The sequence below is a fragment of the Vigna angularis genome, chromosome 7 (genome assembly GCF_016808095.1).
Source record: "Vigna angularis cultivar LongXiaoDou No.4 chromosome 7, ASM1680809v1, whole genome shotgun sequence".
Taxonomy (NCBI): domain Eukaryota; kingdom Viridiplantae; phylum Streptophyta; class Magnoliopsida; order Fabales; family Fabaceae; genus Vigna; species Vigna angularis.
This window is the reverse complement of record NC_068976.1, coordinates 16,444,320-16,503,848: the sequence shown is the minus strand read 5'-3', so window position 1 is coordinate 16,503,848 and position 59,529 is coordinate 16,444,320. Positions and strand designations below refer to the sequence as shown.

Sequence of the window (59,529 nt, the reverse complement as noted above, 5' to 3'; positions counted from 1 at the left end):
CTTTTACCAAAAATGTTTCAACAATTATCTATTATTTGTTCATACTAATAAGACGATTATTGCAAAAGAAACAAGATAAACATAAGAAAACACCAAAGAAACAACTAAATAAGTTAATGTGCAGAAGAGTTTTCATAAACAATTAAATCATTTAGATACACAGAGAAGGATAAGCTAGCTGAAAATATAAATAGTACAAAAACATCTAATAGCATGTTAAATTTCATCATACAACAATCATACATGTAACCAGAATCTTCTAGACTCCATTTATCCATGTATGTTCCATTGAGTCAGACTAATGAAGTCATACACTTATGGTGACAAAATATTATTCTGCCGAGTTGACATACACAAGGTTAGTCCACGTCACGGTCATAACAACCATGTGGATTGTCCTTATGACAGACAATACTCTCACTACCTAATCAGTTCCTCTACATGAATATGAATGATTAGTAGAGTTTAGGATGATTACAATAATTGGAACACACACATATATATTCATAAATCTATCAACAATCATTTTTAACATTCAGAATATCATTCATTAAACTTATCACAATAGAACATATAAGAAAAAGATTCAGATTTTATAACTTTGTTCAATGAGAATATCTACTTGTCCAGTGAGCAGTGCCTGAAAGTTTACTCGTCCGACAACTAGATAGCTTGCCAAGCGAGATTATAATTTGAGCTCTTAGACTTAAATTCTGCCAATAGTCGCTTAACGAGACTTGTCTCTCCCAGTCATTGCCAAGTCAGTGATCTCTCTGACTCTAGTTTCGTTTAACAAGTATACTCAACGACAACTAAGTCAATAACTATTTGATTTTGACTTTGCCTAACGTTTATATTCTTGCTTAATGACAACCAAGTCAATAGTTTTTCGACTTCTGTTTCACCTAGCAAGTCTGCATAATTCTGCAAAATATAATTTTGTAAATTTTTACCATTTCAACTCTGTCAAACATTCCAACAACTATTAGTAGTGCCAAAACATAACAAATTTCAATTTACATTCACTAATTCAAACAACATCATTTGCAATGTCAATCAAACAACATTCTTAATTTCATCATGTAATTTAGGTAAGCCACTTTTAAAACAATTTTAAATCACAAGTTATCTATTAGTTAAAACAATTTTATTAGTTTATGTTATATGATGAAAGGATGAACTTTTTATAAAGAATTTCAAATCTCATCAAACTCACAAGATGTCTTATCTATACATAGAAGTAACACAAAAACAATCAGAGCATACTCTTATGATCACTAATCAACAAAAACTCGTATAAATGACTAAAAACACGTATGTAGATGAAAGAAGATTCACCTGAAGAAACTCAACTTATACAAATGAAGAAATTAATTAGTCCAAATTAAAAAATAATTTATAAAAAAATAGTATGTTTTAAAATAATGAATCTCGTTCATGATAAAACTATTTATATTAAAATTAACAAATTTTATTATTTTCAAACCATTATTATTTTTAAAATGTCATTCATTCTTTATGTCTTTACAACAATCTCTCACTAAGTTAATGAAAAAAATAAACGATAAAACTCAATTAAAATACTTAATAATATTTTTAATAAAAACTTAATTAAAATTAAAAAAATATCAAAAGTTTAAAAATTTAAATGTTCCTGTTTTTTATAAAAATAAATTACAATTTTCAATCAATACCAAATATTATTACAAGTAACGGTACTTATCATATGACAAAAAGTTAAATGAACAATATTCAATTCAATCATGATGTTTAAATTATTCTATTATTAAGTAAAAAAAATTCAAATCGTGGTTATATATTGTAGCTATTTACACTTTTAATTTTAATCCATCTTAGTTATACTTAATGATTACAAATCTACCTAGTTTTAAAGTATATCCTAGATATTGAATTTATGTGTAGAAATAACTATTTTTGAATTTTATAAAAAAAACAAATTAATTTTGAATATTGGAGGAAAGACTTGGTCAATAAAGATTTTGTTGTAAGACGTAGAATGAGTCAATGACATATTGTTTTGATGTCCTTTTCATGTCAATTGTCACTTGCGACCAAAGGTTACAGCCGACATCACATTCCACACAATCCAAACTCCACACGTTTTTTCTCTTACCATCTTTTCTCATTTTTCCTTCTCATCTCAAAACTAAATATTTTCATTAATTAGTTTTAAAAAACATATATAAATATCAAGTGCATGAACATTTTTAATTAATTTTAAAAAATATATTTTTTCATTTATTTTTATTTTTTCTATTTTATCTCATCATTTCTATTTGGTGAGTTTGTAATAATAAAAGGTGTTAGAATTTATATTTTGTTTAACTTTTGTAGGTTGTGTTGCACATTTTATTGTTGTCCTCTTCTTCAATTGTCATATTGAAAATTTGAATTTACTATGAAAAAAAAATGCACACGAAGTTTCGAACCTTAAATACGTTAAACACATGAAACTAAAATATAACACACTTTGAATTTCTGTCTATATTTATCTGTGTTTTTCTGTTTCTAGTTTTTGGTAAATCTCTCAATTTTTTTGACTAACTCTTTTTAATGTGATAAATTAGTATAACGATTGAATAATTTATTTAAAACTTATTGGTTAAAATTAAGTAACTCAAATGTAAAACTTATTATCTTGTTAATGGAAAAATTAAATGATGGAATATTTAAACTAAAATAAAAAATATATTGTAAACATTCAACAAAAGGAAAATAAAATGTCCAATTAAAAATACTCATTAATTGACTTTATTAAATTTATATGAATAAAATTATTACAAAAAAGTTGGACCATATAAAGTTTCAATGCCTTAATAATATCTAATTCAAATGTAGGGTTGTGTTAACTTAATGATGTTAATAACCTTTTTTTTTTTATTATTATTATTATTATTATTATTATTATTTTATTATTATGGTGTGAGCATGACGGCAATGGAAACAATGTGTGTGAAGGTTGACGAAGGCATTGTAAATGATAATATTTTTCCTGCAAAAGGACTATTAATGGATGCTGACACTGTTATCAGTCACTATACTTGTTTTCCACTTGGCCACGTGCTTCCCAACATCACCAAATAGGGTACCTCGCTCTATTTTCTATTTCTCTGCATTTATATAATTACTTTGTAAGAAAATAATCAAGTTAAAAGGTTAAAGAAAAAAATGAAAAAAGAATATTATAGTATTTTAATTTCAAACTTATTAAATCACCATACATTAAAAATATTATCTTAAATTTTAAATTTGAAATCTATCTGCCATGATTTTATCATAAAAACAACAAATAAATATTTAAACTGCACAAAATTTTGACTTCTAAATATTATAAAATTATTAGGTGTAATAAAAATATAAGTTTTTAATTGAAGTCTAAGAAAAATATTCATTATTTACAATAAAAAAACTTAAGAGAATGTTTCGTTGTCAATTCCGTAAACACTTATGTTTTGTTCTAATTATATTTTATCTCTAAATTAAATTATAAAATATTCAATTTTGTATTTAGTGAAAGTTATATAAAATATATTTTTTAAATAAATGATAAATTATGTATTTCTTTATGTGATATACGAAATTTTAACATTTACCATAATAAAACTTTCGCAGTTTAATGAAAAATGATGTTTTATAAGATTTGGTAGACTAAATATTTTATAATTTAACTTAAGAATAAAATACAATATTTTTAATAGTTTAAAGAAAAATATCATATTTAAACGTTATAATAAAATGTGAGTTATGCAATTAAAAAAAGTATATGGTTAGTTAAAAGTTAACACGGATTATTGTGTGCTGTCAAACAAATTAGTGTAATTAAAAATGTTTTAGCAAATGTGTTTTAGAATAAAGAGTTTGTCCCTTCAATTTAGGATCATGTCCATTACCGTTGGGTGGAGACTAAGATCCACTAGAGATGTTTTTAAATTTATGTCGTGTTTGAATTCGAAATTTTAAATAATTTAATTTTATTCAAACCCTAAGAAGTTATGGTATTAAAATGTAATGTTTAGGTAGTTTGTTTTATATATATATTTAAGATAATGATATTTGACAATATTTATTTGACAATATTTTAACATCATTTATGTGTCATTCTGTAATTGGTTCAAAATTATTTCACGATCAATAATAATAATTATAAAAATCAAAATGGACCAATCACATAATGACACGTTGCTGTTAAAATGTTGTAAGAAAAATGTTGTTAAAGTATTATTATTCTTATATTTAATATGATTTATGAGTATTTTAAAGTTATATTTGAAAGATATTTTATAACAGTAGATTGAATTATTGATAGATGGGAGATAAGAGACACTTCACTTAAAGTAGTGCAAAGATTAAAAAGGTAGCAACTTTTTTTAGTGGCAACCTTTTGTAAAGTTTTCTAGAGTCAACACTTATTCAATAAAGATCTTTCACATTTTTATAATTTGTATTATTATTGTATGTTATAATTAGTACATAAATAATGTTTTTTTTTCTACGTTTAAAATGATTTTAATCCTTTGTTTTATTTTAATAATTGTTAACCTTAACTGTTTCTTTTTCCTTTAAAAGCGTTTATTATTTAATTATAGTATTTTCTAACTCCATTAGTAAAAATAAATAAATTCATTTAGTTTTTTTCGTTTTCAATTTAATCACATTCAATTTAACATAAAATAATATTAACTTTCACGTCTCAATTACATCGAGACTCCTAAGTTTATCTATTATTTGACATCATATAAAATATTATTAAAAAAATAAAGATAAAATAATACAAAAATATGTAATATTACACCAAATCATAATAAAAAATTACACAAAACATAAATAAATTATATATAAAAAATATTAAAAATAAATAAATGATAGATAAATATCATATTACTTATATTACTTTTAAACACTAAAATAACTAACTTATTAATATAATAATTATTCTCACGAAAAATATGTTAAACCTTAAAATGTATATTATAAATAAAAGAGAAACACATATATAGTTTTCTTCTAAAATTTAAATTATCACTTTTTTATGTACAAAATCTATATAAACCAAAACAGAGGCTTACTTACTAACCAATGTTTAATTAATAATAATAATAATATTTTGTTTTGGTTTTAATATTTTGCTAAAATTACTTTTAAAATGATCGTTCTAATATATTTTATTTTAAATTACAAAGATTAATAATTATTTTTAAACTTGTAATTCAATAAATTAAATTCAATTACGACAATTCGAATTAGATTGGATTTAAAAAAAAATACAAAAAGTCTCAAGTCAATTTAACTTGGTTTTTTAATTGAACCATATGATAAAATATTTAAAGTCCAACTTGTGAGCATTCATAGTCACTAAATTAGGTGGCAACAAATAAATTAAAACTATTTAAAAAAAAACTAAATTAAAAGAAGATAAAAACAATCGTATGGTCTAATTCCGCCCAATTTTCTTTCCTAGCATTACAGTAAGTCTACTGAATTCTTTTTGTTGTTTTAACTAATTTAAATAATTATTTTAAATTTAGTTTCATACTCGTATGAATTAACAAATATTTTTGCTTTGATTTGGTCAAACCCTATCTAATTCAGTTTTCAATTATCTTTAATTATAAAACAGATATAAATTTTGGAATACTATCTTCTATGCAAGAAATTCAATCCAAACCTAAAAAGAGAGAGAGAAAGTTACTTAATCTCTATGTTTCAGGATAATGTTCTGATTTTAAAATTTTCAAAGCATCGCTTTTAATTATCGATTATTCGATCTTTATGACCTAATTATTTTTAGGTTTAATTAATAATTTAATTTCATGAATTGATTTATATATATATATATATATTTATATTTATATTTATTCAATTAAGTTTAAATATTTTTTAATATAATTAATTTGGATTTTCTATCAAATTAGTATTATAAGTGTTTAGAATAGGTTGTTAGAATATGAAAAGTATAACATGACAAATGGTTAAAGTAGACAAATTTTAAGATAAAAGATAATTTAAATTTTAATATGTAAAACTTTTTAAGTTGGCATTAATGTGGAAATGGTTGAATTAATTATAGAAAATGAAAAAGTTATAGAAACAAAAAGTAAATTACATGATTTGTTTCGATTATGAAATTAAAATTCATTATCATTTTGGGTGTCTGAATGTCTATTTTTGTTATTGTTTGTCTTAGAATTTGGGTGTGGTTACACAAAAATATTATTTGTAAAAGTATTTCAATACAAAATTAATAAAGATCTACGAGTTAATCGAGTTAATGCGTAATAAATATAATTATATATATATATATATATATATATATATATAAATTTTAAAATAAATTTCAGATTAAATGATCTAATCATGATTCAATTAATATTAATCATGTTTTGAATATAATAAAAAATATAAATGAGTTTTTTGGATTAATATATTTTAAAAGAAATATAAATTAAATCTAAAATACAAATAAAAAATAATAACAAACAAACTAAAAACAAAAAATTATATCTAATAATCATCATGTGATATTTTTGAATATATGAATCGTTCTGTCAAAAATTAATCAAAGGGTCACACGATACATTATTAAATTTAAAAAATAAATTATTAATTAATTTTTTTTAAAATGATTTTATAATAATACTGTGAATTGAAAAACATCAATAAATTAATAATGAAAATATTTGTGCATCAGAGATAGACATGATAGATACGATGATAGTTAAAACAGAAAGGGAATCTTGTTCATGAGGAACGTCACATTAATATTTAAAAAGAAATGAAAATTTAATATGCGTCAAATTAAGTTATAAAATTGAATATAAGAAAGAGTGTGTTTGAATTGAACACAATTAAATAAATGAAAGAAACATTGTTATCAAAATCCAATAAACAAAATGCCCCTATCGTCAATTTCACACTTTTTCTGCATAAAACTACGGAATTTGGACCCATCTTTCTGTTCTCATGCGATGCTTCTTGTTCTCCCTTTGAAAATTCTTCGTGTGAAGACATTGCAACAACTACAACTTGTTCCTACTGTTCTCTATAACATTTTTTCTTCTTCTTATTATTCTTAATAATAAAACTATAAAATTTTTGTTGACTATGCTGAGATTTCCAAATAATGGCCTTCTGGATTTTTTAATCAGGTTTTAATATCACTTGAAAGATTTTTTTAGAGAAAATATCAGCTCAATTATTTGTGAATAAACTTATATAACATGTTATTTCTAAAAGTATACCATCGTCTATCGAGAGGAGGTTTAGTAGTATGGTGTTCTACTTTTCTTTTTTACTTAATAAAACTCAGATTTACACTTGAAATTTTAACACCATCTTATTTTAAAATTTTAAAAAATAAATATTAAGGTTTTCTTTAATTATATATGTTTTTCTTTCTAAATTATTACAACTTTTATAAACAAAATTTGAGTGATGTTTTCAAATTAAATTATAAAATATTTAATCTTTGAATTTTATAACAAGTAAAACATCTTTTTAACAAAATTATATGTTGTTTTTATCTATTCCAATAAATATACTAATGAATACGATTAATCACACTCATTAAATCTTTTCATTTTAAAATAGTTTAAATCTATAAACAACATTCAAATATTATAATTTATCTTGATAATTTAATGTTTTGATTATTATTTATGATAAATATTATTATTATTATTATTATTATTATTATTATTAACTATTATATAATTATATACTAGTTACATGTGAAAGGGATTTTTATGTAATAAATCAAATACATGGAGATATTTGATGGAAAGAATATTTTATTTTATTTTACTTTTACAAAAAAAAATATATTTTATAATTTAATTTAGAAATAAAATATAATTTAAAGGAAAACATGTTTATTCCTTAAAAAAATGACACCTGTAATTCAAAACTTTGATAGAGACAATTTTTCCATGTAAAATGGGATAGCAAATTCAAAATTACAAATGTACTTTTACATAATTAAAGTGTTTGCATTATCATCATTGAGTGAAAACAATGAAATATGCGAAAGAAACTTGGATAATAAAATTTGTAAGATAGTAGAATATGAAAAAAAGAAGTCTTCCATGTCATCATTTATCAGTGGATGGCGATTTCAGGGGTCTTATATTTTTCATGTTTCCAGCAGAAACCAGAAAAGAAAAATCAACTCAGAAAAAAAGGCCATGCAATTCCACGAAACTTCTAACAACAAATTGACAATCATTTTCTTTTTTTCAACTCCTTGATTTGTTGCTGTAATGTATTGTATTATCCAATGAAATCTTCTTACAAAGCCAACCTCCATAACCACACACCGTGTTCACTTCCCATAACTACCATTAAAACAGTCCAACTTTTTTCAGAAGAAACTCACACACTCTCTTTCTCTCTCTCAAATCTTCATTAATATCTTCGGTGAGTTAGAAACAAACCAAGACTTGTGGCCGTTGGGGGCACCATTAATGCACTATCCATTTTCTTCGCACCCATTTAATGTTTAGTTGCAAAAGCTTCATCTTTGTTCCGAATCCATCACCCCTTTTGGTCATGTAAAACACACCACAACATTATACAAACATACAACCTTAAACATGCCAAAGCCTTGTTTCATGCACTTTCCTGCGAGGGAATAAAAAAGCAGAGACATTTTTCCCGATTGAAACATTGATGGATCCGTTTCGTGGGTTGTGTCGGAGTTCCGAAGAGACGGCGGAACAGAATCGTGTGCAGGTAAACAAAGTGAAAAAAGTAAATAGAATTATGGGTTGTGTGTAAAATTTGCTGAATTGAACTAAACTGGTGCATGCATGATGCAGATGAAGTCAAGTTCAGTTTAACACTCGGCGCATGGATCAACGGGTACAGGTTAAGTAGCGGTCTCAAATTCAAGTCCTGGTATGCCACTGTGTTTCGACCCAGAAGGAGAACTTTTGCAGTGATAGTAGTTCTACTCGAGTGGAGCAGAATTTTTGCTGTAGAGGATATTTGTGAAATAAAGAAGTGAAGTTGAGTTTGTGAGAGTGAGTTGTAGAATTCATGGGAATGGGGGAAATTGCAGTGAGTGTGGTTTCAATGTTGTTGTTGATGGTTGGGTTAACAATGGGAATGCGTTTGAGTTCGACAACGGAATGGTACGCGTTAAAGGATCTTCGATCGTCGTTGGAGATTAGGGCAAAGTATTGGCCCATAAAAGCAGAACCGTGCGCGAACTGGACCGGAGTTCATTGCCGGAATGGTCGAGTTGTGGGTATAAACGTGTCCGGTTTGAGGAGAACCCGGTGGGGTCGCCTTAACCCAAGTTTTGAAGTGGGTTCTCTTGTGAATTTGACACTGTTGGAATCGTTTAATGCTTCTGGGTTCGTGCTTAATGGGTCTATTCCTGAGTGGTTGGGTGAGAGCATGAAGGTGTTGGATGTACTTGACCTTAGGCTTTGTTCTATTATGGGTTCGATTCCTAATTCAATTGGAGAGTTGAGTAGGTTGAAGGTTTTGGTGCTTTCAGGGAATTTTCTCACTGGTAAAATGCCTACAACGTTTGGGAATCTCACAAGACTGACTGTTCTTGATCTCTCTAATAACTCTCTTTCAGGGTATATGCCTGCTTCTGTGACTCAACTTGGGAATCTCACAAGGCTTGATCTTTCTAACAACTACTTGAGTGGGTCTGTTCCACTCAAACTGGGTGCCCTTTCGAGTTTGCAAAATTTGAACCTTTCTGGGAATTCTTTCTCTGGGTCGGTTCCCTCTCAACTCGGTAACCTTTCTGAGTTGGTTGAGGTTGATCTTAGCAAAAATTTTCTGTCGGGTTCATTTTTTGGTGATTTATCTTTTTCACGGCTCTCGGCCCTCGAGGTTCTCATTCTCAGCGAGAATTTGTTTGATGGTGCTCTGCCTCATAATTTTAGCTCAACGCCCAGGTTGACCTTTCTTGATGTGTCTAGTAACAATCTCACTGGGACACTGCCGAATTTCACGAGTTGGAATGGTAGCTCTGCTGGTGTTGTGTTCAATCTGTCAAATAATATGTTCTATGGACTTCTGAACACTTCATTGTACGAGTTTAAAACTATTGATTTGTCAAGTAATTATTTGGAAGGTGAGGTGCAAGGTGGTGGTAATGTTATTCTAGATAGAAATTGCCTACAGATGACTCCAAACCAGAGGAATTTGGACGAGTGTAGAGCTTTTTATGCTGCAAGAAATTTACCCTTTTCATTCCCAGAATCTAAGTCCAGCAGAAGGGTGGTATTCATACTGGTAGGAATATTTGGTGGGCTTGGCTTTATTGCGGTGCTGACATTGGTCCTTGTGCTGGTTCTAAAACAATGTCACAATCATAGAAGCTCAGAAGTTCAAAGGGGGACCAAAGAAGAGGGACCTGTTCAGGAAGGGGAAAGCCCTATACCTCCTAAGGATGCTGATTTTGTGCCTGGCGTGGGAGAAGCATTTAGTTCTGAGCAAATTATCCGTCTAACTGCCAATTTTGCTGAAGCAAATGTCATAAAGAATGGCCATTCCGGGGTCCTCTTCTTAGGAGTCTTGGAAGGTGGAGCAACTGTGGTTGTCAAAAGGATAGATTTGAATTTATTTAAGAGAGAATCATATGTCGTGGAATTGAGACTATTAAGTAAGGTTTCACATGCAAGATTGGTCCCAATCCTGGGCCACTGCTTGGACAATGAGAATGAGAAATGTATAGTTTACAAATACATGCCAAATAGAGATTTGGCTACTTCTTTGCACAGAGCCAATGAGCCAGATGGTAAATTACAGTCCCTGGATTGGATCACGAGATTGAAAATTGCAATAGGAGCTGCTGAAGGCCTAGCCTACCTACATGAATGCAGCCCTCCCCTTGTCCACAGGTAATACCAAATGCAGTATAGATTGTTACGGTTCTCTCAATATGATCACGCCACAAAAATTGAATTTGTCTGCAAAATTTGATTGAATTTATGTTGTCAAAATAAGACATGCTGGATTCTCATTTCTTTAGCATGATGCCTTTTCTATGTTAGAATGATTGCTAGAAATGTCTTTTCTCTCTATGTAGTTATATTTTACATTACAATCTTGTTGCATTAAATTGTTATCATTGTCACAGTTAACAATGTGTGAAGTTAGGAGGTGTGAAAGAACTTTTGTAGTTCTGCAAATTACTAAAATTACACTCTTGATTTTTGAAGGGATGTCCAAGCTAGCAGTATACTTCTTGATAATAAATTTGAAGTGCGACTTGGAAGTTTGAGCCAGGTTACCGCCCAAGGAGATGTTCAACAGGGAGTCATCTCAAGGGTTTTCAACAAGCCACCGTAAGTTTTTGAATTAATAAAGCATAACTGTTTTGTAATGAATGAATGAAAATCAAAGAGATATTGTTAGAGCAGAAGTGAATCAATTCCTATGGATAAAAAAATCAAAGAGATGCTGTGATGATTTATAAACATACTGAAGCTTTTAATGGTTGCAACATAATGGCCAGACAAATGATTTGATCGTATCTATGATTAGTATATTTGTTGCTTTGTCTTAGACATTTGACCTATTTAATTTAATTTTGCATATGTTCCTAAGTCACTGAAAATTGATGTGTAAAAAGGATCGCATTCTATTGCTAAGAGTGCTTCTTGTAATCAAGGCACACAGCACAAGCAAGCTTACAGAGTTATCACTGCATGCTGATTTTGTTTATATTCTCTTGTTTATTTTTGTATCCAGAAAAGGTTGTAACAAACTGTTTATTTTCTTGTGATTTTGCAGATCTACTAGTGAAGGCGATCCTGGTGAGTAGAATTGGTTTAGCAATGTCTATTTAGTTTTTTATCAGATTGTTGATCCATTCATATTAAGCCAGAAACTTTGTCATTTTTTGAAATAACTGTAAAAAGTACATTATTTCAACAATTGACGGAACACAAACTGTTGAAAGATAATCACAAAATCACATTTTTAGATTCATAAAATCAGTTTTTATGATCAAAATAACTCCTTACAAATTTGAGCGATTGTTTCAAACATGTGGCTGGAATTGTAAACAACTTTTTATCATCAAAACAGCTCAAATCTTGAAAAAAAAAGACTTTTTTTTTTGTGTACAGAGTAACATATTGGCTTTAAGATTCATGGCCCTTTTGTTGTTTAAAACTGTAACAAGAGAAATCCTAAACATTTTTCCTTTCATGGTGTGCAAATGAACAGGTAAATCATCAGTGACATGCACCTACGACGTGTACTGTTTCGGGAAGATTTTACTGGAACTCATTACAGGTAACATTGAAGTGAGCAAGTCAGATGATGGCACTACAAAAGAGTGGTTAGAGAAAACCTTGCCTTACATCACTCTGTACGATAAAGAACGTGTGACTAAGATTATTGACCCACAATTGATAGTGGATGAGGACCTATTGGAAGAGGTATGGGCTATGGCAATTGTGGCTCATGCATGCTTGAATCCAAAGCCTTCCAAACGTCCTCCAATGAGACATGTCCTGAAAGCATTGGAGAATCCATTGAAGATTGTGAGAGAAGATAATAGCAGCTCAGCGAGGTTGAGATCAAACTCTTCTAGGAAATCTTGGAGCACTGCTTTCTTTGGTAGCTGGAGACACAGTTCATCAGACAGTGTTGTTGCCACAACACATGCAAACAAAGAGAGTAGCAGTGACACTAAAAAATCAAGAGTAGGCTCTCAAAGTAGTGGAAATGATCACTCATCTTCCAACAAAAGGTCATCCAATGAAATTTTCCCTGAACCATTGGAAGTGCAAGATGTGGAGGCTGCAGAGGCAGGATAAGCACTTGTGAAAGATTTGGTTTTTCTTTAGTCTGTGAGGTCTTTGGTTGGTGGTGCCATAGCAGTTGCCTCTTAGTAGCAGGTGAAACTCAGTACCTAGCCAGCATCCATTATGGTCTATTTTGAAGCAATGGAAAACCTTAATACTGCCAGTGATGATAGCCTTTTGTTTTCTGAAGCTCAGATTAAGAGGTCTCATTGAAATGTCTGCTATATGAGAGCTCAAAAAAACTGATTTTTTTTACTCATTCAAACAGCCCTTCTTTAGGTCAAGAATTGTGTGACAAAATGTAAGATAACGAGAGGGTTTTCATTCATTACGAGGAAGTGGAAGTGGGAAAATGGTTGTGTTACTCGTGCAGTCCATTGGTAGTTTGTATTTAGCACTGTAAATCTTATTGAGTTCTGTGGCATAAGCCCTAATCTTGAAGTGTTGAAAGTGTGACATGATTGGTGTCCAAATTCTATATATTCACACAAAAAATCATTATATCTCACTCAAAATTCATAATTGAACTTCATAATATACAAAACACCACATCCTAGTAACTCCTCCTTAGCTACAAAACAGTAACAAAAATGAGCTTTTTCGAGGGAGTCACGTTTTTCTGTTCTTGAAGGCAGTGGCAGTTTACCAGAGGGAGTCACCGATTCTTGATTGGGCTTCGAAACAAAACAAAATGGGCTAAAGTTTTGGGTTATAAAATTAGTCCCATTTCCAATCCATTAAAAGCTCTAGAGTTGTCACGAACGAGAATGTTGGTTTTGGAGGTAATGTTAAGTTAGGATTAATGTCCAGATTTTTTAAGATATATTAAAGTCATAAAAAAATTTTGTTTGTTGAATCTATCGTCACTCTAATATTAGATTCCTCATTAATATATATTTCCACACTTGATATGTATTTGTATCGGCTTGACTTCTTCTTCTCCCTCACAGTAGGCTCATTATGGCTTGATACACGATTTTTACTGGCTACCATCTCATGTTGAGTTTCTTACTAATGCATCCATCTCCTTTGTTATAGTTTGAATTCAACATTCTTTTCTCATGGCTTAAGAATTTTTATGACATCAATGATAGTATTCACTAAGGTCTCACATTGACTGATATGAAAAAGGAATAAGTAGAAAACGACTATAAAATGAAGAGTTAATTAAGAAGGAATATAAATAAATAAATCTTTTTGGTGTATGCATCCATCTCTTCTTCCAGTTTGAGTTCAATATTTAGTTCTCAGGGTTTTTTTAACCAAAGTATGAATTTTGTATGACATCAATGATAATATTCACTAAAGTTTCATATTGAATAATATAAAAAAGAAAAAGTAGAAACAACTATAAAATAAAGAGTTGATTTATATAGTCTCCACATAAATAAGTCTTTTTGGTGTTTGTAGGATTAGATAGTTGATTGTCATGAGAGAGTTTGTAATCGTTTATCGAAAAAAATTGTACGATGAATAATAATATTTTTGTTTTGTAAACGTAAGTTTTGAAGTGTCAAACTTTAATTTTTTGCTCTTGTGAGTGTACTTTGGACTAATGTGATATCTTTAGAAGATGATATTTTTTATTTTTTTGCAATTTCGTTTTGTTGTGAAGTGTTAGCACATGTTACATCATGAATAATACAAACAGATTTTTAGAATTCTTATTTCACATATTCAATACCATTGCACCTAATTCTTTTTTATTTTTTTTTCAAATTAATTTTAAACAAAAAAGAAAAAAATTAACAAATATTTGAGAAACCACATATTTACTTTTCAGAATATAAATCCATGTGAGACAAATACAATGATCAATAAAAGTAACAAACCATTTCTCTCCAAAACTAAATTTTAAAACTGTTAAACATCAGAGTAACATTTTTATTCTAAATTATACAATTCATAACATAAATTTACATTTTAAATTATATAATTTGTAATATAAATTTAAAATATAATCTGTAATGCAAATTACATTTTTTATAGTAGAATTTGTAATATTAATTTACATTATATATTGTAGAATCTTGTAATGTAATGCATGTGAAAACAAAAAATGAACTCTGAAATTGCAGGAAAAGAATGAAAGAGAACATATTCTATGCAATTATGTGTGAAATTACACTCATACTCTATAGAATGAAGGGGCAACGATAAGAAGAAGATGGGTTGGAGGTGGAGGTGAAAGAAAAAGATGGGATGGAGATGGAGGAAAGTATGTAATTGGGCTGGTGGAGGAAGAACAATTTTGTTTTTTCTACTTATGGAGGTGCATGAAGAAAATATGAGGTGCAAGAATAAATTCCCATAATTGATACACATTCTGAGCCTCATAGCAAAACATTCACCATCCTATATAATCTTATCAGTTTAAGATAATGCAAACCCCTCACTAAAAACATTTAATGTTGTCTAAAAAATGATTACTCATAAATAATAATATATTAGTATATGGAACAATTACTGCATAAGTTTGGACAAAAAATTCCTATAAAACACTCTAAAATGACACACATGTATGTATTTAACATTTTTACATTCTTTCTTGATTCATCTTTCATTATGGTAATTCATAATTAATCTCCACAACACAATTCACATTTAAAGGGATAAAAGATTTTGCTGACGAAAGATTCGGTCTAAAATTCAAGTAAGAACAAAACATTTTGTTTTGTTTTGAGAAATAATAACAATGACAATAATTATAATTGTTTGTAATAATAATGTTTAAGCACATTGGTTATTACCGTTGTTGATTAAGCGCTGACTACGTATAATCTACTCTGTGTCTCTGCATCAAACCTCATACGGATCGAAGTTCCGAGGAACATGTCTTCTGCCTAACCATGATGCCTCAACCACTGACGCAACTTCGAACCCCTTTTGTGTCTTAAACTTCTCGTTTTCTATAATAACCATTTCCACGCTTCCGCTTTGTCAAAGTTTTTACTTTCCCATTCGTCACTCTGAAACAGACATCATTTCTTCCACCTAAACCTGTTCGTTTCAGTTCTCAGATTTGAGCAATTGTTGTCGATTTCCGCTGTTTCACTCTTTACATTTTCATTTGTTGGACCGGTAGACTTAGATCAGATTCGTTTTAGAAGGAGGGTGGTGGTAGTTCGAAGAGCTTACATCGATCATTGAATTGCAAAAATTTCGTTTTTTGGATTGAAGTATGGCCATAGCTCGGTTGGTTCGGCAAGCGAAACGCCCACATGGATTGTGGGTGAAGATGGCAGCTGTGACTGTAATGGGTCTCTGTTTCATCTTTGTGTGGGGAGTGTTTTCTTCTTCTTCTTCCTCTGTCACTTCCCAAAGGGAGAGTTTTGAGGACATTGCGGAACCCGTGTCTTCTTCTTCTCACAAGCCGCAAAAGTTGAGAGATGAATCTAAAAAGGGTGGTGAGAGTGAGAAAAAGAGTAAGAGTAACGGTAATGGGTCTTCTCACTCTTCTGCCACGCGTCCTCACTCTGAACAACACAAGGGAAAGGACAGCAAGAAAGAGAAGAAACACGTGCAGCATAAGGAGGACAAGGAGAAAGAGAATCATCAAGGGTCAGAGGAGCCTCAACCCCAACATGGCCAGGAAGAGAAAGAGAAAGAGAAAGAGAACGAGAACGTGAAAGAGGAGGTGGAGGGTGAAGAAGAGAAAGTGGATCATGAGAGTGATGTGAATGTGGATGCTGATGGTGGCAGTGATTTGACTGAATCCGTGGATAAGGATGATTCCGAGGTGGTGGAAGATGCGGAGGAGTTGAGAAAAAAAAGCAAGGTAAAAGTGAAAGGACCCTTGTTTGATCCAAATGCTAGCTATAGCTGGAAATTGTGTAGTTCTAGAAGCAAGCATAATTACATTCCCTGCATTGATATTGAAGTTGGTGGTGGTAAAGTAACAAGCTACCGGCACACAGAGAGGAGTTGTCCTAGGACACCCCTTATGTGTCTGGTTCCTCTTCCTCATGAAGGGTATGGATCTCCACTGCCTTGGCCTGAGAGCAAATTGAAGGTACATGAAAAACGCATAAAATCCTATTTTGGATTACTTATTAGTTTTTTGAGCATTTGAATTGAGATAATTCTTTGGTTTTTGAGATACAAGATATCCATTATTAGTTTATATTTATGTGTGTTTATACAGAAATTAGATAGGGTAGCTTATGGAAAAGTTACAAGTAGATTTTAATTCGTACTAAAAGATTAATTTTTTTTTTGTCTTGTTTGTGTTTCTTCAGAAATTTATTCAAATTGGGACACAAGCTTAAATATCGGTGTCTTATGTTCTTGTTTCTCATGGTAACATCTTGTGTCAGTGCAGATATTGTATAAGAATGTTGCACACCCGAAACTAGCTGCTTACATAAAGAGACATAATTGGTTGATGGAGTCTGAAGAGTATCTTACATTTCCCCAAAACCAATCTGAGTTCAAGGGAGGGATCCATCACTACCTTGAGTCCATTGAAGAGGTAAGTTTTCTCCTAGGTTGTGCTATGTTTGGTACCTCTTAAGCATGATTGTGGACAAACAGAATTGATACATCGATGAAAACTATAAGAAGTCGAACTTCTGGAGTTTTATTTATCTAACATGACAATCTCAGAACTACCTTACTGACGTTAGAGATTAACTTGTTTGTAATTTGGTAACTTCAATTTTTTTTTCATTATACGTGGAATTCTTTGTTTGGGGCAACAGTGAATTAAGGGAAATTACAAGTTATGGTAGGTGTCTCCTTTTAACACTACCAAATTCATATGGTGTGTACTTCATGTAGTTAGATAATTTTTAGATCTAGATACCGACTAGTTCAGTAAGCTTGACACTTATTTTCCAATTGTTATGCCTTGAAAATCTGATGGAGGCAACCTCTTATTACAAAGGTTTATGAGAGAAGAAGTAAGGGAAATGGGAATAAGGCTATTTGATGTTAGTTACAAGTAGTTAAGAGTTAGTTAACATGTCAGTAAGTTAAGAGTAAAAGAGGTTTGTATGGAAAAAGACATGGGGAGAGAAGGAAGGGTGTGGGAAATATATTGCTGGGGAACCAAACCTATTATTTTCTGTAATACCTTTCATATTTGAAATACACATTGTTCATTCTCTTTTGGAAAATTAATCTTTGTTTCTTATCCAGTTTCCATAAAAATCATTGTGTATTATTTTAGCACATAAAAATTTCAGCATTTTAATTTTGCATCATAGAAATATGTCTATTATTATGGCAACCCTGTGCTGCCACTGTCTCACTGTTGCTTTACTTCCTATGCGGTTTAAACCTCTTCTCAAGTGCAATGCTTCTCATGTTCTGTACAAGTGTGAAACTATACAACCTCAACCAACTCTCATGAATCATGATCTCGTGCTTTGAAATTCTTTTATGTAAAACATGGCAATATAGAAAATACTTTCATCTACTGTCAATGTCAAGAACATTGGTTAATGAAGATTATTTCTGTTTCTGAAACAAAACTTATTTTATTTATGCGAAATAGTCCACATCAACTAGAGATAAGGCCAAAGTATTGTATATAAATGAGAGCAAACCTCACAGACTAAAATTCCACTTTCTTAAGATGATATCAAATTCGTTCAAAGCCTATCCTAGTAAAGTTTGTTAGGCCTATTGTGTTATCTGTTATTAGGTTTTTTCCCTAGTCCCGAACTCGAGATGTCCAACTCTTGGCATAAAGGGGTGTGTTAAGGTCAAATTATAATATATATAAGTGAGTGTAAATCTCACTTATAAACCGGTTTGAGTTTAGTTAGAGATAAATTCCACTTCTTTATGAATTTGATAAGATATTTTTTTGACATTCCATATGTTTTAATACTCTTCCTCAGGCTAAAGCTTACTTCGCTTTAAGCTTGTTAATAAACCCTTTAAATAAATAAGGGAAACTATGTATATTGAGATTGCAGAATGAAAGAGTTACGTTATGCCAATCGGCAAGAAGGCTGAACTATATATCCTAACAATAGATACAATAAGATGAAAATGTATATATGACACTGAAATTTCTAGGATTGTATTGTTTTAGTTTGTTGAACAAGTTATTGAATATTTCTTTGGGCTTTCTTTGTCACGTCCATTTTCAGTGCTTGGTTTTATTTGAACAACTATATATCTCTTTGTATATTCTTTTATTGCATTGTGATGGTAATATTGATATTTGTTTATACTAACGTACAAGTTTCAACTAAACAAAATAAAATTGTTACCCTTTATTTGTGTCATGTTGGAAACATTTTGATACTCATTCTGAACTTTATAGATGGTACCAGACATTGAATGGGGTAAAAACATTCGTGTTGTCCTGGATATTGGATGTACAGATTCGAGCTTTGCAGCTGCTCTCCTTGATAAGGATGTTTTAACAATATCACTAGGATTGAAGAATGATCTAGTGGACCTGGCTCAGGTGGCGCTTGAACGGGGTTTTCCAGCAGTGATTAGTCCTTTCAATAGAAGAAGACTTCCTTTTCCAAGTCAAGTTTTTGATGCTATACATTGTGCAGGTTGCAGCATACCTTGGCATTCCAATGGTTTGTGTTCCTGTTTTCAGTTTCTTGTTTATGGAAATAGTTCTCCAACTTACATTTATTTGTTGGAAGAACAGGTTGAAATTTCCCACTTTTTTTTTTCAGGTGGAAAACTTCTATTGGAGATGAATAGGATTCTAAGACCTGGTGGATACTTTATCATGTCAACCAAACATGACAGCATTGAAGAAGAAGAAGGTTTGGTCTCATGCTTGATTCATAAGTGCCTTCACAGATGATATAAAGACTCAATTTCTTATCATTAATTACTATTATCATGTATTCTTGTTTGAACAAAACTGTAGCAGGATATTAATTAGTTTATTAATGCATTAAAAAATGATCCATTTCTTATTATGGCTCATTGGTTTGGTCATGATAAACCATGATCAAAATGGTAACAATTAAATACACATTTCAATCGTATATATAATATAAATATAGGTAAAATTTTGAATTATCATAAAATGATATATCATATGTTCCCTATGATATAAAGTTTTGCAGTGTATTCCATATCGATAATACTTACTGTTGGAGATCAGATGCACGTAGCCTTTCAGAAGAAAATATTTAAAGACATTATCTGGCAATGCTTTGTGTATATATTAACCAATCATGTCATAAAAGTGACAATGACATATCTTTTCTCTTCCAGCCATGACAACATTGACTGCATCTATTTGTTGGAATGTTCTGGCTCACAAAAGTGATGATGTTGGAGAAGTTGGAGTTAAAATATATCAGAAGCCGGAAGGAAATGACATATACGAACTGAGGAGGAAGAAGATTCCACCACTTTGCAAAGAAAATGAAAATCCTGATGCAGTTTGGTATCCTACTGTAAATATTATTTTGCTAAATCGATCTTCTTGTAGCAGTATATCATTGCTTTCTGCAATATGTTCCCAGTTACAATTTGTTTTTGTTGAATGTAAACGGGTATTTATCTTCTGCATGCCAACCTGATTTTTCGGTGTTAGTTTATATTAGCAGAGTTTCCTTGATCTGGTAATGACATAAAATTACACATTAGTATGATGGTGGTGCTACCTGTGATTAGAATTGGTTGACTTTGTTTGGTTACGTGCTATATTTATAGTTAAAACTTGGAATTGATCATTTGTGCTTCTAAACAAAGCTAGGAAAACAGATTATGATTGGGTATTATGTTTAGACTTTACATGCTTGGGATACTTCCAAAACCAAACTCCTCATTTGTGTGTTTTTGAATCTGTGTTCTGCATTTAGTTGCTTGAGTTTAATCAGGTTATCTCATTCATTAATTGGTAAATTTTCAATATTCTTTGAATAGGTATGTTCCCATGAAGACATGTTTGCACCCTATTCCATCTGGAATTGAACAACATGGGGCAGAGTGGCCTGAGGAATGGCCCAAGAGGCTTGAAACCTATCCTGATTGGGTGAACAACAAAGAGAAAGTGGTTGCAGACACCAATCACTGGAATGCTGTTGTTAATAAGTCATATATCAGTGGATTAGGCATTAACTGGACAAGTATTCGGAATGTAATGGACATGAAATCCATCTATGGAGGGTATGCCAGGAAACCAGTTTGAATTTTGTACTCAATTTGAAAGTCCTTGTAGATATCATAGATAGGTTCCTTGCATCAATGAGTGAGCTGCATTATTCTCTGATACATACTTAATGCATGTCTAATTTTTGTTCATTGCATGATTTCCTATATGTATTCACAATTCTCCCTTGTAAATTCAGATTGGCTGTAGCTCTCTCTCAACAAAAGGTCTGGGTGATGAATGTAGTGCCTGTCCATGCACCTGATACACTTCCCATCATTTTTGAACGTGGGCTTGTGGGTATGTACCATGATTGGTGTGAGCCATTTGGCACTTATCCAAGAACATATGACCTTCTGCATGCTGATCATTTGTTCTCACGGCTCAAAAACAGGTATTATTGGACAAAGTCTTAACATTGTTCTATGCATGCTTTTCTCTAGATGTTCTTTCTTGACACGAGATGGTCCTGTTCTTCTGGACTATAGTAAAATTAGAAGGTTCAAGTATGCTTTTAATTCATATAAACTGAAGGACTTTTGATTCTGGTTCATGTTAGCTTTTTCTTGGTTGATTTTTATCCTTTTAGAAATATCATACACTGATATGATACTATTGAGTGCAAAATCTTATAAGATGTCAAATGATGAGATAACCTCCATTTAAGATTTTTAAATGTATAAACAATAAATGCCATTGATGTGACCTTAAACGGTTAGGTTTTTAGGTTCAGAAGTGGATTTTAAACCCAACTCAACCCTATAAAATCAGCTTGTAAACTTGTCTTATCTTTAGAATAGACTTTGAATGGTTTTGATACCATGTTAAGAAGTAAATGTTCAATTCCATAAAACTGACTTGTAAGGTGAAGTTTGAACCCACTAATATATTGTAAACTTGTTTTATTTCTAGTCGACGGGAGATCTCCAACAGTTTGTAGTGAAATTAGAATTACATGTGATAATTTGTGTGTTGACTACATGCTTAAGATCAGTTTCATGTTCTTGAAACAATTGTTTTGCAGGTGCAAGCAGCCTGTGTCCATTGTTGTTGAGATGGACCGTATAACAAGGCCAGGAGGTTGGACAATCATACGTGACAAAGTTGAAATTCTAAATCCATTGGAAGAAATATTGAAAAGCATGCAGTGGGAGATTAGGATGACTTTTGCTCAGGAGAAGGAGGGTATCTTGTGTGCACAGAAAACTTTGTGGAGGCCTTAAGTCCCTCTTGTATGCAATTTTCTTCTTCTGTAACACATCTACCATAACCACAAGTGCTGATATGATCTGTATTATTACCATCATCTTCCTTCAACCTGAAATGATATGTATGAAGGAGATTTTACAGGTATCTTTCATATAACAAATCCATTTTTTTTAACCATTGAGCATACACAAGGGAATATATTCCATAACCAAAATAGCATGAGGAGGATTCAAACCATAAATCACTAAACCAGACTGCTACTACTGTCAATTGATATTGATTCATCTCATAAATACATTATTGATCAGTAATGTATTTTAAGAAGGCATAAGTTATTCTTACAAGTTTAAATATATATATTTTTTAAAATGCTTCAAATGTTCCATTGTAAAAATTTAATTCATTTTTAACATTGTTATAATTAAGTTCTTATGATAATTTTGTCTTTACTTGTAGGTTAAACCCTCTACGTAACTTTTTTTTTTCCTTTTAATTGTGGAAGTTTAAGGTGAATTCGAAATATAAAGTTATTCGAATGGTTCAATTTTTAGAATTTTGTGAAACAAATAAGGAAGTGAGATTTGGATTTAAAAAAAAAAAGTGGAAAATTCGAATTGATAATTTAGACTGTTTATATAATTTAAATTTATCGAAAATTTGTTTGTAATAACTTAAAAAATATTAAATTGGTCATGAATCATAGTAGCGAAACTAAAAAGTGTAGTTAAGTTTGCAATTAATTATAATTAAATGTTTTATACTGTTTTAAAACAATGACATATATATATATATAGACACGTTTAATAAATTATTACAAGACATATAAAGATATAATTGTTACAATTATTATGGTATTATAAAAAATTAGGCTAAAATAGTTATAAATAGTAAGTTTTATTGAAAAAAAAATTGAGTGAAGCAAAATGTACTAAAATAATTTCTTTTTATTACATAAAATGTTTTATACTAAACTTGCATAATGATAACAAAAGAACCGGGCCTTGATTTCTAAAGCCCAGCCCATAAACCTTTTCGGTGTCGCTGGTTCTTCCGTTGGTATTCGCCGCTGCAAACAGCTCCCGAAACAGATCGCTGAACTAAACAGTGTTCAAGGATCCTTCGTTTCGCTCCATTTTTCAATAACAAGGCGTAGTTAGATTCCATTACTACACATTTTCTCTCACAAATCTTCATTTTCTACTGCAACAATGTCGATATCAAATTCGCTATCCTCAGTTCCCGCGCGTCTCACACTCCTCGCTCTCTTCTCCGCCACCACCTTCTACTGTCTCTACAAATCTCGTCGTTTAAGATACCTCAAACTATCCTTAAACCCTAACCCTAAACCTAAACCTAAGATCATATTCCTCTCAGAAACCGGAACCAGCAAAACCCTCGCTCTCCGCCTCCACCGTCTCCTCGCCTCTAACGGCGTCGCATTCGACGTCGTCGATTCGCGGCACTACGAGCCCGAGGATCTTCCCAAGGAGACGCTTCTCATCCTCATCGCCTCCACGTGGCAGGACGGCGCACCACCAGCTGCCTCCCGCTTCTTCGCCACGTGGCTCGCCGAAGCCGCCGCCGATTTTCGCGCCGGCTCACTTCTCCTCTCGAGCTGCCGTGTAGCCGTCTTTGGCGTCGGGAGCCGAGCCTACGGTGAATCCTTCAACGCCGTCGCGAAGGGCCTCGCGACGCACCTGAGGGCGCTAGGCTCCAAGGAGGTGGTTCCGCTTTGTGAGGGGGATGTTGATGGTGGTGACCTGGACAAGGTTTTCGATCGGTGGTGTGAGAAGGTGCTGGCCGTTTTGAAAGGAGGTGGTGTTGCGGAATGCGATGATGGTGATGGTGGTGGTGCTCTGGAATGTGGCGTTTATTCGAGTTCCGAAGAGGAGTCTGATGTGGAGAGTGAGATTGTTGATCTTGAGGACATTGCTGGTAAAGCTCCTTCACGGCGGAAGACATTGGCTAGTGGGGAAGAGAGTAATGGGAAATTGAGTGGCAGAAAGGAAATGGTGACTCCGGTGATTCGAGCAAATTTAGTGAAGCAGGTATACAGTCTGAATAATATCATAATGTCGCATTGCGTGTTTTGTGCTGCTTAGTGAGTGATGGTTTGGTTTTCTATCTGAACTTTGGTAGATGAGACGTAGGTCTAAGTTCTATTTTTGAAATGGCTTTATTCGAGGTTTTATCCATTTGCAGGGGTATAAAATCATTGGGTCGCATAGTGGTGTCAAGATTTGTAGATGGACAAAGGCGCAGCTTCGTGGTCGAGGTGGTTGCTATAAACACTCGTTTTATGGAATCGAGAGTCACAGGTAATAGCAAGTTGACATGCTATTCATTTCATGTTATATGTCTAGGTATGTTTCATGTCATAACATTATATTTTAGCTGGAACTCTGGGTGCTTGATTTCTTTATCTTATTCATTCTCGCTGAATTTAAAGATGGAGTTTATTAGTTATGTTGGTATGAAATTTTCTGCTCCGTTGGATGGTCTAAATTAAATTTCACAAACAAGAAAGGCAGTGAATGGATCCGGAAAAGGAAAGAAAGAGGGTGTACTTTGGGCTGCAATATAATAGTTTGGCTTTTGAAAAGTGGGGTGGACTTGTAATTACGGTTGCACATCATCTGAAATTTGGCCATACAGTGGTTGGCTTTATCCTGGCCATGGGTTTTGTCGAGTTTTCTTGTGCTTGTCCAAAAAGTTGATTTGTCATTTGTTTTACATATTGCTGAGCATATTTCAGCTGCCTAATTCACTACGTCAATTTTTTTGAGTTGACACAGATGCATGGAGGCAACCCCTAGCTTGGCATGTGCAAATAAATGTGTTTTCTGCTGGAGGCATCACACAAATCCAGTAGGGAAAAGTTGGCAATGGGAGATGGATGATCCGAGAGAGATTGTAAATTCTGCAATAGACCTCCACACAAATATGGTTAAACAAATGAAAGGAGTTCCTGGTAAATTTATGTACCTATGCTGCAATAATTTTGAATTATAAGGATATTTGTCAGATTAGTGGACCTACATGGGGGATTGGTCAATAATGAAGCAGATAAAGTAGCCCTTGATCATATGCTGTGGACTATCATTCAATATGCTCTAATTGAAAGCGTTGGGTACACTAAAGATATGTTATAGTGAAGAACTTTAGATGGAAAGAGGGGGGTAGTGGTAAAGGTTTCATTTCAAGTAAATATTCTCCTGTTTGAGAACTTTTAAATGAGAGATTATTATGTAACCTTTCAATCCCTTGGCAAGACTCTCTCGCAATTCAAAAATGAAAAATTTATCTGTCCCTCCTTTTTCATCCAATCCCTCCATTTAAGCCCTGCCCTCATTCAAAACCTAAATATGATGTCTTTGTAAAAAACTTCTAATTTTGATGATTTATTCAGTGGTTGTATTCTTATATGAACACTGTATTCAATCTAGGTAGCATACCATCTCGAAATGCCTGTGCATTTGTATGGTGACAAAGCCCACTTTGTTGTATTAATTCCCATACTTATGCTTTGTAATTATAAATCAATCAAAAGAAAAAGAAAACTGGAGCACAGGTACCGTGCTATGTGTCCATTGTGACTGATATTGTGGATATTAGCTTCAGAGCAACTCCACTTTTTTGAACATCACCGTGTTCATTAAAATGCCTCATTTAACTCTTTGTCTAGGAGTCACCTTGGAGCGATTAAATGAAGGTCTCTCACCTCGTCATTGTGCATTATCTCTTGTTGGTGAACCTATAATGTATCCAGAGATAAATGCACTTGTGGATGAGCTGCACAAAAGGAGGATTTCCACTTTTCTAGTTACAAATGCACAATTTCCTGAGAAAATTAAATCGCTGAAACCTATTACCCAGGTATTGCATGATTTAGAGATATTAATTTAAACTCGTGGTGGTTTTGCTAATGCTAGTCAAACCTAATATTCTTGTTCCGCCTTGCAGTTATATGTCAGTGTAGATGCTGCAACAAAGGACTCTTTGAAGGCAATTGATAGACCACTATTTGGCGATTTCTGGGAGAGATTCATTGTAAGTATTTCCCCGTTCTCCGAGTGAAAATATGTCCTTAGTAGAATCATAGAGTGTTAACAAGTGTATTAATAAGGTGCAGAGATATTCCTTCTAAGTCGCTCCAAAGAGTAGCATAACAGAATTACAGAGATGTTTTTATTTTTATTTTCCAAGAGCTTTTTTTTAGGATCCTTAGCCCACCATGATCGCCAATTTTGAAGCATGGATGTAGTAATGGATCCAAAAAAAGAATTGTTTGTGTTAGTAATCTGCAAGTAGCCAATCATCATACTGTCAAAATTGGACAGAGAATCATATTCTTTTGTAGAATATCACAGACAAGTTAATCAATATACTGGCAAAAGTCTGGTGAATGTTTCTTGCATGGAAAATGAACGAGTGTCTTGAAGTAGACTTCATAATAAGTTAAGGGTATAAAAGGAATTCAGCAATTAATACATCTGAAAATGAGTCTATGGTTCTTTTGGGGATAATCACAGACAAGTTAATCACTGGCAAAAGTCTGACGAATGTATCTACTTGGAACGTGAGTTTTGAAGTGGACTTTATATTAAATTAAGGGTATAAAAGGAATTTAGCAATTAATACATCTGAAAATGAGTCTATTATGGTTCTTATAATTAAAGCAAGAAGTACACCGCTGATTTGTTTCTTATAGATAGGACTAGAGGAGTGTTTATTTTGTCAGAACCCCTCTTTTTTCATTATAAAGAGTGGAATACTAGTTGTAATAGACACTATTTAATTACAGAAAAAAACATAACTAATTCAGTTTATTTTTCTTTTTATGTTGGATTTAATCTTACCACGTGGTGTATACTTTACCCGCATGATCAGTTTATCTATGTTTGTTCATAACATAACTACCTGCCAGGATTCCTTGACTGCTTTAAGGGAAAAACATCAGCGAACAGTATACCGCCTGACCCTAGTGAAAGGTTGGAATACTGAAGATGTTGATGCTTATTCTAAGCTCTTTAGTATAGGAGATCCTGACTTTGTTGAAATCAAGGGAGTTACGTATTGTGGCTCGTAAGTCACTGCATTTTCTCCCTTTATCACTCTAGTACTCCAACTTGGTTTAGTCTGAGACCCTCTTTTAAATGACAACGTACTCTTCACAGGTCCACTACATCAAAACTCACAATGGAAAATGTCCCTTGGCATGCTGATGTGAAAGCTTTTTCAGAGGCCCTAGCTTTGAAAAGTCAAGGAGAGTATGAAGTTGCATGTGAGCATGCTCACTCGTGCTGTGTCCTCTTAGCAAAAACCAACAAGTTCAAAATCGATGGACGGTGGTATACATGGATAGACTATGAAAAATTTCATGATCTGGTAGGTGTCCGAGTCCTACTGTTCTTTTGGACAAATCTGGATTATTTGTTTATGAAATTTACCCTCAATTTGTTTTCAGGTGGCATCTGGAAAAACTTTTGACAGCAGAGATTACATGACTGCCACACCATCCTGGGCCATCTATGGATCGAAGGAAGGTGGGTTTGATCCAGGGCAATCGAGATTTAGAAAAGAGAGACATCACAAGTCGAGCCACAATCAATTAGGTTAGCCATTTAAGAGCTTTTGGCCACTGACATTCATTTTCCCGTTGATCTTTCTTCTTCAGTGTATAACTCATTAGGTTATACAACATACTTCAATAGGATAGTTTTTAATACATGGCTTCATACATAGGCTAGTACCATTTCAGTGTATTTAAGCCTTTAAGCCCCCAAGTTTTCCCAATTGCAAGTTGGAAGAATATTATATTTTTCGTAATTACCTCAAATTTTGGATGTCAATGTTGTAGTCGCAGAAGCAACTCGTTTTTGAGATTGAGATCTGTAGAATATGTTTGAAGTTTTGCTGTACAAAGCATTGCTTAGTGTTGCTCTGTTGTAATATTTTGGCAAACTCTTTTAAGTTATATAGCCTTTCAGGAGAGGAAGATTAGGTGGAAATATTATAATGCAATGCAAACATGTAGACTGTGCAAATCTCGAAGTAATATTATAATGCAATGCAAACATGTAGATTGTGCAAATCTCGAGCGTCGGATTGTAGTTTAAGTTTTTGAATTATTATTGTACTGTTAATGTAGTCCTATTATTGTCGAATAACCAACGATGTTAGTTATTGACTATAATATTTTCTTCTACCCAAATACTCACAATTTCGCTATTTTATAAAAAATTGAACTTCTTTGGTCCTTGAAAGATTCTATTGATCATTTGTCTCTTAATCATATTTCTATCTACAAATGATGAGAATGGAAATTCAAATTAATGATATTATTAAAAAAGCTCAAGCTATGTCAACTTCCTACGAACACGGCAATTGGGGAACGAATGCCAAATTTTGCTATCGAAGTATACGAATGATGTCACACGCCTTTTTGGATCAAATTGAAGCCATTGTTCATTCCTTTTTGAGCTCTCCTACCCTCATCTTCACTCTCAATTTATGACGTTGAAGTCAAAATATCCTAATCCTAAGCAGTTTCCCGGATGCTGCGTCTCTCCCTTCCTTCATATGGAGTGCATTTGTGGAATTGTTTGCCGAGTAATACTCATCCGTCATATCTATTAGTGCTACTCCAACATCATTGTACCAATATAACATTTTCATGCTTTTTACCATGCGTGATTTTTGTTGGTCCCATCCTCTGATATTATTTTTTTTCATATTTTTCACCTGAGATTTTTTTCAAAGAAGCATTATTTCTCATTTTGTTTTTGCTAGTATTACAATTCAGGCTTCCCTTTCCCCCCAAAACATGCTTTCACACAGCAGCTACTATGTTCTGTCAATTTTCCATAACCGCCCCTTTCAATTATAATCCATTTCCATCAATCCTTTGGCTGAAGACAATTTTGGACCACTACAGGATCTTCTGATTTAAAGTTTAATCCACATCAATCCAGGTTGCTTTCGTGATTAGTTTCCAATATTAATTGTGTAGTTGAATAAACTGAGAGATGATAGAGTAAATTCCTGCTTTCAATTTGCCTGCTCTCTCAAACATTGGAATCTAAGCAGATTAAGTCATTGTATATTAATTGGTCCTTAATATGAACTGAGAACGATAAAATGACAGAGCAAACCTCTGAATAAGAACAATATCCTCATCTTAAAAAATCCTAAAAGTTAAGGAATGTTTTCAACAAAATCGGTACGTGTTTGTTTGTTTGTTCTTAAAAAGTTTAGAGAATGAAAAGTAAAATTTTGTAGGAAAATTTAGTCTATGTAGTGGAAGCTGTCCAACTTGAATAGGATTGTCTGTGGGATGCATGTGGACTATGTCAACTTTCATGAACCAAAATTGGACATGTAGTATAACATTATTGTCCCTTTGTACCATTGCCCCCCATAAGTTATTTAAACCAATAATTAGCAATTTTTAAAATCTCTATCTCTTTTCTAATTAGGACAAAAGTTAAATGCAAATGGAGTAAATAACAAGCTTGACTAACCAAGCAAGGATCACCACTAAATTCGACTAGAAGACATGAATAAGAGCACTAAACAAAACATACTACAACTCAAATAAAGTCCTCTCTGACAAAGAAACTGCGTAGTTAGCTAAGTTAAATAATTAATTCAAATGTTGAAAAATGATTCTATTTTAGAAAAAGGATTTTAGGTGGAAGTTGAAGATGTTAAATTAACTTGTCCAACTCTTAAAAAAATTAATTGATAAATTATTCAATAACTATAATAACTTTTATTTGAATTTTTAGTCATTTGTTTATCTAACTTTAGTTTTAGATTTCGGTTACTTTTTAAACTTTTTTTTATTGAAATTCCATGTAATTTAATAGAAAAATAAAATAGAGTATAAACGGCCTAGCAGTTAAAATAAGTAATGGAATATCAAAGAAAAAGGGTGTTAAATTTTATCAATAAAAGGGAGAAGTATATATTAAAGGGAAATGTCAGAAGTTTTATTGAAATAATTGGAACAAATAGCATTATTTTACAGAAATTAAATGATCTAGCGTTTTTTGTTCAGCTAAACTTTACAAGGTCCTCCTCCCCCACTGAGGTTGCTCTTGAAAACATCTCCAAATGCAATTCTAATAGTATGATATACATGATTGATAGCAATTCAAGTGGAACACGCCATAACATTACTTCCACAATTTTTTTCTAATACCATAATTTTTTCTAATAGGCCCCACACAACTATTTAATAGTTTTTTTTACTAACTTTACACAGTGAACTGAACTATTATTTGGTCAAAGGAAAATAACTAAATTGTTGAAAACAGTAAAATAAAATTATTACTGAAACTATTCACAATATAAAACTATTACTTTAATCTTGAGTATGCACTCGACAATATTTATTTTTATATGACAAAGTTCATAATATAATTTTAATATTAAAATAAAAAAGATGATTAGACTTCCTATTCTCACTGAATGGTTGACCTTGCTATGAACAATTTAATAAAACCTATGTCATCGTTATCCAAATTCTTATAACATGGCCCACCTCTGTTTAAACAGCTAAATTATTTTATTTATTATTAAATATTTTTGAACGCAACACAATGTATACTTCATCACATTTAGTGAGAATAAATGCAAAATCTGTTAAGTTTTCTTGTTATTGATCATAGTCAAAACATTGTACTAAGTCACCCTTTGCCATCTTTTACTTTGAACTTGAATGTTCCACGTTTGCCATGTAAAATTAAAGGAGAAAAACGTCACACGTCACTTAAAAAGTTTAGCATGGAAAGTTATAGGACAAGGATATAATCTTTCTCATTCATTGGACCAACCATAGGTTTCACAAATACCAACAAAAGTGAAAACCCATTTGCCAAACACAAAATTCCACCTTAGTAATACTAATATTAACAGTACCATAATACACTTTTACCTTCATTTAATACATACGATAAAAATAAAATAATCATAAAAAATATAAAATTTTATATTTAAAAAAAATATATCAAACAAATATAACAAATTTATGTAGGTCAAAATATCATTTTTCTAATACTAATCATCCAAAACATCACATCAATTATGTCAATCATTTACACTAAGAAAAATTATAAGAAAACATCATTTAACTCGATCTATTCTATCCATCCACATGCGTTGAAGATCACAAAACCTTGTAGGTTCCATACTTTATTCATTAATATAATACCTCTTGATAAATTTTAATCTATAATATCCTTTTCTGTTTGCTAAACATTTCCGTGACAGCAAAAATCAACAAAATAGATTTTCAAACATTAGAGAAAAGTTGAAATAAAAAAGCATTGGTTTGGTTTTTGTTTCTGCCGAAAGTGGTGTTTAACTTAACGTCGAACCATCCTTATCATTCATTGGTGTGCTTGGGCGGCTACTATATTCTTCATTGCTATGTGACTCTCACATTCTATGCTATGTTTCTCTCTCTCTTCCACTTTTTCTTTTTGTTCTTCACTCAATCACCCTTTTCCAATGCTACCAACACCATACACACAAATAAATAAATAAAACAGTACCTTCAATTTCTCCAGCTACAAACAGAATCCATCATAAGACAGTAATAGCAGCAATCAAACTACATAAAACCACATAATAACCAACATCAAATATCAAGCAGATGATGATGATAATGCCATGTTTCATATAAAAAAAAGGTAAAACACAGTAAAAGAAAGCCATGGAATATCAAGAACATAACCAATATTTTTATAGTTTATTCACAACTATATAGTTTCAAGCTAAACTGTGACCTTTGGAAGATAAAGAAAACACTCAACAAGATAAGGGTCATGTGTTTTTGCAGCACAACTATGGTTGGTGGTTGCAGGCAATCAACATAAACAACATACTCAGACAAGAACATCTTATAATTTAGCTTTCTTTTCTGTGTGTGAGTGAGTGAAGCAATGGATAGTAATATTCAAGAAACAAGTAATTGAAGTCATGGAATGGAACCATAACACAGTACATATAGTTTAGGTTTAGGAAAGGATAAGATAAACCACAGACTTACACAGAAGAGAAAAAGCAGAAGATAAACCAATAACTCCTTCAAGTGTTTCTATTGACACTTGTGTTCCTCAACAACAAACAGCAGCATCAATATCAGTTTTGATACCGATTATCTAAATAACAAAAACATGGCAAGAACAAGGAACCAACCAAGAATCAATTGCTTAATGAAAAGAAAGAAATTATAAAAGAAAAAAGAGAAGAGAAAAAGGAGCAATGATTATGTATATTAGCTACTCTTTCTGGGTTTGCTTTTCCTCCTAGCTCTGCTTCTGGATGGCTCCACTTTTGGAAGTTGTATCTCCTCTTGTTTTTCAACCATCATGCATGCTGCTGATGATGTTCCTTCTTCCTCGTTGTTTGTAACTTTTTCCATTGAACTTTCTGTGCCTTGTGCTGATAAAGAACCTCCTCTATGCTGTTCAATCACTTGTGCCTTCTCCTCTTCACTTTCTTCCATCTTTACAATAACCTTACGAGGTCTACCTCTCTTTCTAGGAGCTTGAGGTTGAGGTTGTTGAGCTTCTTGTTGCTCTTTCTCATCATCTACGGTTGATGATGCTTCAGCTTCAGCTATTGCAACTGAAAGTTCCTTAGTTTTTTGTGGCTTTTTCTTGCCCATCATCAATACTCACTATTTCTTATTTCCAAATTTTCAATTCAAAGAGATCACGAAAGCTGTACCATCAATACCAAATCTCCCAACCCTTAACCCTTAAATTCGTTCACTGGATATGATAGGAAGAAAAAGATGATTCTGTTTCTAATGCAAAATACACACACATACCCTTTTCTTAATTTTTATTTTGCAATATGTTAAAAGCAAGAAGACCAATATCTTTGACCAGAATCCTTGTTCTGGAAACTCTATAAAAGCAAGGCCTTTGTAAACTATAGTGACATAAAAAAACAAACGACTATAGGTCTTCATTCGGGTGCCAATTAAATAAACCATTCATAGCATCATCTTTCACTTTCCTTTTTTGTCCATTCATTCCGTCTAGTGTCATTCCAATTTATTTACACGTTATTTTCTTCCCACCACAGCAGAAAAAAGAAAGAAAGAAGTAGCAAAAAAAGTAGCTATGTTAATTGCTTATGCTACTAGAAGAAAGTAGAAAGTAGAAAGTAGAGTAGTAGTAGTAGAAGACACAGTGTGTGCAGAAGGGTAAACAGAAATGAGAAATGAAGAAGCTTTCTCCTTGACTGCTGAATAAACTAACCCAGAAGAAAGTGTGGTGAGTGGAAAAGTAATAACAGGAATAACCATGGTTAAGGGTGTGGACCAAAGAGGAGATGGGAAAAGGGCATGTGGGGTTTTTACGAGGGGTAAGATAGCCAGATTTGGTGTGTGTGTGTTGTACTACTCACACGCAGTGTTCCAGTCTGACCACTTGTGTTGCTTCCCGGGTTTCGCGTCCTTACTCTTCTGCAGCTTTAAATGTTGTTGGGGTCATCACACTTCACACAACACAAACACAGTTAGTGTGTGTTTGAGTATTTCTTTTTCTATTTTTCTTACCCTTTTCACTGTCAACTCTATCTTCAATCATTCATCCATGATCTTTGTAAAAAATGGTACTTCTTACTTCATGGATTCATGGATTGTGTCTTGTAACCCTCAGGAAAAAAAGTGAGAGTTCTTTGGGTTTTCAACTTGTTATGTGACATCCTTTTGTGCAAATGTTGTCATGGATTCAACTATGATTCTATTAGTTAATTTTCTTTATCTTGTGAAACTTGTTATTCAACAAGTTGAGCGGTGAATTTAAAACTGATTTAGATTATATAGGTGAGTGGAAATCTCATCTTACAAACCGGTTTTATGAATTGAGTTAGGTTTAAATCCATCTGTTGTCGGACCGTTATCGGACTACCTACTAATGTTTAATCTCACGTTTAAGATGTATATATCTCGCATGATCGCATGAGAGGGTGTGTTGGAAGTCCTACGTCTAGAGATAAGCCCATTTATATTATATAAGTGGATGTAAACCTCGCCTTACAAACCGATTTCGTAAGGTTAAATTAGACTTAAAATTCACTTCTTAACAAGAGGTTTTGCTAAAACTTTTAGTTCAACATCATTAGGACCTAACACCATATTCTTGGACATATTGGAGTCTCTTTTAAATTATAAAAGTTAAATATCACATGATTATGCAGACATCAAACAAAACCAGATACATGTAATGGTTGTGGTCCATATGTGATAATAATTTGAATATTATAAGAAGAGAGAAAGAAAAAAAAGATGTTTTCTGTGGCAAGTTGAATCTGGCAAATGATAAACGGATGATAGAAAAAACACAAGAGTGTGTGGTTTGTTTTGCGGGACCAAACTAGCTATGTATAACACTGTGTTGGCTTTTGACTGTGTCATTCAGATATAATATATATATATATATATAACTGAGAGAACCACCTTTTCTAAAAAACTTCTAAGGAAGCTTCATCTTTTGTTTTTTTATTTAATCACTTTCTGCCAAATGACTCAGAAAGAGTCTTGCTGGTTTATGCTTCACTAATATTACTGTTAATCTATCTTTATTGGACTATTAATATTAATACTTCTTTCATTTACAAGTAGTACTCTGTTCTTCAACAGTAACACTTTCTTTTTCACCAATGGAATAACAAATCTTTACATCTAAACATTTTAATTTTGTTATTATATACACAATATTCACCAGCAACCATTTTGTAATAAAATAATAAGAATCAGTCAATAATACTTTAACAAATAATTAATTAATTACATGTCAATCATTAATATAGATTGTTAGTACTTTTTATTTATTTGAATAAAAAACTAATATATATATATATATAAATATATAAATGGTGTGAAAATAATATATATAGTTTATAGGATTCAACAAAAGTCTAGCTACTGCAAGACAGGACCACTGATTTGGTACTTTTTGAATAATTGGCTTTTAAAGCCACTGATGATTTATAATTGCAACAAAAAAACGATATTTTACTTTATGATAAAATCTATACCATTATAGAATAATGTAATGGATGAAGTGCATATTTTTTTTTAAATTTTATTCTTTAAGTAGTTATTTTTAATTAAAATAATTATTTTATAATTTATCTTTTAAATAGTTTTTTTTTTTAAATTTAACCATTTTTTATGATTTACCTGCTATTTAAATTTGACTATATTTTTAAATTAAAATAAATACTTATAATAAAAATTAACTGTAAAATAAATAAAATATTTATAACAATATATATATATATATATATATATATATTCTCTATCATTAATATTAACACTTAATTTTCAACTTCTACTTTCTGCCACTAACATTAACTCTCAATTTAATTGGATATATAAATATCCTAATTCAAAGTTTCTAACATATTTTCACCAACATAAAGGGCACAATTTCTCGACTTAAGAGCTATAATAAATAGCCTTAAAAAATAAATGAAAACATTGATGTTGATGACAACATTAATAGTTTTGCATATTTAAAAGAAACACTTTTTATTATATGTGTTTGTTGTGTTGGTGATAGAAGTGGTAATTTCAGAAGAAGAATATGTAACATGTATTTTTGAAAGTTTGTTAAAATTATACATTCATAATGTTTGGCAAATATTAAATGTAATATCTTATTTAAATAGTAAAAATATTATATAAGAGTTATCACATATTCAATAAAATAGAACATAATCAGAAAATATAAAGTGATATTATAGTTATTCAAAACATGACTACAATTAAATTTTATATAAAAATTACTAAGCCAAAATTATATATATATATATATATATATATATATATATATATATATATATATATATATCTGGTTTTCTAAAACAACCAAAAGAAAACATCTACCATAACATCTACACATCTACATTATCTCCATCGAGTACCTACTTTACGGAAATATCATTTGTCTCTGCTCACACCCACTAGATGATGATCGTCCAAGAAAATAACACCCAATAACAACCAACAAAGAAACACACAAGTAGGGTAAACTAATGATAAAAATAATCCAAACATGGAATATTAAGTTGCATCATATATCACATTTCACATAAAATTATTCAAACATCTCAATCATGCCTTTGACTTAGACTTGACTATCCGGATATAGTATGAATATCTAGCTATGACACTTATGGTGGTCTCTTACTGCTATGTAGAGTCATTGTCAATGGGTTTCACCCTACCACACACAAGGTTGTTCTATTCCACGTCTTAGGTCATACTGGAGCACCTAGACTATAACTTATGGTCACTCTCATCACATGCATCTTTCTTCTCTAATTAAGAATAAATAATCATTAGAGTGTCAGGATAACCCCAAAGACTGAGCTTCGTACATTCATGCCAATAACACTTTGACACAACCATTAAGAATTCTCCTTAGAACTCTTATAAACCTCAATTCCATATCATCATATATTCCAAACCATATCACAAAATATTAGATAACACATCATATCCTTTAAATCCAAACATAGAAGAGAAGAACAATTAAAGCAACCAAGAAAACCTAGATCTACTTGTCCAATGCCAGAATTAGGCGTTCAACGAGCAACCTTCACTCGCCCATGAGGCAAAAACAGTGAGCTAACTCGCTTAGCCACTGAAACTCATTGCCAAAACACCCCAATTACTCGCCCAGCGAGCCACCTGCTCGCCCAATCACTCTGGATAATTCTCCAAAACACTAATTTTGCAGAATTTGCACCTTCTTAACCTCACATATCCTATCCTATGCACATCTACCAACTTTTACCGCTTCTAATTGATATTATAAGCCACAAAGCATATACCTAATCCATTCCAAACCAAATTTAACTCAATTTATCATGGAATTCCAACTCAAAATTACCTAAAACACTACTTTTTAGATCGTAAACGAATTCTACAAATTTTAACTCATAACTAAGCCACTTAAGGGACTAAGCCATTTAGGGATCTAAACAAGTCCAAAACAACCCAACAATAGACCCCAAACCTTCCACTTTGCTTCAGACCTTCTACTTCTAAAACTCACTACTCAAAATCTAACCAAATGACTACCACTTTATTCTATATCACCTATTTACTAACTCATAACTCAAACAAGTTTTCAATAACCACAAAACAAACCCTAAAATTTAGTTTTCCTCATTTAACCATTTTCTCAATCTTTCACCTATTGAAACCTCCACTTTAGACCATAACCAAACTGAAAATAACATGTTCTCCACTAATAATGCTACTTCAAACCTTTACACAATACAACTTCAAAAACTCAACTCCAACCAATAATAATTCAGTAATATATCAGATTCACTCATAGTCACATGCTTCAATTCATTAATACACATAATTTAATTCACTAATTTTCTCATTTAACTATCACATACTCAAATTCATCAAGATATTTATTTAACATCACCAACTACCAATTTCACTCAATTTTGAAACACACAAAAATAGATTCAAACTCATAATAACATTATAAATAAAAAATTAGTTTCTCTTACCTTAACACAACACTACCACGACTTTATATAGCTCGTTGCCCTTGCTTCGAGCTCAAAGAACTCTAGAAAAACGTATAAATCACAACAACATGATCAAAACGAGCTCTTAAGACCTTTGATCCACGAAAAACTAGAAAAAAAGAGATGGACGACACATGCGAGGAAACTTCTAGTGGAATGTGTCTTAAACTACGAATTTAAGAAAAAAAAGTAAAAATTTACTTGCTTTAGAAAAAAAATTTGATTAGATGATAATGGAGATTACACCGCTATGATCTCTTAGATGTATCCTGATCGTCAAATAGATGATTTAGGAGTCATAAATTATACTGATTAATTAAATTTATATTAAATTTATTTAAATATTGAATATTTAAATTTTTTATATTTTTAATTGAGTTTTTATAAATTTGAATATTTTTAATTGAATTATATTAAATTTGTTTCATTATTAAATATTTAAATATTTTATAATTTCAAATAGACTTTTATTATTTAATTTCTTTGATAAAAATTACATAATTATTATCTTATTTATTTGTTTTTATATCATTTAAAAATATAAGATTTTTGTGATAATATAATACAACATTACATTTAGATGTCTTTTATTTTCAGTGTCTTAAAAATGGTTCAATTTTTTGTTACAAACAAAATTGAATCCAACCAATTAAATAATAGTTTTTCTTTTCAGAATTAAATAGTTTTTATCCATTTTATGTTAAATAAATTAGAAAATACGATATTCCTGTATACAAACTTTATAAAGTATAGGTGAAGTTATTGCCTAATAGTTTTTTTACAAACTTGTATAAATAAATAGCAAATATATTTTACCGATTTAATATATTTTATAGTGATAGGCTATATTAAAATAAAAAATAAAAGGTAAAATTTATTTTATATTCTTATAAAAATTTAAATATTGGTTTTTTCTTTCTAAAAAAAGTTGTATTATTTTTATTGATATAATCATGATTGATAATAATGATAGACAAAAATCTTCTTTTTATCTTCAAATATTGGTTGTTAGTAATCCTTATAACTCTCTCACTATAAGTGATCATGACATTGTTTAAGAAACTTATAATGATGAGTACAATAATTTCACACCGCTTGACCCTCACATAAATATTAATATAAAATTATATTTCGTCATTTTTAAACTATAACAACAAAGTTAAAATGTTTTTTATTAAAATAACAAAACACAAAAATTAAGTCAGAAACACATAATTAATATTTTAAAATATACAAACAAAACAAATTTACGAAAAATGTGATGAGTTCTTCAAAGATTTACTTGAATATGATAAAATGTAATCAGATAAGTTTAAAAGAAAAGCTAAAATAAATGTTTTGTAACTTTTTTCTAAACTATATTATTCGTATATAATTCTTTTTCAGTGTTATTGATGACTTATCTGAGAAAAACTATAATAATAAGCATTTTATAACTAGGAAAGAGAGGTTTTACTTAAAAGTATTTATTAATAAAAGATTATGTTCTGAATAAATATTTATAAAAAAGAGTACAAGAAATTATTTTCTTATAAATTAAAATATGTTTAAAATCAATGAAAGCACAATTACAATTAATTCAATTCAAACATTTCAAAATATATCATCAACGATTTCAATATTAAAAACACTTCATAACTCATCAAAAGTTACAATATTTTCACTCACTTTAGTGTAGTTTGTATTATTAATTGTTTGTATTATAAGCAATAGCATAATCAAAATTGGAAAACTTCAAATATCAGTAGAACATTGATAAGAAGATGGATTGATGAAGAAAATAATGTCTGGTAATAGAATCGGTAAAATTTCACAATACTTATAGACAAAGTTAAAGAATTATGAATAGTGAAACTTTATGGTAAAAATAAAATTTCTTCAGATAAAATTATGATGAAGTAAACCTTTTATATTCAAATACTTATTACCATTTCTTCTTCTTTCTCTTTAAATTCTTTCCTCCATAATTTAATCATATCTCATCGTAATTAAGAACTTAACTATCAATTTTAACCAGTTAAATTATCATAGTTAAAGAACTTAAGTATCAATTTTAAACAGTTAAATTTTTAAATAAATTATAAATTCTCGTTTATTCTAAAATTTATTGCTCTTTTTTTTTTCTTATGATTTTGTCATCAATCTTAATAATTAGTTGAAAAAAATATCTTCTCAACTTAGTTAAATACATACTAAAATTTCGTTATTTGATTATTTTGTTTTGGATAGTAGATTTTGAAAAGTTTTATAGGTTGGATTTAGAGATTGATTTGAAGAAATAAATTTTAAATAAGCGAAAATATTTGTTTTTCATAAAACCATAAGATATATTGATTATCTAGATGTCAAGGTGAATTGATCACAAGATTTTTATTTTTATGTAGAGACGGTATTTTGGTTGAAAATTGTTTAAATGTTTGAAATTTATTGTTATTTGAGTTTTGGATTAATAGATTTTATTAAAATATTTTGAATTGAATATTCTTTTTTAGAAGTTGTTTTGGTAGCTAGATTATTCATGTTAAGGTATATTTTGACTTATTTTAGTTTTAGTTTGATGTGAATGAAATATATAGAGTTTGAATGATTAAGATTTAATTGAAATGAGTGAAGGATGATGTTTGAACACATTACTCATTTTGGGTTGTACTAATTTTGTATGTGTTTGAGAGTTATATTTGTTAAAATAATTTTGGTAAAACCTTTAAAAATTGCTTTGGTTTGCTCTTATATTTTTACTTATGTGAATAATTTTTTACTTAAGCAAAAATAAAACAAAAATTCATATCTTATTTTTGTTTTACTTTTGCTCGATAAAACAATTTGTATGCTTTATTCCTATTGATTTTTTTTTTGTCGATAATAGTGGTAAAAGTTTTGGTGGGACCGATTCATCATGACCATTGAAATACGAATCTTGAGAAAATCTTTCCCCTTCCATGTGCATTTGGATTTTATGCAAAAGAGGTGCAACTATCTACCATCATTTTCTTCTATCTTATTTCACCAATTATATACCTCACTCAATAATTCATACACTACTTTATTACCATGTTTCTTTTCTTTTTATTTACCCATAATATACTATGTTTCCATTCTTAATTCTTATGAAATAATATTGTTAGAATTCATAATCTCATATATATATATATATATATATATATATATATAACATCCCAAATATACAGCAATAAACTATATATTAGAATAATTACGATTAATAATAATCCAGTACAGTTTTTCCAAAAAAAAACGAACGCGCAAGGACGAACGTTCTTACAGTAGAGTTACAAGCTTTAAAGCCGAACATAAAGTAGTATCTGACCGAACGGTTTACAGGTGAAAATACCGAACGGTCGAACATAACCAAAATAAAGGATAAGGGGGGTCGAACGACCACTCTATCAAACACCTAATACTACTAGTCGAACGTCCTACGGTTCGGCCTTCACTTCCACATCTACGCGATTCGCATCTTCCAAATTTTCTTCTTCCAGCGCCTCTTCAAGTAGCGCACTTCCATCTGCTCACATCCACACGGATGATCATTGCAAAGACAAGACGGACATACAGATACAGGACAACACAAAGAAATACACAGGGTAAGCTTATGTAATTTAATTCATACATCAACATTTAAAACAAACATTCCAAACACACAAGAATATTTCAACATATATAATTATCCAAAAACTATCACTAGACGGACCGTCCGGACTGTATGAATCTGCGTAGCTACAGGCGTTCTTGCACCCGAGTGATGTAGTAACTGGGATACACTCAACAGCTGCCACTCGAGGTTAGCCCTATCCAAAGTACCCCTAAGGACTAGGACCTCCTGCCGTTCCCACACATGACCTACCCCCTCTACGTGAGGATGAGTACTCACAGAACATCAGGATGAACAGTCAGCATTAGCATAACCACAGTCATACTTTACCAATTCCAATATTCAATACATGAGTCGTTCCTCCCCGGAACGCTCGTTCAAATTCCATAATCGTATATTCTTTCCATATAATGTTCACCCTTTATAATCCTTTACTTTATTACTATTTTCATCATTAGTTACAAGGACATGAAATAACGAACGTTCAGCCCTCTGAAGAACGAGGACGAACGATAAAAGTGAGATCAATGATTCTCCCGTTCGGTACAGAAGAAGACTAAGAGAATATCTTTTAAATTTAAGAAGTGAACTGAGTAAACTAGAGCAATCTGTGACGAACGGTAATTACCACCTGAGTTAGTTAAATGAACTAACTCTCTTGAGTTAAATCAATTCTTAAGAAATAAGTCGAGTAAGAAGGTCTTAAACCATATCTAATGTAGAGAGAAAACAATGGATTAAAGACTATGTTTCAATTAATTCACCCACGAAAATCCAATGCCAGTAAATGACCGAACTTGGAAAAATATATTATTACAGTTGAACGAACGTTATTTTATCAAGGTTGATTATACAATAATACGAGCGCTTGGTATAAGACCGAGCACTACTTAGGACGAACGCTAGGTGTAGGACCGAGCGCTAGGTGTAGGACCGAGCGCTTCTTATTACGAACGCTAGGTATAAGACCGAGCGCTACTTATTTCGAACGCTAAGTATAAGACCGAGCGTTACAAATTCTTCTTTTAAAGTACGAGGGTATAAATATATTACTATTTTATTTCAGACATCCGGATACCACTAGGCTGAGTCGATCGTTCAAACCTAGTATTTTACAGGAGGACGCTCGTTCTCGACTAGAGTTCTTTCCAAATGAAAGAATTCCATTTTTAATAGTTTACTAGAAAACCGAACGGTAAATGACCGTTCGATAACGAACGTACATTGTCATAGTGAGAATGTCATATTCAGATTTTTCATCTATCTTTCAACTCACCTTTCAACATAACAGTTCATATCTTATAACTTCATATCAAGTATCAATTTACATACTTTACAGAATTCCACATTAATAATTCATACTTCATAGTGATAACTCATATTCACATTTATACATTTCAAACATCATCATACATATCAACCAGCATGCATCATATTCATTCAATCCACCTAAACGAACGTTCACACAAAGCAGAGCATACGAATTAAATCAAATAAGCTTCCCTTACCTCTAGAAGTGACCGAACGTCCCTCAAACTGAGACTTAGTTCACCGAACTACGATCCTTCCAACTCTCAACGTTCAACGACTCTTCGAATCAAAGTAAAACAACAGACCACACTCGATCAGAACGAAGCTAAAGGCTCATGCCACCAGAACTGGTTTTGCATGTTTACCAGAACGAACGAGAGAAAGAAGAGGAGGACTTACCAGCTCAGCTTCAAAAACCGAACGGTTTCTCTGGAAGCCCTTGTCGCCGGGAGTCCTTCTATGGTACCGGAATAGTGATCGGAGGAGAGGAAGGGTGAGTTTCAGTAGAGAGAAGGGGGAGTTTTCTAGAGAGAAGGAGGAGGAAATGGAAAGTCTGAGTTTTGGGAAGAAGAAGGTGCATGCAGAAGAGAGTGGGAAGAAAGTTTCAGAAAAATCATTTCTCTTCCCATGTAAAACGAACGTCCGCTCTCCTGCTGACACCTGCATTCCACTATCTGATTTCAGATTCTCATTTCTTGACACTTGGCGTCAACGCAGAGGGGTTTTGAGTGCGTTTTAATGAGATTAGACAGGTGGGTTCTGGGTGCATATTTACGAGGTCTGACAGGGTTCTTCAGAAACGAGAAAGGAAGGTGCGTGCAGAGAGTGGAGCGTTTTCCTGAAAACTTCAGTTTTGTTTTTCCCCCGCCGAACGCACGTCCACTCTGCAGTCGACACCTGCTTCCCACTACCGATTCCCGACTCCCCTCGACATGACACCTGGCATCCGTTAATGAAGTGTCTCGTCCTGCGGTCGCCACGTGCGTTGCTGAGGTGTCTCGCTCTCCGACTGCCACGCGGACTCCAGCGAATGTACGTTATTTTCCAGGGTCTTACAATATATATATATATATATATATATATATATATATATATATATATATATATATATATATATATAAAATATTGTATGTTTTGAAATTTGAAACTTGTTAAGATTTTGTTTTTATAAAAAGTTTTAGAAAGATAAAAATGTATTTAAATTATTTTTTACGCAAACTCTTAAATTATAAAAGATTATTAAATATACTGAAATAATATTAAATGATAAAATAATTATATTTAAAAGTAAATTTTAATGTAATAAATTATGAACATAAACATAAACTAATTTAATTATCTGATGTAAACCTTTTTCTGTGATCTCCCCAATTAATTCAGGAGTTTCTAATAAATATTCATTAAAATGCTCCAAGTTTTGGGTGGATCTCCCTAACTATTTTCAGGATTCACCGATTTTTTAGGCATTTATTGAATGGAGAAAGTTTCACACTGTGTTGATGAGACTTGGTGATGAAGCCATTTATTTTTGAGTTATTAAAACGAGTTATTCATTTTGGTTAGGCTTCATCTACAGATTAATAATTTAGCGAGTCAATTTAATCTGCTCTGACCTATCATGGTATATTAAACGAGTTACTTTATTTAATTATAATTATTTTTTAATTAAAATTTAAATAAAGTTCAATTTAAATACAATATAAAATAATATTAAATTCTAAATGCAATCTAAAATCATATTAAATTCTAAATGTAATTCAAAAGCTCAAAATTAAAATTTATTATCTAACATCAAATATTGTTATCACTCATTTAACAATAATACTGTAATCTTAAATGGATAAATCCACGACATTTCATCTCTTGGAACATCTTCTTTATTCTCATCTATAATAAACAAATATTAATTAATAATATTGAAACACTAAATAATAATAATAATTAAATTAATTTTATAGTATTAAAATAATGTTATATATTACTTTAAAATCATGCAACTAATATTGAGAGAAGTATATTTGAGGTTTTTATTTTTTTTAATATAATTTAGTATTTATAATTTATGGGGATTGGTAAGACAACTTGATTTAGTAGGGATTCAATATGATTTAATTCAGAGTGAATCAAGTTCTTTTTTATCTATGTCAAAACTTGTAATTTTTTTTATACATAATATACTTAAATTTGTGATGGATCGTATTAGTTTGCGAGTTTTAGTTCAAAAGTGGGTGATATAATTGTTAAGAAGAAATTAAGATTTTCTATAATATAGTTTTTTTTTATAGTAGTTCAGTAAAATGTGAATTAAATTTGATGTTATGTATAAATTGATAAGAAAAACAAACTCATAATTATTATCTTTAAAGTTTATATTGAAGATAATGTTTTAGTAGTTTACCAAACCACATCAAATTAAAATGCTATATATTAATTTAGGCAGTGATTTAATCCAATATTTTCTTCTACAATTAGTATAAAAATTCAGAGTAATGATCACACTTTATGATACAATTGACACTAAAACTGACATTAAATTTCACTCTTCTATTCACATTTTTTATAATACACTCATTTATCAAACATATAAAAATAACAAGTGATCAAATTCATCATGCTTTCTCAATTCTACCAATATTTCACCTATGCAATAAAAATCAATAAACAAATACAAAGTTTGAAAATTATATAACGTATTTTTATGATTGGAATGACGTAAAATGTTTTACTTTTACGAGTAATGAGTAAGATAATATGTATAATAAAAGTTCATAATTATATTTAGGAAAACCAATGTTCTTTATATAAGTTATATTTTGATGAAAGAAATAAAATATAATAGTAATTAGAATGGTTATGCTTGATGTGACGATTAATATCATCTTAACTATATTTAGGAAGGAATAATCTGAACTTAGTTCTTAATTTCATATTTAAATGGAATTTTGTGGCAATATGAATAATGACAAGTTGTTGTTATCGGACTGAAACATGAATATTAACAGAACATTTTTTTTTCAAATTAAATATTTAAAATAATTTTGGATCTATCTGAGTAAAGTAACATGATTTGAAACATTTGCTTTCTCTTGTTTTGTTTTATTGTATTTGAAAGATAAATGTCAGACATATGAATACGTCACAACACACACCTTCTAAATTGATGTTGCAGATAAGTAGTGCTAAATTTATGGTTTTATTATATAGATTTTATGACATGTTTTATAATATAAATTGTTTAAGTATTAAAATAATATACTTTAATATATTAAATTATGTGTCCAAAATATATATATATATATATCTGTCTCAATTTAAAATATTTATTGTTGTCTTAATTATACTAGTTAAACGTTTTCTATTTTAATCACTGAACTAACTATAGTCTATAGTTAATAATACAAGTTTAAAAAATGTCAAAAAATTATCATATTTTATTAGTATCTCTTTGATTAAAGTTGGATTAGAGTCACTTTTGTTGAATAATGTCTCAGTTTTATCTCTCTCTCTCTCTATATATATATATATATAAACATTTTTGGAAAAATAAACCATTAAAAGGGACTAAACAATTTTGTATTGGTTGATAACTTATCTATAGCATGTTACCCTAAAAAATATTATGATGTGCTTTTTTTATTTATTAAGTTTTTTAAAATCATTAATCCTTACAATACCTAAGAGAAAGCTACAATTTCGTTCGGCAATTAATACTGGGCCCTTGGCCTTTCCATCGGCCCAAATTGAAAATCCAACAACATCATCTTCGGCTCAAGAGTATTTCATCCTACACCTCCAAGATCTCATCATGCATTTCCAAAAATTCCATTTTTAACCTTCTGACATCTTATCATTATTCTACACCTTTAACTTTATAAAAAAATTTATTTTTAATTTTAATAAATATATTTTTATTTTATTTTCTTTTTCTTGTTAAAAAGACTCTACACCACCTTAATAATAATTAAATTTAAAATTCTAATATTATTTAATATAATTTTATATTTTAATAATTATTAAAATATAATTTATATTATAATAATAGTTATATTAAAAATATATAAATAAAATAATTAAAATAAAAATAATAACAAAAAAGTAAAATTATATTAAATAAAATATTAAATATATTTAAATACATTAAATTATATTAATATATTAAATTAAATTAAATAATTATTAAAATTTAAATAATAAACAAAATTTTAAAACAATTATTTATCAAATAACAAATAAAATTATATTAAATAAAATATTTAAATATACTAAATTATATTAAATTATTAAATTAAATTAAATAATTTTTAAAATTTATATATAAAATAAAATTTTAAAAACTATTATATTTATCGGATATGGATATCCTATTCATAACTTATCGGATATCTGATTAACAAATTTTTCAAAATTTTGTTTTTTTTAAATTTTAATAATTATTAAATTTAATTTAATATTTTAATATAATTTAACATATTTAAATATATTAAATATAATTTTAAGTATTATTTTTATTTTCATTTATTCTTATTTTAGTTATTATTTTTCAATTTTTTTAATAAAATTATTTTAAAAATATAAATTATATTTTATTAATTATTAAAATATAAAAATATAATAAATAATATTATAATTTTTATTTAAGTTTAATATTTATTAAATTTTAAATAAAAAGCAAAAGTATTAACATATTTTATAGATTTTAATATATAAATAAGTTTTTTAAAATTTTCATTTTTATTTAAAATTTAATAATTATTTAATTTATTTTAATGTTTTATTATAATTTAATATATTTGAATATATTAAATCAAATTTATTATTATTATTATTTATTATTATTATTATTATTTTTATTTTATTTTTATGTTTTTAATATAACTATTATTATAATATAAATTATATTTTAATAATTATTAAAATACAAAATTATTTTAAATAATATTTAAATTTTAAATTAAATTATTATTAAGTTAGGGAAGATTGTTTTTAATAAAAAAGAAAATAAAATGGAAAAATATTTATTAAAGTTAAAGTAAAGTTTTGAAAAAGTTGGAAGTGTAGGATGAGATACCAAAAAATTAAAAGTGGAATTTTTGGAGGTGCAGATGAGATCTTGGAAGTGTAGGATGAAACACTCTCGCCTCAAAACCTTCGGAAAAATCTAGCCTGACAGTATTAGGTGTTTTTCTTATTGCATGCCCATTATTACTAACTACACCTATACTATTAGAAAAAAATAATTAAAATATTCTTCCTCCACTCTACTCTTTAAGAGAAAGAATAAGAGAGAATTCAGTTTTAGAAAAGTTTATTATGTAAATTATCATGATTTTAAACTTAATTGAACCTTAAAATAATAATATGTTCAATAAACACAAATTTCATAAAAATAAATTATAATTTAAATTTTAAGTTTAAGTTTAATTTAAATATATAAAACTTATTTATAAGATAATATATATATATATATATATATATATATATATATATATATATATATATATATATTAAATTAACCTTATTTTTGATAAATATGAGACTTTGAAAAATATATATTCTAAAAAAACTCATTTTGAAAGATATTATTGATGTTGTTTGAAAATTTTGTTCTAAACAACTCGTTTTAGAAAACTCATTTTGAAAACTCCCTTAATTCTTTTTCTAAAAATTCAGAAGTAGTGTCCCAACAGTCATGGTTTGAAAATTTAAAAAAAGAAACTTACTTTGAAAGATTTCCAGAACAAAAAATCCGGAAGTCTCTTTTATAAAAATAAAATACTTATTTTAAATATTAATTTTGTATTAAATATTTGATAATCGAAGCATAGTTTAATAAAGATTGATCCAAATTTAATTAGGTTAAACTAAGGTTTAAAGACTTGGCCTAACAATCACATCATATCACTTTCACCTTTTGACAACCAACATCTTTATTTTCTTCGTATTTATCTGATTTTATCGGATAAGATGAACCACGTCTCACAACCCTATTTCTCTCCTTTCATATTTTCAAAAAAACTTATGTAACAAATACTTTTCTATTTTTAATAAACAATTATAATTATTCATATTTCAATTAGAGTTAAAGCTTTACGATAACTTTAGTTATCTTTAATTGAATTATTATTATTTTTTATCTATTGAATATTAAAAAAGTAAAAATATATACATTTGTCGTAAACTTCAAATCTATATAAGCTTTATTTTATTGAGTTTTTGAAAGCTCAATCATATTATTTTCCACCGTATTATCACAAAATGTCATGTTTGTATATTGTAACAATAATTTCTTATTAACTCGAGAAAAATGTGGATTAAAGTATAATCTTAAATAATATCCTTATTTTCTGCACATCACAGTTTATTATAATTTCTGATTAACTTAAGATACTGACACTGTTTGCATCATATGCTTGTAAAGAACTCTTGCCAGATATTATTATTATTATTATTATTATGATTAGTATTATTACTATTAGTATGCAAAAACCACGGGGCAGAACATAGATGATTTGTATGAAAAGGTGGAAAACGATCTGACAGGTACTTTGGTTTTAGAATTTGATTGCATCTAAAGCATTAGTGGCTTAGGATGATGCTAGACATGATTTGAGATTGGGATGTAATATTTTTCGTGGTAAGAGTTTAACTGAGGAAAAAGAGGGATTTTGAATTTGTTTGTGGTTATGCTCCTTCTGATCTTAACACGGATTTGGCTATTACTAACAAAGATGGGATGTCTGTGTTATTTGCTATATTCATCACCTTCTTTCTTCCTCTTTTGTTCTAACTCAAAACTTGCTGTTTTTTTCTACTCAGAGTAATGATTTAGTTTCCACCTTCACTCTCAACTTTTTCTTCCCTTCTATTTTTGTTTATTTTTAACTCATGTCTCTTTGAATTTTAACTTCATACCATGTTTTGCCGTATGTGTGCTTCAGTTTTGGTTTTTGTTATATTTTGTTCACCACGTGTTGGTTCAATTGTCTGATGACTCCAAGGATTTGGCTGATTGTGAAGCAGGTTTCAGTTGGAAATCTGGTGTAGACTTTGATGGTTCTTCCATTTCCAAGGATGCTTTCAGTCACAAGAGGGTTTTTGAAGTGAGTGGATATGGAAGGATCTTATGATTCATCGTCACGCAATGGAGAAGCTGGTAACAGAAACCTTCAGATCATTGAATACTCTCCTTATAAACCTTTCAACATGATGATACCCTCACCTTGGTTCGATCTGAGAGTGTTTTATGTGAGAGTGAGTAGAATTCAGGTTGATGAATCCACCCCGGAGTTTCTCTCTCTCCATCATATTCCTCTCAGTCCTGATACCCTTCTGGAGGTGAATGGTGTTAGGAGCAGCATTTACTGTGATGCAGAGTCTTCAGTTCTGAGAAGGGATAGAGTGGATAAGAAATCTGAGGAAGCTACCTTTGTTAATACAGATAGTATACGTTTTACTGGGAGCATGAAGTTTGAGGTTTATGATAAGGAGCTTTGTATTCTCTCTGGGGTTCTGGAGATGTCTAATACCAATGGTTTTGTTGGGGAATCAAAAACTAGTGTCAAGAAATGGAGTATGAGTTGCCAAACAGAAATGGCACCTGGCTGTGGCTTCTTCAAGGGAAAATATGTTGCTGTAACTGAATTTCCTTGCCCTGAAATTGAGGTTTATGTCACTGGCAGCTTCTCAGGAACACCTATAATCTTAACCAAGACACTGCAACTCAATTGCCGAAAGAAGCATAACAGGAAATCTGCCTTGGATGCCATTCCAGAATACGAAACTACTGAAAGTCACAAAGATGTATCTGATCATGGACATGATTTGCAGGTAAAAGAACTGTAAATTTTTGGGCATCATGTTTTGAATTCTTTGTTTTTCTTGGATTAAGATTTCATATAAATGACACAATCTCTGTATAATATAGAAAATTTCGCATAAATGAGGTTCTATGAATAAACTAACTTTGCTGGATATGGGCAGCCACAAGTCACAAATAAACTATTTTTTATTATTTGTGGGAACAACTGATAAACTTCATTATTTTTCTGTTTTTTATTCTCCGATGTTCCTTGCATTACAAAAAGAGTCTTTCCTAAGGACAATTCTTAGTGAGGTCCCACAGAGTCTTTCTAAGGACTCTGTATATATGTAATTCTGTATGTGTGCTTAAAGATAATGTTACTGGTATGCTGTTCATTTGGAAAAAGAACACATGAAATGTGATATCATGGTCACATATTTACGGTTCATTCTCAAAACTCCGAGGAGACAAAAGATTTAATTTTTAAATGACCATGTGTTGGATCCTGATCTAGAATTATGGTTGGTAATTAAGGAAAGCAATCATGATCAAGGAACTTGATCTCTTGAAATCTATAAGAATCAATGTGATCTGAATTATGCAGTTAATAACTAGAATATGTTATATTGTCTTCTTTCCGTTTTTAGCTATAACATTTATGGGAATACTAATGTACAGAACAGAATTAATCTCATTCATATTTATACCTCTGATTGTATAAGAAAAGTATATTCACGTTTCAACATAACCATTAAATGATTTTGTCAAATGCCGCCTAGTGGATAGATGCTTGACATGATTTGCACATGTTATGTCTCTAGTTCTCTCTTTTGCTTGTATCAAACTTTATCTAATTTAATCTCTCATATGTAAAACACCATAATACCAATTAAATAAATAGAAGATGAGACAACAAAAAGATTATTTTAACCAAAAGATTGATGTTTTTTAACAGTAACTTTTCTTTTTTAGCTTATATTCTTGCCTAAACTCAAAAGCAGTACACATCTACATGGTGTAAACTTCTAAATTGGATTGAGAAAAAGACTTGTCAAATTACACCGGAACATTCAGCCTTCCCTTTCTTTTATGACACAACCACGTTAATTCTGAGCATCTGCATTTAGAGCTTGGTTTTTCATTATGGTTTCATCTTCGCAACATTTACTATGCATGCATTGATCCATGCCTTGATTTTCTTTGAATGTTGTAAGAATTCCATTTGAACAGATCTTTTGATCATGTAAAACATTATACTTGTTACATGTGAGTTATTTACCCCTTAATTTGTCCTGATATTGCATCCAAATTCATAGCTAGTGATAACCTCCCCTTGTTTTTGCTTTATAGCATGTTGACTACAGAAGAAGCTTCAAAACGGAACAAGAAGAGGATTACAACAGCATGTATTGGCAAAGAACAGCGTATGCAGACGGTGAAGATGGTGAACTATCATGGTTCAATGCTGGGGTACGTGTTGGTGTTGGAATTGGACTTGGCATCTGTGTAGGAGTTGGAATAGGGGTTAGCTTGTTAGTACGCTCATACCAAACAACTACTCGTAATTTTAAAAGGAGGTTCATATGACCCCTAATGAGTTTGAATATCTATGCTCTTTAGGTCAAAGGCAAGAAACTATCAGTGATATTTCCCCCCCTTTTTTGTACACTCATTCCCCTTTCATAAGCCTTTAAACAGAATGTTCTTGTTTCAAAGGAGGGCATAGATGCTCAAATTTTGTCACCACCATCAAATGACATCCATCGTGTGATTGTTTGGTAGTTCATATAGGCTGTTGGTGGCACAAGCGTTTTCATGTAAATGGTCAGAAAATTGTGTAGCAGTAAATGGATGATGTTTGAAATTTGTGTAGTTGAATAGTTAGTTCTTTTGAACAACAGTATTTTCATTGTCAGGTTATCAAAAGTCCCTCTGCTTGAGATATACATCTGCTAGATTAGGAACAAGTTTATCATATCATATCACATGGAACTGTTATGCAGTAAATAACTTCTAGATATACTCTAAATCCCTCTTATCAGTAATTAACTAAACTGGGGATACACCTTAGTCCTAATTTTCCTGAGCTGATGACTGTATAATGAATAGTATTCATATCTTCTGCACTAAAACTATGTGTATGGTTGGATTACCCTACCAACCCTTCAAAAATTACTCATAATCCAAAATTAAACAAAGAGCATGCTTCTCCCAATGGACATTCACCATCCCAGATGGTAATCTAAATTGAGCTTAACATACGTCAGGTGAAGTTTCATTAAAAACTGCAGCAGAATGCCCATTAGCAATGTGGTTTGAGAGCTTCTCATCAGGCCCCCAAAATGCTGCACATTTCAAGTCATCCTGAACCATTAATCTGGAGAACTCCTCGTGGTTATAACGCATTGTGCTTTTTCCACCTAGTTCTTTGGGAAGGTTTTCCTCATCAAAGTAGGACTTCATGAGCTCCACACTATCTTTGTTCTTTGGGTACACAAACTTCACCTTCTGAAATGTCTTGCTATCCAAGAAGTACTTAACTATCTGCATCAATAGAAGCATAACATTAATGGAATCAGTATTATTGCCAACCGCACTAAAGTAATGACATGACTAAAAACAAAGTCACAAACCTTCCAAAAGGCTTCAAAAACTCGAGGGGGGTTGTAAAGAAATGCTATGGCAAGTCTCTCAGGGTAATGATTCTGCAAAATGTTGATGGTCTCTCTGGCTGATTTCAAGGGCACATTGTTGGTTATTGACCACCCAGTGAAGTCTATCAACCATGCCATTTGTTCTTGACCCGGTGGAAGGTCAAGCAAGGCGTTTTCCAACATATACACAAAATGCCGCATCTGATTCTCCATTGAAGTAGTGTTCTACACGCAACACATAAAAAGTTTCAGATTCTACAGACACCAAGCTCTGAGAAATAATAGCTTAACTAAGGTCAAAACTGTTCAATTGGTTCCTATAAGTATCATATCATTCTGAGTTTTAGTCTCTGAATAGATTTTTTTATCACCCTCAAATTTGTAGTTGTTTTTGAAGTTGGTGTTTTTCTAGTAAATGATAATTATAGGAACAAAGTGAATAGTTTAACCTGAAACCGATTAACTAAATATCTCCACATCCAAACCATTATACCTGCATTCCTGGTCTCAGAATAAGAACAGTTCTTCCTTGTCTATCACGAAAGCTTGCTCTATACAATTTCCCAGTCTCCCCTTCCATTGCAACCTCTTGCTGACAAATAACATTACCATAAGGCATTTAGATCACATCTATATACCAAAATATCCCAAAAGACTTTATTATGTTTTTAGTTCTTCAGATTTCAGATGAATCCAATTTCGGTCTCCCTAACTTAAAAAAAAAGATATATATATTTCAGACTCTTAAAATTTGTCAAAGTTTTCAGATCCTAAGCACTAAATTAAGGGCTCTTTTCCTTTTCAAATTTGAAAAACCAGAATGATTATTTGTTAATTCACTAACCAATATTGGATTCCACTCAAATTTGGAAAGTAGAAGCTAAGCCAGAACTTACCCAGCGAATTTCCTCTGGTTTATATGTTGATCTCCACTTCAGAGTCTCCCCCAACATCTTCTTGGACTTGTCTACATTCCAGTTTCGAGCTTCCAAATATCTCTTCAAACATGCATCAGTGCAATATACCAAACCGTGACCTGATAAGGGTCCAATTGCACCCTTCAGCTCCTTGATCTGCTTGCAGAATTTTGAACATGCATAATCAGCAACAACATTCTTACTCAACAAAACACCAGAAACACAGGGTTGTCTGTGATCCCTAAAGTCTCTTCGTGTATGAACCTCTGGAACACGAGATTCAACCAACCTAAACTTCTCCAAAACAAAACATAACATCACGAAACAAAAAGCAACACACCTTTGATTCAGCATGAAGCTCGCTGCTTTCTTGGTCTTGCTGAGGGGAACTGCTCCAACGATGAAACATGGCAACCGAAGATTCCTTGGAAAAAGTTCTTGTTTTTCACAGCCAATTCCTATCTCTAGGAATGAAGAAAACAAAACCACACACAGCAAGAATAAATTAATAAGAAGCACATGAATCACACAAACAATTTTTTTCTCCTTGTGACAACAGATCCATCAAAGAAACATAATAAGTACACAACATAAACACAGACACATAACAGAAGCAGAACCTTTAAACATAAACTATGTTTTCATTCATTCTATGGTTGTCGTTGGTTAGGTAAAAGCATGGACTTGTTCTTCACAAGAAGACAATAATTCAGAAGAACCCAGAAGATCTTCACAACAGAGCAATGTGAGGAGAGAAGAGAAGTGTGATAAGTGTGTATGAAAACAAAAACAAAGGACACTGCAATAATAACAAACCATAAATAATTGACTATATTTCGTCAAATTTGTATAAATTCTTTATTTCAACGATAATATTTTTTAATTGACTGACCATAAACTATATTAATAACCATTGATTATAATATAAAATCAACTGTTATAATAAACTATATATTTGATTTATTACTTATTTTGGAAAGATTAAATTGACTTTATCGAGTAGAAGGTTATTGGAGAGATACAATGTTATTAAAATTTGAAGTCAGTATGATTCTCTATCCAAAATTTTAAAATAATAAATAAATAAGTTTTCATCTTTATATATAATGTTTTCTTTTCTTATATTTATTTAATGTAGAAATTGGGTTTACACTTAAAATTTTAACTCATATTCTAAATTACATTCTTTTTCCTTGAGTAACCAAATTCATATATTGTAACCAGTTCAGATAATATAAAATAACCATATAATTCTGCAAAATTTTAAGAGTGTTTGGTGTGATTTACATTGACTAATATAAATAAAATAGGTGTAATTATTGTTTTCTATCTAAATATTTAACCTTTTACGTTTTTCTTAATTACGAGTTATGGCTTTACCTGAATAATAATTACCATAAAAGATTTTGTTTCTACCAATTGATTGTAGAAAAAAAATTACATCTACAAGACCCATTTGTCAAGTTGGTAACCAGAAATTAAAGATTAATTAAATAAGATATTAAAGAGCATTAACTAAGAAATATTTAAATATTAAAGTCTTCACGTTTTTAATATAGCCTTTAATATTTTTCTATTAAACAAACAATAAAACGAAAAGGCAATAAATAAATTTATACGAAGAAAATATTAAACATATGTATATAGATGTATTAAACGCCTTAAGTTTTTTAAAGTATTTAATATTTTTAAATAATAAAATTAACAAATGAGGAGTAAAATAAAATACAATTGTGTGTTTATTTAAACTACCCTAATTAGTTTTTTTATTCCTTCTGGTAAAATTACATATTCTTAAAGTATAAAATTTTAATTAATTGTAAGATAATAGTTTACAATCTTAACAACAGATAAACACTGAATCTTCACAAAAAAAAATATATTAACATTTTAATATTTTTAGATTATAAACTTAATAAAAGTTTTATATCTTTTATAACTTTGTATAATTTTATTTAAATTTCGATACAAATTTTTTTTTAATTAATTAAATAACGTAAATATAATATTATCTTGTCATCTTATTTCATTGCCATCATATATTAAGGAGTAGTGTAAGTGATTTTGTAATTATATAAATAATATTAAAGTAATAAAAAAACCACTTATTGTGTTGGTAGTCACAAATACTTATACAAATTTCTAAGTATCTCATAGGGAAAAAGAATTAGAGAATCGATTCAAAATACTTAATTATACTATGGATTTAAAATTTAATTTAACATATATTACATATATTTAAGGTTGAGAATTTATATTTATTATTATTTTACGTAAAAGAAATGTTTGATTAAATTTGATAAGATGAAAACCAGAAATAATGCATTTAGTAAGATAAATAATGAGTGGTTTTGACAATTAATGACTTCTTTTTGGCTGAACCATTCTTCACATTCTAGATGTCGTTAATGATAGGTTTTGAATTTAATGAATTTTGAGAAACAATGGCAAAAGGGTTAAGAAATTCCAATATTAACATAACTTTTGTTTTGACGTGAAAAATAATCAGCGTCCATTGTACGCTGTTTGGTTTAGGTCTCACGTTGTTGGTGGAAACACATCTCAAACACGCATGGAACAGTCTACAAAATAAATATTAGGTCTACTTTAATCTATCATAAATTTTTTTATTTATATATTCAAATAATTTTTTTTTGAAACTTAATAAAATCATACTTAAAAATACCAAAAATTATAAATATTTAAAATTTAGGTTAAATATATTTTTATTTCTTCAATATTTACTTAAAATCAGAATTTATCTCTAAAACTTAAAAAAAATCTATTTCTTTTAATTTAATTAGATTAAGTTAATTTTTAAGTGTCAAATATATTTTTAAATTAATATTTGAATTGAGAATATATCAAACAGTTTCAAATACTAACATAAAAAAAATTTAATTCGTCAACAAAATTTAATAAAATTAATTTAAAAAAATATATTTATTCATTTTTAAATTTAAAAATAAAAATCTATCAAAATATATATCAAAATAAAAATATATTTAATTCAAAAATTTAATTAAACTCGTATTTAATTTATTAAGGGAGTTGTTGAACCATAGGTTGCAAGTCCTTCTTAGTGCGCGACTTCTCAAAAGGACAATAATAATAAAAGTTAGGTTAAATTATGTATATAAAGACAATTCCACTTTCAAAAGACATGGACATCTAGAAGAAAATTTTCCAACAGCAATACACAAAATAAACTATTATTTATACAAGAATATAATATAAATACAGGTATACAAAATTTTTAAATTGAGAAAAATGAAATTATCATTTCCATGGAAAATTATTGGGTCATTCTTTCATCTGATTGAAGAATATTGATTTTATATAAATAATTCAAAATATCTTAATATTATTGGTTTTGTTTATTAATTCAAAATTACTATTGTCTTCAAACTTTTATTATGTTGTCCATAAAAATCTCAATTTGTTTTTAAAAATCTCAACATGTAAAAGGTCAATATTTTTAACTGCTACACCTTTTGCTTTTGGTTGTTCTCTTACTTTTTAGCCAACTTTTACAACTGCTTTTGATTTTACATTTCTGTATTTGCACACACAAATAGCATGGAAAGTTCATATTCCAACTGCTTCATCATATCAATAATCAACTTCACTCATCACTATTATTAAACCAAACAAAAATACAATGCACTTCTCACACTTTATCAATGTTTGAGGTAGTGATGCAAAAAAAAAATCTTAAAATTGGATCTTTTCTATTAGTAGATCAATCATATAAATCCAAATAATATAGATTGAAAGTAAGTTTAAATTCACATTTTGAAAAAAAAAATAGAATACTTTTTTATATATCCAAATTTAAGTAATTGGATTGAAATACAAATTTATATATTTAAAAGAAAATCATTTGAATACTTGGAAGTTGATTTAATACCGCTTTTAAATTCTTTTTTTTTCAAAATTAGTTGGAAAGCTAAAATAACTTAATATAAGATAACAAATATTAGCGGATACCAAAATTTATTTAACTATATGATATAATAATTTTAAAAATAATAATGATATTTAGCATGAAACATCTTTACAAAACTTACGCGTGTAAATAAATAAACATCATTTTTTTGTTAAATCATATTAATTAAAAAATATTAAAAATTGTATGATTTGACACAATACGTCTTTTATGCATATTTTTCTTAATTTAATTTTATAATTATTATAAATAAATTATTTTTTAATGGGTTGTTATAACTGATTTACACTGGTACGATTCATTTAGTTATTTGTATTAACTATTTGTAATATCTTTGGAGTTATGAATATAGTTTTTTCTTTAAGAAATAAGATATAAAAAATAGTGTCAAATATCTCTTACACGTTGTTGTCTTCTTTCTTTTTATCTTTTTATTATCAATTTTATTTTATAACTTGTTATCAATATGATAATCTAATCATCTAATATTGACATTTTTTTTCTTTAAGGACTTTAATTTGCGTACTTTAGTCTAAACTCTTTCCAATCATTTTCTTATTTACAATATTATCTTATATTCTTAATTTTTTTAAGAATGGTTAAACTTTACCAATTTTCATTTTTTTCTTATTATTTTTTATTATTGTAATTAATATTGTTATTATAATGATTATTATTTATATTTGATTATTTTTAAATATTTAATATTGTTATATTAATTTTATAGTCGCACATGAAATATAATTATTATTAATATTTTATGTGTTAGTTATAAATATGTCAAATCTTACAAAATTTGAATTTGTAACCCTTGTAGGATACGAAGAATTTTTTCTCTTGAATATTAATTGTTGAAATACATTTAGATTGAGTGAGCCTGGGTAATGTGGAAAGAAATGAAACATCTTAACAATTAATTTATTTCATGTCTTCTCGTGGTTATAACAAAACAATGAGCTTTTAATGAAAAATTATGAGACTCATCCAATTGGTTTTATTGCAGTCTCAAAAATAAACGTAACAATATTCAATCCATACTTTTACAATCATGGTTATGACTAATCGTAGTCTTATGTGTGTCTGCGTGTGCATGTGTGCGTGTGTGTGCATGTCTATGAATTTTCTATGGTATTTTTATCATATATTGATTTAAGATATGTTATTATAATGATATTATGTTTTTTTTGTATTATAGAATGTATATGTAAAGTGAGTGTATGATGAGCATTTATATAATAATTGTTACAGAAGTGTGAATGGAGATATTCAAATATCACTAGTATATACATTATTCATCAAAATGATATCTTTTAAGTTAATGACATATTAAAATACAGTGTGTAAGACGATGTTTTATACTTAGTTTTATTTTATATTAAATTATATATGACTTCCGAAGTTGATTAATTTTGAGATGAGATTATTAAATCTATTAAAATTTAATTATGTTATTTAATGTATAGACTAATAAATATGTTGTGTCATGTTGATAGTGTACTCATACAATTCTCAAAATTTGATAATTTTTTTCTTATTTGATTATAAGAGAAGTCAATATTAACATTATTTATTTATGGTTATTTGTACTTCCTCTAGAAAAACTATTA

The 59,529-nt window shown here is 30.1% G+C and overlaps 6 protein-coding genes across 8 annotated transcripts; 4 read left to right on the top strand and 2 right to left on the bottom strand.

Moving 5' to 3' along the window:
• The first annotated feature begins 8,150 nt into the window (after positions 1-8,150).
• Positions 8,151-13,258, top strand: LOC108338298 (probable LRR receptor-like serine/threonine-protein kinase At2g16250). The gene is made up of 5 exons (XM_017575088.2): positions 8,151-8,748; positions 8,835-10,883; positions 11,205-11,330; positions 11,779-11,801; positions 12,217-13,258. The coding sequence occupies exons 2-5, from the start codon at positions 9,055-9,057 to the stop codon at positions 12,810-12,812; spliced, it is 2,574 nt and encodes an 857-aa protein (XP_017430577.1). The 5' UTR covers positions 8,151-8,748; positions 8,835-9,054; the 3' UTR covers positions 12,813-13,258.
• Positions 13,259-15,552: 2,294 nt separating this feature from the next.
• On the top strand, positions 15,553-22,269 carry LOC108338548 (probable methyltransferase PMT28). The gene is made up of 8 exons (XM_017575490.2): positions 15,553-16,812; positions 17,122-17,271; positions 19,078-19,348; positions 19,451-19,543; positions 20,004-20,178; positions 20,661-20,903; positions 21,086-21,280; positions 21,911-22,269. Exons 1-8 carry the CDS (start codon positions 15,982-15,984, stop codon positions 22,107-22,109), a joined length of 2,157 nt encoding a protein of 718 aa, XP_017430979.1. The 5' UTR covers positions 15,553-15,981; the 3' UTR covers positions 22,110-22,269.
• An 834-nt stretch (positions 22,270-23,103) lies between these two features.
• Positions 23,104-28,189, top strand: LOC108338328 (S-adenosyl-L-methionine-dependent tRNA 4-demethylwyosine synthase). The gene is made up of 8 exons (XM_017575131.2): positions 23,104-24,143; positions 24,298-24,413; positions 24,891-25,066; positions 25,781-25,971; positions 26,059-26,145; positions 27,023-27,180; positions 27,273-27,483; positions 27,563-28,189. The coding sequence occupies exons 1-8, from the start codon at positions 23,304-23,306 to the stop codon at positions 27,713-27,715; spliced, it is 1,932 nt and encodes a 643-aa protein (XP_017430620.1). The 5' UTR covers positions 23,104-23,303; the 3' UTR covers positions 27,716-28,189.
• Positions 28,190-31,231: 3,042 nt separating this feature from the next.
• Positions 31,232-33,773, bottom strand: LOC108337649 (uncharacterized). The gene has a single exon (XM_017574217.2). It carries the CDS (start codon positions 32,774-32,776, stop codon positions 32,381-32,383), a length of 396 nt encoding a protein of 131 aa, XP_017429706.1. The 5' UTR covers positions 32,777-33,773; the 3' UTR covers positions 31,232-32,380.
• A 15,240-nt stretch (positions 33,774-49,013) lies between these two features.
• Positions 49,014-52,322, top strand: LOC108338357 (uncharacterized protein At1g01500). 3 transcript variants are annotated; one of them, XM_017575182.2, is made up of 3 exons: positions 49,014-49,141; positions 49,622-50,428; positions 51,753-52,322. In XM_017575182.2, exons 2-3 carry the CDS (start codon positions 49,712-49,714, stop codon positions 51,987-51,989), a joined length of 954 nt encoding a protein of 317 aa, XP_017430671.1. In that variant the 5' UTR covers positions 49,014-49,141; positions 49,622-49,711; the 3' UTR covers positions 51,990-52,322. The 3 variants fall into 3 exon arrangements, with proteins under 3 accessions (XP_017430671.1, XP_017430670.1, XP_017430669.1); XM_017575181.2 differs by having other exon boundaries at positions 49,140-49,235; XM_017575180.2 differs by lacking the exon at positions 49,014-49,141 and adding an exon at positions 49,270-49,418.
• Positions 52,291-54,776, bottom strand: LOC108338358 (uncharacterized). Its single transcript, XM_017575183.2, has 6 exons — positions 54,594-54,776; positions 54,314-54,437; positions 53,953-54,129; positions 53,550-53,648; positions 53,036-53,281; positions 52,291-52,946 (listed from the first exon to the last, which is right to left on the bottom strand). Exons 2-6 carry the CDS (start codon positions 54,380-54,382, stop codon positions 52,656-52,658), a joined length of 882 nt encoding a protein of 293 aa, XP_017430672.1. The 5' UTR covers positions 54,383-54,437; positions 54,594-54,776; the 3' UTR covers positions 52,291-52,655.
• Positions 54,777-59,529: the final 4,753 nt, after the last annotated feature.

Coding starts and splice junctions, on each gene's coding strand:
- LOC108338298 (XM_017575088.2), top strand. CDS start 9,055: ATGGGAATGGGGGAAATTGCAGTGAGTGTGGTTTCAATGTTGTTGTTG. Junction 10,884..11,204: donor AGCCCTCCCCTTGTCCACAG/GTAATACCAAAT, acceptor TGATTTTTGAAG/GGATGTCCAAGCTAGCAGTA. Junction 11,331..11,778: donor AGGGTTTTCAACAAGCCACC/GTAAGTTTTTGA, acceptor GTGATTTTGCAG/ATCTACTAGTGAAGGCGATC.
- LOC108338548 (XM_017575490.2), top strand. CDS start 15,982: ATGGCCATAGCTCGGTTGGTTCGGCAAGCGAAACGCCCACATGGATTG. Junction 17,272..19,077: donor ACCTTGAGTCCATTGAAGAG/GTAAGTTTTCTC, acceptor TGAACTTTATAG/ATGGTACCAGACATTGAATG. Junction 19,349..19,450: donor CATACCTTGGCATTCCAATG/GTTTGTGTTCCT, acceptor TTTTTTTTTCAG/GTGGAAAACTTCTATTGGAG.
- LOC108338328 (XM_017575131.2), top strand. CDS start 23,304: ATGTCGATATCAAATTCGCTATCCTCAGTTCCCGCGCGTCTCACACTC. Junction 24,144..24,297: donor GAGCAAATTTAGTGAAGCAG/GTATACAGTCTG, acceptor ATCCATTTGCAG/GGGTATAAAATCATTGGGTC. Junction 27,484..27,562: donor ATGAAAAATTTCATGATCTG/GTAGGTGTCCGA, acceptor ATTTGTTTTCAG/GTGGCATCTGGAAAAACTTT.
- LOC108337649 (XM_017574217.2), bottom strand. CDS start 32,776: ATGATGGGCAAGAAAAAGCCACAAAAAACTAAGGAACTTTCAGTTGCA.
- LOC108338357 (XM_017575182.2), top strand. CDS start 49,712: ATGGAAGGATCTTATGATTCATCGTCACGCAATGGAGAAGCTGGTAAC. Junction 50,429..51,752: donor ATCATGGACATGATTTGCAG/GTAAAAGAACTG, acceptor TTTGCTTTATAG/CATGTTGACTACAGAAGAAG.
- LOC108338358 (XM_017575183.2), bottom strand. CDS start 54,382: ATGTTTCATCGTTGGAGCAGTTCCCCTCAGCAAGACCAAGAAAGCAGC. Junction 53,282..53,549: donor TTCTGAGACCAGGAATGCAG/GTATAATGGTTT, acceptor TGTTGCGTGTAG/AACACTACTTCAATGGAGAA. Junction 52,947..53,035: donor TTTTTGAAGCCTTTTGGAAG/GTTTGTGACTTT, acceptor CTATTGATGCAG/ATAGTTAAGTACTTCTTGGA.